Source organism: Pezoporus flaviventris, unplaced genomic scaffold (assembly GCF_033815535.1).
Source record: "Pezoporus flaviventris isolate CSIRO_AGI_PZ_B2104156 unplaced genomic scaffold, CSIRO_AGI_Pfla_v1 ptg000007l, whole genome shotgun sequence".
Classification (NCBI taxonomy): domain Eukaryota; kingdom Metazoa; phylum Chordata; class Aves; order Psittaciformes; family Psittacidae; genus Pezoporus; species Pezoporus flaviventris.
In genome coordinates this window covers 38,708,854-38,780,942 of record NW_026892555.1, presented here as the reverse complement: position 1 = coordinate 38,780,942, position 72,089 = coordinate 38,708,854, and the positions used below count along the sequence as shown (strand labels likewise).

Below are 72,089 nucleotides of genomic sequence, written 5' to 3'. Positions count from 1 at the left end.
TAAAAAATACAAGCACTTTTTTTTTCAAACAAAATCATAAAATAATTAAAAAAGAAAATAAAAATCAAAGGCTTTACATTACAGGACTTCTTTGAAGTCCACTTCAGTAGCTGTAGATGGCTAATGACTCCAAAAACTTCCTGATCATATGATATCTCTAGGATGGGAGAATTCTAAATTAATAAATAAATTATAACACTAGGTATTGGGTCTGGGAACCTTTTTGTTTTAATAAAGGACAGTATCTGATTTTATTCCTGGTGGTGTTCTAGGCCTGGTTGGATAAAGCCTTGGGTGACATGGTTCAGTGTGAATTGTCCCCCCATTGGAACTAGATAATCCTGAGGTCCTTTCCAACCCTAACTATTCTATGATTCTATGATTCTATGATAAAATTTATGGTAATAGTAAAAAAGTAGACACCAGTGTGCCGAGTGATCCTAGTGCACTTGCACTTGCACAGATTGCCATATGTGTCTATCAACCTGTTAAAACTCACAAACTGAGGTTTGTCAAACCATATCTGAGCAACAACAGATGGGGAAAAAAGAGTGAAAACTCTGGCAGAACTAGTTAGAGATAGCAATGAGATATCTCTGAGTGGGAATTATTTCCTTTTCTAGGTATAGGGATTTTAAACATCACAGTTTAGAGATTCACTATCATTTTGCTTCCAGGGAAACACTAAGCAACTTGTATTCAAATAAAAAGTCTTCATCAAAATGCTAATAAGATTTGACTTCAGAAAAAAGCTTATTATGTACACACTGTAAATACAAACAGTTTGGGAGAGGGGCATGTATTACACCTTTCCTAGACACAGAATTGACTTCTGTCTCAAAGTTGTAATTCCTGAGCAATGAGGAACCCCTAAGAGCAAAATTCAGATCACTATGGAAAGAGGGTTTTACTATAGCTGATTTATTTTACAAAGTTTATTCACCAGAAAATATGGTTTTGGATGATCAGTTTACATGAATATTTATAAAATTCCCAAACAATTTTATCAAAAATGTGTTAGAGAGAGGGAGCAAAGTAATGTCAGAGAAGTTAGCACGTCTCTTCTTTGAAACACAAAAACATTTTTAGATTTCATTTGAAACTTTTCATTACATAAATCATTTTTAAGAAATAATGTTTTAAGTCTTTGAAAGCTAAAAATTGGCCTATTGGTCAATATCTGGTTTGGTCTTTAAAATTGGGTTTGCTATTTCAAAATTTTGCTGAGAAATCCCTGCTATTTTTATTTTAGATTGGTCAAAAACTGGCCCTGTTTTCTGTGCATCCTAATGACTAAGTTAAAGTCTGATAATGTCACAGCTGCATATGCCTGGAAATGTAAACACTGAAAAGATTTTTGGTTTCTTATTTGCCCTTATTGCATCGCATAGAAGTAATTTGTTTATAATCTCAACGAAATTACTAGTTTATTTTGCAATAATTGCTGGACAGGATGATTCTCTTTTGAGAGTTTTGCTCAGGCACTTCACAAAGGCTTAGAAGATAAACATGGTATTTTAAAAAGGTCTGAAATGTTTTTAAAATGCTTTCCTTGCACACTGTGTATTTAGAGGCATAATTTTTCTTCAGCAGAATTACTTTCTTGGTTTCAGTTGTCATTAATGAATCACCCAAATGAGTATTGGGTTGGTACAATGATAACACAGTGTTAGTTAAGATGTCCATTTGGGTTATTCTACATATGATATTCAGTAAAATGTCAAATGTTTGCCAGAGTAAATTCCAGAAAGACATATCCTGTCAGTACACTAAATATCATTAGTCATCCCTGTACAGCAAATACAGTGTCTTAAATGGACTTTATTATTATTGATGCCACTTGTGATAAGAAATGATATTATGTCTAACACTAACAAAAACTAAATTTTATGTGGAGTATATGCTGGTTTAAGCAATTCTCTTTAACATAAATGTCACAGAATTAATTTGCAAATATAACTTATATTAATTTAAAATATTAGAAATAGCTTCTTCAAATCAGGTAATAACATTTCTAGGTAACATTCAGTGACCTCAGGTAGGTAAGATCATATTCCTCACAGACTAACATTATATAAAATATTACATTAAAAAAATAGAATTATAATGCAACCAGATAAAAGGTACAAATTTTCGATGGCTTGAAGCATTTCCATTAAACTCTACTAATGTCCTTTACCTCCAAACTAGCTGGCATAGTAAAATTACTCCATAATATTTATAGACTGATTTATAGGCCAAACTGGTTCAACTATTGTGTGTAGGATTAAGCAGCCATCAGGGAGAAGATAGAGAAGAGGAGGTGACCGAAGTCTGGATGTGACCAAAATAGTTTACTGATGCTCCCAAATCAACATCTTTGACTAACATCAGTGACCACTGGAAAGCTGAAACCTAGAAAAGAAAATGAGGTCTAGATTTCATGGCCAGGTCAAGCTTTGCAAGAAGAAAAACAGACCCAACAAAAATTTGAAAGTAAAATTGATACTATGAACTAGTATTAAATGTGAGAGTCAACGCTCTTCTTTATCACCACCAATTAATCTGGTAAGAAATAAAACCAAAGGAGACTGTTTCTTCTCCTTATTTTTACCTCTTTATTTAACCATGAAGTAAGTAAAGCAGTTATTCCATTAATTCGTTCTTTCTGCAGGGACACTCAAGAAACCTAAATATTTAAATTGAAAGCATGCAGAGCAACATGCACTCGACCTCTCTGGTAATACTCAGAAACAGCTTTCATTTATTAAAATTTAATTTGCTTCTGGACAATCCAGATCATTTCATCCTGATTTTCTGAGCAGAAGTATAACATGGTTTAACACCTGCCTTATAGTCATACCTTTGGATAAATGGTCTACTGCTTCTTAGGCAAGTTCTGAGAAATTAGACATTCACAAAAAAGTTCAGATTATTTCCGTGTCATAACAGAACTTTGTAAGCTTTTCTTTAGTATATCCTGAGTGATATATTTTAATACATAGTTCAACAAGAAAAACACAGTTAAAAAGTGCTACATTTGTCCAGCATTAATGGTTAACAATTTACAGAAAAGAGATTCATTAATACAAAACACTTAGAGGATAAAATGTAAAACCTTTATTTCACAATTATTTTACTGGGCAAAGCAGCATGAAAGTTCCATTAGGATATTTCTGCTGTATTTTTAGCATTTTCTAAGCTATGTAAAAGGTAGGCTACATAACTTTATGAGGACTGGCAACAATGATGATAAATTTTTATGCATGTCTAGCAGTATGATGCTGTGCATATTTCAGGATGATATATTTGTGGTTAATAACTGAATAACTGTTGGTTGAACATGCTAGGGGAAATGTCATTATGTTGAACACTTTATGTTAAAATATTTGAAAATGATGGGGATAGCCTTAAAAAAAGATTTTCTGCACAACCTACTGCATAGCACCAAAACAATCTCTTAGGAATGTACTATGAAAACTACATGTAGAGAACCTATACCCCAATGTACTGAGCCAAATGAAAAATCTCAGGGCCCATTTTGAAAGCAGCAGGACATAATTATGGTCTTTGTTTAGATGAAAAGAGGAAGAGATGTAGAGGCGCTCCCTTATTTGAACAGCAATTCAAGGTTAGGGCAGTGTGCCTGGATTCTTTTTTTAAACAAAGAGCTGTTCAGGTCTGTGAACACAATACCTGGCATGTGAAACCATGTACTATTCAAATATTAATAGGTTATAAAAGAAATAACTATGTGGACTGAAGGTAAAAAAAGACACTTTAGGAAAAGTTTTCTGAGTCTTAAATCTAAGTGTATCAGCAACCTAAACACAAGAGTGCTCTCTGTGCACCCCTCAGGCTCCCTCCTTGCCAGCCACTGGGCACATCCTGACACATTGTCTTTCTCTGTATTACAGAGGAATAACTTCAACGTACGGATATGAAGATACCTGCTAGTATCATGGCTACGTTCATATTAGAAAATGTACAAACACAACCTGGCTCACTATGGCCCGAGTTGATCCCAGTTGAAAGTCTAGCGCACAAAATCACCAGTGTTTTCCACAAGAATGGAAAACGTAGGAAATGGATGTGGTTTCACCTATGATTTAGGCAAATAATGTCTTTACATAGAATTTTACCCAACATCTGTATCAACAGGGAGCACTTTAAATATTGTGGTGAAAAATGAATGGGCAGTAGTCTACATTTGTGACTGGAGAATTTCCCCTGTGTTGGGAAAAGCCTTCATAGCATAAAGCTGGAGCACAGATTTTCCAGCTGATTTAAGGAAGACGAGAGTTGCTACTTCTCTGTTCTTTGATACTACTACAAGCTAAATAAAGAGCTGAATAGAATGTCATGCCCTATTCAAGTTAAAAAGAAGAATATATGCAATAAACTTATCCTGTATTGAGACATCAAGTTTTCTTGTGCACAAGCTGAAGTCCTTGTTGCAAATTTGTCTTCTAACAGCTTCTGTGGACCTAGGCTCATTGAAGCTGGAAGGCTTCAGTGATTCACCTTCGAGATTTCTCCTTCTCTTGGGGATTTTATACAGCTGTTCCTGTAAGAGGCTGTCTGAAGTAAACTGGCAATGAATTTGGTTTGTTTTGCTTCCCTGACTGTGACACTGGAAAGCTCTGGACCTGTCAGACCTCCTGCTGAGCCATGACAGGGTCGGGGTGGCATCTTTCTTGAGAGGGACTGAATGGGCAGGTTGAATAAGTTACGCCATAACCTGGCCCAGTTCAATCTGCACTATATTCAAGAAGCTACAATAGCATCAACTCAGTACAGCTTCCTTAGTTGCACAAAGTCCTGTTGACTTCAGCAAAACATTTATTGGCAAGGCACATAGTGAATCTGCACACTGAAGCTTAGGATGTTTTTAAAAAATAGGAAGATTAACTCTGACAGAGACCAAAGGACAATTGAGAGCTGAAATAGTGTGCTGTCTGGCAGGCAGCAATTAGCTGAAAATGGAACTTCTTTGCTTCTCCTCTTCTCATTTATTCTCACAATACAGATCATACATTTTTCATGAGAAGCAAATCTCTATGCAGATAAATGTCTCCAGAGAGTGCAACTGGGACGCAAGAATCTGTTTTTAACTTAGTTAAAAGGACCTTTTCGAAGCTACTGACTATAATGCAATATTGGGATGGTTTAGGTAATATAATGGAATTTGTATTGCGTCCTACTTCTCCAAAGATACACCAACCACTTGACCCAAATGGAAAAAAACAGGTCAAGAAGAGGGAAAGACATTTCTCATTTATTCTCATCCCTTCTCTGATACTTTCAGCAAACTTTACTTCTTACTATATTTTACTTGTATTGTGTTTCAATCCATATTTCTGCAACAGAACAATCAAGTGTAAAGCAAGTGACTTTCAATGTGAAGGTTGAGCTTAAAAGCTTTATTATATTTGTCATGTCAATCTCCTGCCCATTTCTTTGAAAATGTATCCCCATGTTCACACAGAAATGGTTGCTACTTGCAGTGTTGCACAGAGTATTCATAACACTTGGATTTGCCAAAAAAGCTACAAACACAGATGATGGAAACTGTCAACCTCCATACACAGAACACAGGAAAATCTACTCTGAACTGAAGTAATTCAACAAATTGACTTAAAGTTTGAAACAATGTTCATAAACATTCTATTATATCCTGACAGCTGTTTCTCAAAAAGAAGGGGTAAAGCTTGTTTTCAAAATGTTCCCACAATTTAGAGAAAAATTGCCAACTCCTGCTGTGTCCCCCACTGTAGAGACAGGCACTTAGCTACCACTGTGGAATTAAAGTGGACACTTTTCCATGTTTGAATGAACAAAGTCAAGCCCCGAGATGAGTCAAATTCAACTGGGGAAAGAAGAAGGAAATGTGGATTAAAAAATTTATTTGCTTGGTGTTGGTTTTGCTTTTGGTCAAAGTGATTGTCAGCATAATTTAGGGAAGCCTAATACAATATTTGCATCTTCCCTTATGATTGATCACCATCAGTCTTGCAAGTGTGTCCTTCCAACGGTGCTTATATTGGAGATCAAAATGGGTCTAAAAATCAGCTCATGCAGAAGGTCACTGATTTCAGTGTCAGGATTTCACTGCAGCAATAGGCCTGACACCAAATGGATCTCCTTGTCCTCCCCTAGCCTCCCAAATTTTTCCTCTTACTATGCTTTTTCCGTTTTAAAGATGGTATAAACACAGGACAGCGTAAGAACCACTTTCCAGGCTGTTTCAGTCAGAGGGCTCACTACTGCTAATGCTTCTCCACAAAGTTTTAATAAAATCAGTGACATGGAATGGAAACATAAAATGTCATTAATAGAAACTAATAAGCTTCTTGTTCCTAACTAATTGTATTTTCGGATTGTTTGTGCAAGGATACGTACTCAGAAGGCCAAAGAAGGTAAGCCAATAAAACATGCCAGGATTGTAAGCTATTACAGCAGGCTGAATTCTCTTTAATTTTCAAAATTATTTCTAGAGCATAGAAAAAGCAAAGCAAACCAGAAAGGATCACACAGCCCCTACAGGAGTTGTGTAATATGCGAGTGAGTGTAGTTAACTTCCCAAGAGTTTTAGAAGTTACTCCTAGCAAACTTGTTATCCAGTGGGTATTACAATGATTATTGCTTTTGGACAAAGTTTTACCTTCACTTTATTCTTTGATCATAAAAGGAGCTGTTGTGCACTGCATTGGTATTTATTTGCTTCTGATCGTAATTTACTCTACTGGAGACTTTTGTAGGAAATATAATCATCAGCACTCCACGAAAATTTATGCTGTGTCCAAATTACATACATTCACTTAGTGCAAAATAAGATCAAGAAAAGGAAGGCAGCTTTTAGATTTTAGTTTTGCTCCTTTCTGATTGTGGAGTTTCAAAATCAATCCATGAAATAACAGGAGAGAGCAGTGTTCTATTTTTCAGTTCCCAAATAACAAGAATTATGCTACTTCTGCTAATAAATGTTATGAAAAATGTGTGTCCATAGAATACCCCAGCCTCCAGAATCCCTGTAGAATACAGTGGAGCACTTATTTCAGCAAGATTCAGAGAGGACTGTAGCTCTCAGGAAGCTCACTGCTGCAATAATTCTGTTATCTAAGGTGATGGGATGCAAAATAGCTCCAGCCTTGCCCAGAACATGAGTGCTGTGAAGCCACGGGAGGGTACTGTGATATGCCAGAAATGTGCCACATGACTAGGGGGTCAGAAGAGACCTTTCTGCGCCATAAAGTAACATGATGGCAGCTAAAAATGAGCGTTGGTAGTAGGGTCACCAGCTGGGTGAGCTTCCTTTGGATACAAACACCATTTTTTTTCATCTGGAAATTTTGTCTGGGAGGAATGGGAGCTTTAATGAATTATTTGGGGTTCCTGGATATCCTGCAGTATCACTGGGGCAGAGTCCCTGACTAAGCTGATTGATATCAAGAAATCCCAGAGCGATATCCCCAGTGTGTGCCCACTAGGTCCTGTGCATTCTGTGTATGTTTAAATAATTTGGGCAGCACATGTGCGGTTTAACACATGTAGATGCCCTGGATCCACTGCATATCTATGCCATAAGGCATAGACTCACATATTTCTATTAGAGAGATCCATAAGTATGGATCCTTAAGTAGGTCATACATTTAATTTCCCAATTTGTATATCTTCATGTTCAGGATTATACCGGTGTATGTGTGTATATGTATACAAATTTAATGTACACATACATACATATAGACACATACTGGCCTTGTTGATACCAGCTCTTAAGCTCTGACAGAAGCTGGGATTCTTTGCATAAAGTTATTGCTCCCTTGCAGGTGCCCATGCCCCCAATCATCAATCCTCTGACAAGCTGGACATTTCACTCAGGAAAGCAGGGCAGACTGCTGAAGCAGGATTGTAATGCAGCTAAAGGTAACACAGGCAGAAATATCTTTGGCCTGCTCTTAACCTTCACATCCAAGCAATTCTTTGGAGCATCCCTGAGTCAAGAATTCATTCAGATCTGATTATTTCTAAAGTCACTACTAGACCTGATTGAGCTTGAGTCATTAATTGTTCTGTATTTCTTTAGCTAAAATTGGCCTGCTTTGGTCTACTTTGTTCATGCCATCTTTTGTACTCAAACCACATTTTCTGCGGTCTCCATACTCCACGACACCTTTTTTGTCTGTGCCCTAGTAATTCTTTTCCTGACATTTCTTAATACTTATTTCCTGCCAGAGTACTTTCCTGCAAACTGGCTGGAAATAATTGGGTACAAAATAACACCAATTCCACAGAAGAGTCGGTGCAACAGCCTAAGACAGCCGAAAGATTAGACACTTTCTGTAGTATTTAAATCACAAAAAAATATTGACCTAATAGTTGACTACAGATGTAGAAAGAACAACAATAACAAAAAAGACTGAGATCCACTGGAAAACTCCCTTTTTTTGTTGTTTTCACTGTTCTGAAATATACATCTTTCCGCACATCTGAGCTGTTCTTTCATCCAGGGCTGACTAAACTCAGCATGATTAGCTCCTTCCTGCTCAGAGGATACGTATTTGGCAACCTTTCAGAGGAAAGAAAATAATAAGCAACTCGGACTTTCCAAAATTAACCAGAGAGCACAGAATGTGGTTTGCAAGAGCTACTGAGATTGAAAGAAAGTGAGGCTTCCAAACGCTCATTTGCAATTGACACAAGATTTTTTAATTGTGTTATTTAGTGATGTGGCCTTTTACCAGAGTTTCTACAAGACACTGCAGTGACTTCCTCCCTCCTACTGCAGTTTTACTTTGCTGGAGTAATTTAAAATAAACTGCATGTGTATTATAGTCAAGACATTTATAAATTAAGGATAAAATTGTGTCCTTACCCATTTGTCACCATATTTTCTTTCAAGATTTATGCAGAAAATATCAGTGACTGAGGTTTAATAACCCTTAAAATCTCCTTGTAGCTATTAAACCAAAAAATACGATGCCTCTCATATCAGACATAGAGTCTGATACTGAGGCTTTTAGCTTCAAACTAATTTTTTCCTGCTTTGTGGTTTCACACAGGCTTGCTAAGTAGCAGAATTAGGCCAGGAGCATTTATTGCGTTGGATATAGTTCCTGTAATATTCAAAGTACTGTGGACTTAAACAGAAACTTTCTTTCAAGCTCCAGATCTAAGTAAAACTAAAGAACTGAGGGGATGCAAATGTACTTTTTTAATGTTCATTGAGAGTAATTAATTGGTAATTAATCAAGATCAAAGGTAATTCCAATGGCTCAGGTTGGGAACAAAAACCAGGTTTATTCTAGGCGATTAATTATATTTTTTTACTTCCAAACGGCTTCCTAATTTGAGTAATGTGACTATTTGGCTATTTTTGGTAGGAGAGGGTAGTGCTGTTAATGATGCTCCAAGGTAGAGCTTATATTACTAGTATATCTGAATCACCTTTTTCTCCCATTGAATATGTTCCCTTCCGGACTGAAAACCATTAGTAAATCTATAATTGCTAGAGTTCAGGACTCTTGGTTCAATCCTCCATACCTGGGATTAGAGAGTTTAAAGGCATGACAGCAACACATACTGTTCCCATGGTAACTTTTTTGGCATTGATGCTTCCAGGCAAATGACAAGACTGGTTAATGTTTAAAGAGCAGGATTCCACATGGCTGTTTGAAATACTTCTCGAATCCTGTTGTTGCCTAAGGGAGAAAAATAATAATAAAATAACAATATTAATTATAATAATGGTCTGACTCATGCACATTGTCTTTAATTCAATTTCTAAGTGACTCAAAGTTGGTTTGACTGCATGTTGGGATTCATTTTGGACTGGGCACTTTAATTGCATCTGATCTGGTAAAGGCTACAGGGGTAATTTTTCATGAGTGCTCTTGGTATTTGTTTTAAAATCACTGAACTGATTCTTTATTTCTGGGGCCTGAAGCTTGCCAGAGGTTATTCTGCTAGCCTTCATCAGCCTGAGACAGAGGAAGAGGGGCATTATTTCATCCTTAGGTGCATGTCCCAACACACAGCATTAGACATCCCCCTTTGTGCTCATCCTCACAAGTGTTCAGGTCCTGTTGTAATTTATACAGCAGTGGTCTCCCCAGAAAAGCTGGGATCTGCGTATGGACACTAAGGCTGGAGAACGGAAGGAGCAGAACTTTGTCCAGCCCTGAAGCAGCACCTATTCACATATAAAGTAGGTGAATAGTTCCTACCTTATCCTATAGGGCAGTCTTGCTGAGCAGCTTGGGGTGAGCACCCAGTGTAGAGCCTTTCCTTCAGCTCTTTATGCTGATTACCAGTATGAGGGGCAGTGATTTTCTTTACTGAATTAATTCATGGTGGTGAGGCACTGGAATAGGTTGCCCAGGGAGGTTGTGAATGCTCCGTCCCTGGCAGTGTTCAAGACCAGGTTGGATGAAGCCTTGGGTGAGATGGTTTAGTGTGAGGTGTCCCTGCCCATGGCAGGGGGGTTGGAATTTGATGATCTAAAGGTCCTTTCCAACCCTAACTATTCTATGATTCTATGATTCTATGATTTGATACATTTGGTCCATTTGATATTTTGTACTGCTTACTAGCCTTATTAGAGAAACTTCATTGGTGTGTTAGCTGTGCTTGACTTCCACTAATTACTTTCCAGTTCCTAAGTTACTTTTTTCCAAGAGCATAAAAGATCACTTTTCTCGAGTAATACTGAATGCTGCGCAGAAAACCCCATATTTAAAAATACCCCCAAATACAGAAAGATGAGGAAACAAAAAATAGCAATACCTTGGAACAGAAAATTTTCATTAAAACAAGGACAGAATAGAGGAAAGAGAAGCTGAATTGTAGGAAACAGGGGGTTCCTGCACAACTCTGAGGCTGCTCTGGTAAAAGCTTTTTTTACTCATGGACTTCGAGCTGATGTTGATCCTCACAAACAAGGAAAATGTGATTGCGAAGGTCTGAAAAATAAACAGCACAGTTCTGACTGAAAATTTAAAGCAGCAATGAAAATGACAGATAATTTTGTACTGTTTTCACAAGAAATAAAAATATGTAGCATTTTATTGAACATGCACTTTTTCTTCTCCCAGTGCTCTTCTTCATGGTGACTCCAAGTGGCAGAGAAACCATCTTTACCACTGAAATGGTGTTTGTGAAATAGAATATCTGGCACAGTGGGCAGATAAAAGCCTGTTTGTTAAACCCAGTGATTGCTTGTAATACTGCTTAAGAAACAGGCTATGGGGAGCTAGCAGCCCATTAAGGGAAGTTAATAGTTCTCAGGAGTGCTCTAGTTACATATCCTAGACTGGACGATTCACTACACTGTTTTCCCTTTCTGAGTACACGGGTTTTCCTCTGTAAATGTGGAAAAAAGGAAAGGGTTATTGTCACATATAGACAGCATGTTGAGCCTTCCAGAAAATAGTGCCATTACTAGACAAGTTTTGCTTAACGTTGAACTGAAACCTGTGCTACCAAAGGAGAAGAAACTACTAATTATTGCTCTGCCTTCTGAAATCATTTCATAAATGAAAAGTAAGTGGTGAAGTGCTCAAGAGCTGAAGGGCTACGAGATATAACATGAGCACGTACAGATTTGTATCATCACTGGAGCATACCTGCAAGCTTCCAAATATTTTGATATCTTGACTAAACATACACACAAATTTGTCTGCTTGAAATCACTACATTAATCCAGCCTTTGGGCAAAAAGGGTGACAGGTAATACTGAAACAAACAGCCACTAATATTAATTAGTAATACTTACATGCAGTAAACAAATACATATAAAACATCATTGTTTTTTCCAGCCTCAGAGCCGTTCTTTTGCTTTGTAACAATGATAACTTGAACAGTGATAATCACATTGTTTATGGCAGGTAGATTAGATGTCAAGGATTTTGTTTTCCAGCTGAGATCCCACAGCCTTACCTGGCATGGCATTTCTGCATTGCCCTTTTGTACAGCAGACTTGTCACCCGTGACTAGGAACGCCCAACATCCACCCAAGATCTGGATGGTCTGTCATCTGTTCTGCTAAAAATGGGTGACAAGGAAGAGAAATGGAAACTAAATAACTGACACACGGTTAAATAACTGACACACAGTTATACAAATTTTCTCCTAATTTTAATTGGAATCATAAGGAAGTCAAGAAGAGTCAAAACAAATACTATCATCTGTATTTTAACACTTGCTTGGAATAATAAATACTGTTACATGCTATTTGTTGGAATCACAGTTATTTGCTATTTGTTGGAATCAGTTATTTACTATTTGTGTTTTTGTAGCAATTTTACTTTAGGAAGTGCATGAGATTCTCAGGACTGTACAAAGAGTTGATTTTACGTTCTACTTTTACACAAACATTCTGCTAACAGCTTGCCTAGAGGGAGGCATTAAGAAAAGTTAAGGTAATCTGACTAAAGTAGTGAAATTAAAGCACCTCGGATAAAAGCTCCCTTTTCAAAACAACCACCGTCACTCCCCCCAAAAACCACACAAAACGAACAAAAACTGTACCGCATTGTGGCTGAATCCTTCTATTAAAATTATCTTCACTGTAATTGTTTCCTGGGTAAAAATCAAAACCAAGTTTCCTTTCTGAAGGTTTGTGGGATTTTGTAATCACTTTTCAAACTCTGTACGAACTTGCAGGAAGCAATCAAGTGATGAGAGATTTGCCTCACTCCAGCTGAGTGAAAAATTGCATCAGCAGAGCAATCTTTCCTAATTGAAGAAAAAGATGAGCAGTTGGTCAAGCAGCAATGAAAAGGAAGACATCGCAAACTCAAAGTGTTAATTCCAAAGTAACAGATGTATTTCTGACTCCATAGAAAGTGGGGAGAAGGGAAAGGCATCCAAAGGGAGCAATCCTGGCAATTTGAAAACTGTGACAGAAAAGGAGTGAAAGTTAAAAGGTGGTTACTACTCCTGTTTGTGCCAGGAAGCTGCCCATCCTCACACGCACAAAGCGGGCACGTGTTGAATGAAATTATAACGAAAGAGCAAGGACAAGTTGCAGGATGTCAATGAGACAGGACTTTCTTCTCACAGAGGACTGGCCTCTGGCAGAGCAACTATAAAGTAAGTTCCAGCTTTTCTGCAGGCTATGTCAAACAATAAAAAAGAAGTAATGAAGAATGAGAGGAACCTGATAATATCTCCTGTCATTTCAGCCCGGTGCCCAAGCAGGAAACACAGTCACAGCTGGGCTTCTAGGTGGACCAGGCATCTGGGATACTACTACAGTTAGGATTTTTAATAAAATAAAAAGTGGGTGTTGATCGCTACAGAAGCCTCTGGTTGTCTTTCTGTCACAGTCATTATGACAGTATTTAGCACTTCTGGTATTAAAACTACACGTGTGCTCCTGGGGCCGTTTCCAATAGTAAACACTTGTATTATCAAGAGTTCTATTCTATACCCTAGCAGAGAAAAATAAGCTTTGGGATGGAGATACCTTGTCTTATTCTATCTCCTCCAGGAAAGTTAATAAGCTGAACATAAGTTTCTCTGGCTGAATAGGGCATATCTCCTGGCACAAAGATTCCTGTGATTCTTCTCTGAGCAAGAGAATAGAATAAGATTCATGAAGAATATGGATGACAAGTTTTCCCTTTTCTCTTCTAGCAGGCAGTCCTTATTTTGTGCACTTTTTTTCCTGAAATATGGAGAAATGGGCAAGATGCTGCTGACAGCAGCAGGCAAGTTGTAAGACCAGCTCAGTCTGGCTCACTTACAAGCTTACATGGGGAATTAAATGGACTGCCAGAAATTCCTGGAAGTAACTGGGGAGCTGGCAGAGGCAGGCTAGCCTTGCCAGGGTGCAGGTATAGATATGTGCACTGATGATGCAAGTGGCACACGCCCCATTGCTCTTCCCATAAAAGAGACAGTGGTGTCAATCACCCTGTCCTGCAGGAAAGCTAATTTTTGATGAACTTTGCATTGCCATGGATGAGCAGTTTCCACACCCAAAGGGAGCTGCTCCATCAGTGCTATAGTGTGGCCTGCCAAAGAGCTACACATCATCCTAGGAAATATCCTTGAGAGATGTGTGAACATGGGCTAAATGTATATGTTACAGCTGTGGAAAGAGACAGTTAATGGGACTAAAAAAGGTTAACTTAATATCCCTGAGGCTTACAGGTAAGCAACTAAGATGCCCACGGGTTTTCACTGAATGCTAGTGACAAATAACTCTTAAACTACTATGGAGATTACAGGAACAGATCCTGCTTCTTGCATCTGAGATAGAAGACCTCAATCCTGATCAGGTGCTCAGATGTATCACCGGCTCCTGTCCTGCATCCCGGCTGGGAGGAGAGCCCAGCTCAAGCCAGGAAGATGGATGGTTCAGCCCTGGGAGGCTCATGGGCTGGAATACAGTCTATCTGCTTTGCTGGCTCACTACTGCAGATGCTGCGTTCTAACTTCTATATTTCTTTTTTCTTTTAAGATTAATTTCTTGCTCTTTGGGCTCTCAAACCCCTCCAGAGTTTGTTGTGAGCCAGGAAGAAGTAACAAAGTAATTAAAGCCTTACCCAGATCACCATTTGGTCTTTTCGCATTAGCCCTCACCAGACAGCAAATTAAAAACCAGAAGTTTCAAAGACAGCTTTTGCTGCCTATTAGCAAACCCCTAAGCAGCACGCCTGAATCAGAGGACAGTGGCCTGCCATGTTAACATCTGTGCAAAAAACAATCCCTCCCACTCACTCCAGTGGGGACAGTTTTCCACATGAGATTTAATTTGGGCTGCAGCGCTGATTTTGTTATGTTTTTCTGAGAGCACATAGCAGTCCCTACAGAGGCAATGGGGTTATTATTAGCTTCCGTGTCTATACACTTGTAATTCTAAAAGAATATTAATCTGATGGCGTCAGTAAATGTGATGGGGTTAGTAGGACCTGATTTCCTAATTAAGTTTCTTTGTAGCAGACACCGCTTGAAACAACTAGCACAATTTTTATCTTTACTATTCACCCCTCTCGCCATGTGTGCATTTATAGTCTCTTCTTCTTCAAAAAAAGAGAAACAGCTCCACACAAGCACTTTGCAGCCCTCCAGACCATTAACATCCACAGTGATTGCCAATCTCTCTGAAGCATGCACAAGCAAACATGAGAAAGCAAAAGCAACAAGCTTGCACATATCTAGTACCCAATACTGTTACATCCCCTTATGCCTAAGCCACAAGAACTTTCAGGTTGCTCAGTACCTCAAAGATCCCTGCCCATGGCAGGGGAGCTGGAACTAGATGATTTTCCAACCCAAACCTTTCTATAATTCTATGATTTCTTTAAAAGAAGTTCTGCATGGAGACAGTTTTGTCTGGGTCCTCCGTAGGTGGCTGTTCCAGAAAATACTCGCCCAAAGGTCTGACTATGAAAACCATCATGCAATACCACAGTCACATTCACTAGCCTTTTCATGTGAATGACTTATACACATAAATGCTCCTTAGGTATTAATGATGCTTCTGTTCCACTGACATTAAACTTCTGCGTTCCTCGTAAGACATTTCAGTGAAAAGTCACCTGCTTGACAGTTAATTAGTACCTTCTAAAATAACATTCTTCTTTTTAAGTCATAATGCTGACATGCCAGCAGAAGGTTAGGGAAGTTTTTCTGAAGCCAAGCAGTATATTACAATCCAAAAGCAGAACCAAGCTGTGAGCTTGGTTCTTTTCTATCTGGAAACTGCTTTTCCAGGTAGTTTATCCTCATTCATAACAAATAGTTATGAATGGTTTTTAAGGTTTGAAAATGGCTTTTAAGGTTTGAAATACAGAAAAGCAAACATTTTATTTTCATTCTTTAACTATAAAAATGAAAACGTTGGTGATGGAAAAGGTTCGGGATTTCAGTTTCTACTGACAAGGCTTTAATTCCATCGGAAAGTAGGAGCTGTTGCTTGCACCACCACGAATTTACAATGATACTCTACTTCCCCTCTGTGGCAGAGTTTGATAGCTCACCAGTCACGCAGCAATATAGCAAGGAACAGAGGTTTGTGCTTCCACTTATTATAGAATTTTAATGAGGAAAAGAAATTAGGAATGGTTATCAAGAACAGGTTCAATGGCATTCATCATTTCACTAGTCATTCATTTTTATTCACACCTTCCACCCATTTCAAAACTATTTCTGTCACCATACACTGCACTTCAAGGCAGGTTTTTAAAATCTTCCTCTTACTGTACTACCAGACTTCAGGCTTGCAGCAATGTGGAAGAGGAAGAATGGTGAAGAGGAGGGTTTGCACCGTACATAAAGGTCTTCAGCACCCACTGGGTTGCACCCAGGCACATGTGGACCTAAAAGGGGCATCACAGTCATTGTGGATGGGGCTTGTTGAATTGGGCAATGCCGTACATGTATGCCACTGCTGCAGAGCGCAATCAGGTACAACCCTATGACAGCCTGCTTTAAGTTGAAAACAAAGGGAGGCTGTCCCACAGAGCCTCTTCTAGGATCTGCACTTAAGTGTTTAATACGATGTCCATCCAGGTGTGCAATTTTTTTCTCGTAAAAGGAAACCAGATCCCAAGATTCCAAGTCAATGTATTCCAGCTGCAGAGAGCCACAGTTAAATCATTCAAACAACTAACTCTTCTGTACAGGGAGAACCCACAAAGAGAAGGCAGAATAAAACACAACTCCAAACATATACATTGGAAACCACTGTCTGCTTATTTTCTGTTGTTGTTAGAAGACAGCATTAAATTTAGGCAATTCAGTGATGTATTTGTATAACCTCTGTTTATTTATTTTATATGTATAAAATGGTATTTTAATCTCATTGTTTGTTTTTTTTCTGACTCTGACTGCAATTCTTTTGGGGGACAGATTCTTTATCATTTATTAAATTAAATTTCCCTTATTAATCTGAAAGTATTTTAAGTCTCCAGACAATGCATATGACCATAGTCTAAACATTAACTATTCCTGTATCTCTGAAAACATAATATATTGGTATTTTAAATCACTGAAGTCAATTAAAAATGGAGCTGTATCAGTTTAAAAACTGTTGACCTGTGAATATCTGAAGTTTTATTGCCTTTATCACAGTGAGAGTGATTTTATATTGATAGTGGTTTTGTCTCTCAATAGACAATTTCTTAACGTCTTACTCTTGTACATCTTCCATTTTCACTTTGTCTTAGCTGCACTAGACACAGTATTTACATACAATACAGGATGTGCTGTTTCAGCTGTCATTGCTCACAATTTTCCTTTCTTGCTTAAGTCCCAATTTGGGCAGAGATCCAAGGTGGATGGAGAAGAATGTGAATCCTGAACAGGTGGAGCAATTTCCTGATAACCCAGAAGGGGCCAGTCAGAGGTTTGCACTGCCACTGCAACAGATGAAGTGTCTTTTTCTGACAAAATGTGGGCACCCTGACTGTGGCAGAGTTGGGAGAGATGAATAGGAAAATACTATTTGTACTAGGTAGCAAATGTGCTCAAAGTCACAAAGTAGAGCAGGAATTTGAATCCCTAGAATTGCAAACCACTGCATCCATGTTTTGGTTTCTCTATGAAAGTCAGAACGCAATGTTTCAACAGTACCCAGGTTCATACCAATGTTACAGCTGAAGCTGAGAGACAGGCAGTCCAAGCTCCTTTTTCTGATCCTTTGACACCAATGACAGATCAACATCCAAAACTGGAAACAACAGAATAACATCTTCAAGGGACATATAGCCATCCTGGGATTTTTCAAGAGCAGTACTGTGTGAGGGTTACAAAAGCCTCCTCCCACAAGCATCCTCCATAAATCTTTTTATGAGTCTAGTTATGAAGCTATAAAGATGATCTATGGTTGTTCCCTAATTGTTAGTATATTGAACTATTCTGTCTAGCAATACGAAGGTGAAACAATTTCTAAGACTGACATAACATAGGTGCCAGAAGAGCTATGGATTTCTTCTTCACTCCATTGGAAACAGAAAGAGGATATGATGGTCCAATTGCATTTCAGGAGCCATGGGCACAAAGCAACAGGGGGTCACAGTCACACAGGCAATTTTGTCCAAGCAAGAGCAATTCAGCAGCTGCCTCCTGCATCCTCTTTCCAAGTGGCTGCCCAGCCCTGACCTGAAACATTTCCCTATTCTTTGTCAGGTGAGTTGTTGTGTTGCCTTAGAGAGCTTAAACAGATCTGCACAGGGTCAGGTGAGTGCTCGAGGCAGCAAGAAGGGCAGGGCAGCGGCAGCAGCAGCAGCAGATTGGTCCGGTCTGCTGCAGCAGAGCAGTGCCTAATGCCAAGGCTAGGATAAGGGATAGAGGGAAGGAGATGTAGCAAGTGAAAGGAAAAGGAGAGGTCTGAAGCCATCCTTTCTTCTAAGCATAGGTAGGAGTTGACCTGAAGCCTTTGGGGCTTTTTAGAGTATTTCTGAGGGCATTTTCCTGAAGATTTTCTCTGTTACACCTGCCTCATAGAAACGGAGAGAGAATAAACAAAGCAAATACCTCAATGAAAGTTAGCCTCTTAAGTGCAGGGATAAACCACATTTTCCTTTGTAAGCCTGTACCTGAACTGGAGCTATTCTGCTGGGGACATATGTTCTAAATAACACAAAAAGGAACTCTTTAAGCTTAATTTCACATGTTTACAAAATTCTGGGAGGAAGGGATTGCTAAAGCTCACTAGTCCAACATCCTAGGAGGTTGCTCAACCACAACTGCCACCAGCTCTAGTTATTGCTCATGGCCTTGTCTAGACAGATCTTGAAACCTTTCAAGTCTAGAGACTCCACAACCTCTCCCAACACACACTAACCTCATAGTGAAGAAGTTTTTGCGAATGCCCTTTGTTGCAATATCTGCCATTGCCAAGAGTGTAACCCTGATATCTTTGTAGCTATGCCTCAAGCTGCCGTAAAACTGCTTCTCAGCCTTCCCTTCTCCATGCCAAATGAGCCCACCCTGCTCCTCAAAATTCCCTGGTACATTTTGTACTGCAGGACCCTGACCTTCTTAGCAGTCTCCTGCTGGAGACTGTCCAGTGTCTCCACAGCTCTCTTGCAGGAATGTGGGGGCCTATCCCAGGCAAAGTGTTTGGGTATGGTCTCACTGTCACCAAGGACAGTAATGATTTCTCTTGATCTACTGGCCATGACACACTGGGCATGTGCTTTGTCTTTTTTTTGCAATGAGACACTGCTACTGCCTCTTAATATGGTGTCCACTACTAGCTTACTTTCCTATTAAAAGGGTCACTCCTTCACCTCACAAGAAAAAAAAAAGGACTGGAGCATCATTTTTGTGGCACTACTCTTTAGCACTTAACTGAGACAGTGTGATGCCTTAACACTCTCAGAAAGAGTAAATTGCAACAGTAAAAATGTAGGTAAAGCTTAACCTCATTGCCAGGACACAGCAATGAGCTTAGCAAGATCAGCACAGGTAAAAATTCATGCTCATTTTTAAAGTTGCCATTACACTGTGCTCTAAAAGGAATTTCTAAATTTAATTCAAAATTTTCTACATCAAAATGCAGGCAGGCGAGAACCCATCTCTTTCTGAGCACACAGCCCATGCCAATCCCAGACACCAAGCATATGCCTGCAAAGAGGAAGAGCTGCTAATTCCTTGCGATTTAGCCCTTTCAGTAAAAAGTGGAGGACATGCTGTACTTCTAGATGAATGCACTCCTGCCTCTGCTTCTACTCTCTATAGCACAGGGGTAAGGAACTGAGACTGTTCAAGTTCACCTACCATCAGCCCAGTGCTTCCCCACCTAATCATCTCCCAGCAAAAATTTCTGCTTGCTTGGATGCAGGCATGGATCATGAACTTAGAATAAGAGAAGAAGCAGCAATTTGGAAAGGTTTTGATTTTTACCTCAGATGTAAATCATGTAATGCCTCGCAACAAGACAGAAATTGAAAACAGATTTTGTCTTCAAATTTACTTTCACCGTCATAGAAATTATTCCATGGACTTGTTCTCTTTTTATGTGCAAAGCATTTGCAATCCCCAAGGAATGTAAGAGAAAATAGAAAAGCAGCATTATTTCTGACAGCTTTATTGACAAAAATGCTCATAAATATACCCACTCTACTATCCACACAAAGAAGGGAAACTCAAAATTCACTCTTACCAAAACCACAGTCATAGCTCTCAGACAAAATCTGGAACTTTATGATTTAGTGTTCCTTTAAATTCCCATCCTGAATTGTCTTTTGAGAGACTCCTGTGGGCATTTACTCTGGCAGGGTTTTCAAAGGGCTCAAGTATCTGCAGTTCTCAATAAAGACTCACAAAGCCTTCCACTATAGCAATCAGCTGAATGTCACAGTTTAGATTTATATCAGACCCCATCATAAAATACTCTGGGGAGTCTCCAAGACATGAAAAAATCCTGAGACAAAACTACATAAACAGCAGGGGTTTCCAATTAGGTGAATAAGGAGGAAATAGCGTCTGAGCCCAACTTATGTCCTTACATGGAGGATGACCTGAATTTCCACCTAATCCAATGCAGTTATGGTCTTTGGCTAGTGCTTAAGTTTTGCTTATTATTTTTTAGGGAAAATAGTTGTACTGAGGTAGTAGGAAATGGATATAATCCATCATCTAAAGTGCCTCAGATATTGCATCCGTTCCTGAATTAAGTGCACCATAACGATGACATAGAAGCTGAAGTCTCTCTGTCCTTACTGTCTGGCAGAAGATCAACCAACACCAAGATACGAATTCTCTAAATTTTTAATTATTTATTGGCAAGGCAGCCATTTAAAGGATTACTGCCACTTAAACCAAGAAGCAGACAATTGCATTGACCTCAGGTAGTCCTTTGCCATTTTTATTCCACACGTCTTGAAGGCAGAGACATTAAGAAAAGGCACAGAGTATGATATTTGTAATATTGTTCAGATCTTTGCCTTTGAAACAGTAAAGCAAGCCCCCAGCCCCTTGGCAACTGAAAAAGGGAAGACATGGAAATAGTCTGTTATTGTCAAGAATTTTAATATTTAATACAGTGAAATATGTTTTCCGTGAAGAGAACATTTCTGGAGTTGCTGTGAAGACCGCACTGCTGATCCTGGAAATCTTTCTTTTATATCGTTTGTCCCATTTTTCTTATAGGGTCAATCACAAACTAGGGCAGGGCTTACAAATATGCCCTCCAACACTGAAAACACCCTTGAAACATTAATTGTTCATTATTATTTCAAGCAAACTCCCTTTGCTTTGTCTATTATATATTCACAACATGATGCTGAAATATTGAAGCATATAAGAATGAACTTTGTGTTTTAAATGTCTGCTTTAACGGTTGTCAGTTCAAGTTAAAAATTCCCAGACTGAACCAAAACCTAAGTAGCTTGGCTATGAAATTTTTCCACTTTAGTTTAAAAGTCAGTTTTATGAAATACTGCTGATAGACATTTTCTTCTTCACTGTGAATGTGTCATCATCATGATATGAGATTTGCAGTCTAAATATTTGATTTGAGTCATCTATGATAGAGTAACTACATCAGTGGACAAAAAAAGGGCTGTGGATGTTATCTACCTGGACTTACGGAATGCATTTGATACGGTCTCCAACAACATCTTGGAAATAGATTGATTTCATGGATGGACTATTTGGCAAATGATGAATTGGTTGGATGGTCACATCCAGAGGGTAGTCATCAGTGGCTCAATGGGAGGAAGGTCAGTGATGAGCGGTGTCCCTCAGGGGGTCCATACAAGGACCAGTAAAGTTTAATATCTTCATCAATGACATAGTGGGATTGAGTGCACCCTCAGCAAGTTTGCAGATGACACAAAGCTGAGCTGTGTGGTTGACATACCTGAGGGATGGGATGTCATCCAAAGGGATCTGAAGAAGGGTGAGTAGGTCCATATGAACCTCATGAGCTTCAACAAGGCCAATAGTGAACGTCATGAGCTTCAACAAGTCCTGCACCTGGGTCTGAGCAACCCCCCCTATATTGATACAGGCTAGGGCTAAAGGAATTGGAAGCAGCTGTGCACAGAAGGACTTGGTGTGGTAGCAGATTGAAAACTGGATTATTCATGTACTTTTTCCCCCTCAACTGCAATTTTAATAAGAAGTCTGAGTCTCGGCTGGGGAGTTTCAAGAATAGGTAGGAATGATTCTTATTTTCCTTTTCAAGTGACTCAGCAGATGGGGACCGAGGAAAATTGTTCCTTTCTTTCCAACAGAAATGATGCCAAATGGGAAGCAGCAGCAGGCATCATCTCACCAGGCTTCTCACTGGGGAGAAAATTTCTGCAGACCTTTATTTGCCCTAATGCAGTTTCTGCAGGTAAAAGTGTCAGACAAGGAAACAGAAACCCAGAGAGTGCTACTCTCAGTAAGGATTTTTCTCTGCTGACTCCAATTAGCCCACAGAATGATGAACCGTCACCCCCAGCGTGCCCCTGCAGTTAGAAGACAGACACACAGAGAAGCTCAGATTAGTCCTGTTTCAGTCAGCACTGCAGAAAACGCCTGTGATGAACATGGACCAAGAACAATGCAGTGATTCAAAGGCTTCCAAACAAAAAGAAAATGCATTATTTTTTTCTTTTTATTATTTTAATATTAGCTTTCTTTTTTTAATTCCCTTTCATCTCCCAAAGTAGCTAAGGAACTTAGTTTTCATATTAAGTATTGTACTTATATATGCAGCTATATATAATTAACAGGAGTTACTTGCACACACAACTGACAACTCTGAAATTAGCATCGCATTAGGAGACAGATGTAAACCCATGAAAGTCCCAATCTGTTTTCTTCACTGTCAGCTCTCTGTTTAAAATTAGCATGCCTATTTTCTTCCAGCTCTTTTATCTGGTGGTGTTGTTAGACCTTCTGGTATCTGTACCATACCTCTGGCAGGCAAAGACCCATTTATGTTAGCTTCCACCATGGTAGTGCAATCTCTGCAGTTGGAGAGTGAAGTCTGGGTTGTAGCAAATGGATGTTCTTCAAAACTCCCCTCTTTCATCTTGCCTCAGTGAGAGTCTGCAGAGGCAGAGAGCAGCACACATTGCTTTGTCTGTGCAGCTGAAGCGTGGGGACATGGACCTTTTCCACAGGCAGGAAGGTGACAGTCCTAAAAGTCTATATGATGTGAATAAAAGGCAATGCAAAGAAAGCAGTAATATTATATTTTGATGTTGTTAATGCCTTACCGGAAGACAATTGTGGAGAGAAGCACCACAAGCTTTCTGGAAAAGGCTGAAAGAGAAAATGACTTTTTTTCTTTTCCTCCATGTGAGAAATGAACACAGAGCACAAAATGCCAGTGACAGATGTACCAAAAAACCCTCAAACAGCTTTTTCATCTGTTAAACTAAACTGATAAAAATTGTCTGTTGGGGAACACCTAGATTTTAAGAAAAAAGGGGAGGGGCCTTTATAGAGGGTTATCAAGTCATGCTTATGGTAGGTGAGAATGAAGATATTATTTCCATGAGACTGTAATGTAATTGTTGTCGAGCTGAGGGAAGTGGAGGAGTCACTCTTCTAATAGTATCAGACATGAGCAATTAAAGAGGCAGGAGGAGAGGTTATGTACCCAAGAGCACACAAGACTTAGATGTACAGTTGTCACAACTGACCTTGTTTTAACCACTTACAGAAGCAAAACTTCTTAGGAAATGAGAATGAACATTAGACATCTTCATGGGAAGTTCACACTGCGACTTTCAAGCTCTAGTTACAGACGTCTGTGAATGCGTGGGATAAGTTTTAAGGATCCTGAAAAGAGCTACTTAACAGAAAGTATATTACCAGTACCTTAAAAGCACTGTACAAATTGTGCATTCGTACTGCAATATTAAATCAAATTAAAAATACAAGAGAAAATGTGCATTAGAAATAGCAAGTAGCTGTCAAATTGTACCACAGCAATTCAGTACAGTCCTCTGGATCTGACTCTAGAATGTTGTGGGTGCCCGCCTGAGTAAAAACATGACACAACTGAGAAAGGTCAAAAGGATTAAATGGGCGTGCACATTCAAAATATTTCTGGCTCTGCAGGGCATCCATGAAAGACAGAGCCCTCTACTGGACTCTGTTGTGGCTTCCCCCCCCCCCCCCCCCGTCCAAGTCCTTCAGTATTAGAGATCCAAGCGTCAGTGCTGAAAGCTATTTTAGCATATGCATTTTCTTAGCCTAAACATATTAGGAAGGAGTGTAGTTTCGGTTCCAAAAGCCAACCTTACACCTGCACAAAACTATTTTGTAAAGAAGATCAGGATCGTACCAGAATAGCAAGCAGACCTGTGTCAGTACAGTCCTATAGTCCTGCAAATACAAAGACACCAGACCCACACAGCCTGGTTGGAGCCAAGATGACAGGAGCGCAAACTTGATGCATTCTGAACTGTACAGTAAATATATCCCTTTGGAAGAAAAATGGTTAGTTTTAAAATGTAAAAGCCAAACCTGTGTAGTTTCATGTCAGTCAATTGCCCTAACAGAATTACTCTAGATTAGCACAATGTTTATTGTGCTTTTCCTTTCAATCATACCGCTTAATTTGGCAGAAGTCCTGTAATTTGGAGTAATTTTACTAAAGATGTGTGACAAGTAAAGGGTCACCAAGTCTAGGCCCACAGCAGAGCTAATGGGCATTCACTCTAGTTCATCTGACCCAATTGCAAAGCACTGCCACAGCCCCCCCTCCCAGCTGCCTGACAAGCGCTTTCACCACTTCTGTACCCACTAGTGGTGCCAGGTTAAACTTTCATCCTCTGCAGTAGGAGTACACAGTTTGGGGATGAGAAATTGTCCTCTTTTGGCAGAAACTCCTGAATGCTTTTAAGCACTAGAGTTAAAAAGACCAAGTTAAAAACAGTACTGTGCAGTTACTCCAAAAGACAAAGTTTAATTATTGTAGCACTACAAGTGAACAGACATTTGGAGTGAAGAACCATGAGGCAGGATGCCTGTGTGCCAACAGATGAGAAGTCTACTAAGGACAGTCATTATTGTACTGAAAGAAACATACAAATGGTTCTTCGACATACGTGATTTGAACTGAACTGACAGAGGTTTTAATGATTTTAGCTTGCATTTATGAATAGCATATGGACAACATGACCATCTGAAAGATGGAAAAGAAAACAAGAACATATCAAACGGTGTATGTGACAAACTGATTCAACAAACAAAAGGGAGACACAAATTTGGTTTATGCTGTTGAGGGAACAACTAGACCCATGCTATGCTTTCCTCAGACAAGCCTGCCACCTGGGCTGTCCAGGTTGCCACAGAGCGTTATTACAGGCAGTTGGGGAAATGTTATGTCACCAATAAATGCAAATGTCCATTTTCACGCACACACGCTTTGCAAAATAGGAAGAATTCCTGCTCTTCTGTGTTGTTCCTACCCCAGAATGCTCTTCAGAGCATTATAACAGACACTTCTTGCTCCCAGTTACTGCCAAATACTCCACACTGATTGTCTGGTTAGATCACATACAATCAACAAGGGTTTTTAAATCATCCATGTAAGGCTCCTGTGGCATATATTGCCTGTGTCAATATAAGCCGAATATACTGTCCAGGATGATCCTGGATCCATAGCTCAACAGTCTGTACTATAGCATAATCATCAGCATATTTCTGGCCTAAGCAAACCAGCTCCATCTCAAACAATTTCCCAGGCACAGTTCAGTAGTCTGCACAATCCCAGGTCACCTAATGAGCAGCCTACATGCAGCGACTCTGTCCTGGAGTCTGAAGGTACTTAGTAGTATGTTCAATCAGTGTTAGTGCCAAAGCACAACTTTAGGCATGCTGAAGCATAGGTTTGTGAATAATGACTGGACTGTGCTGGCAGAGAGGCTGCCTGAGAATTCTGGTTCATAGTTGGGGAAAGACGGGAATCAGCAAAGCATCTGAAAGCCAGCATTGCCAGGATGACACACAATTCTGTTGCGCATCCAGTCTTGCTTATGCTGATAGAGGTGACAACAACCATATTTGAAGCAGCACCCAAAAGCAGCCCAAAATGTCATATTGATGTGGGACATTAAAGCATTTGTCAACTTATTCCAAGGTTTCACTTAAGAAGAGTGGCACACTATTAGAAAAAGAGCAAGTAATGGTAGAGTTACTACTGTAGTACTACCATTCTCATGGAAGAAAGCCCCTCTTGCAGAATGAAGTAACATAATTAAGGAAGAGTCTTGGAGACAGTACTAGAAGGACAACTTCTTCAGATCCAAGGAACAGTACTATATAGGAGATCTCTAAGCACTCAGTTTCCACCACACAAGTCCACCAACTTTCACAATAGAACACACATATGAAAACAAAACCAGTGAAGATCTTCACTTTTACCATGAACTTGGCTGGACCTGTCAATAACAATACACCTTCAGACAGAAGGTCATGCACACAGAATGAATGCAGTGCAGCTGCTGAGATGCATTACAAGAAACAGTAAAGTCTTTGGTGCACAAAGAAACACTAAATACCCATCAGATAGACAAGACATAGGAAAACACCCTCACAGACCAGTATTTTCAGAGAGTTTATTTATAGAATTGTTATTTCAATTTGGCACACAATTGGAAAATGCTAATACAATTTGGTGGGACAACAAGAAAAGAAAGCCAGTGTTGCTGGTCCTTTGGGGAGAAAAAAAGAACTGTGAATTACAAGTAAGGAACAACTGGGGTTGAAAAGAGTATTATCTGAAAGTGGGTTCTCTGAGCTGTAAGCCATAAAAAAGCCTGAAAGTCTTCAAACTTTGAGACACTGGTATGATGTTTCCAAGCTCTCCAGTAACATAGACTGAAGCCACCAGAGGCGAGTTTAACACAACACACATTGTTTGCTCTATTGGCATGAAGCAGAGCTCTTCAAAGCTTAACTTAATTTACTGTTTGCGTTTTATCTGGCTTGCATCTGCTCACATTGCATGCAGTGGGAATGCTACTACTGACCTCAACAAAATCAGGCCTTTCACAGAGGGCCAATGGAGCTTCATTCGTAAGCAACAGAGCTCTGCACCCAGAGGAACAGAAATACTGAATGCTTTTAAGATTACACAGAGCAGCTGTTTTCTTCTCTTACTTTTTCAGACAGTTTAAGTTCTCTTTAGCCCACTGTCAGCTTTTCTACATGTTCAGTATGAACCAACCATATGAACATCTTTCCAAGTTGCCTTTATTTTGTTGGCATCTATCACACTTCTGGTAGGATCAGCACCTTAGGCCTTGGTCCCAAACCATAACAGCTTTGGGATAAACTGGGTAGCTTACTGCTGTGGTCCTTTCACTCTGGGACAGCCTCTACCTGCAATCTCACATTTTTCATGTCCACATGGACTAACAAAGAGGAAAGCATTGTGAAACCACAGAGATGAGGAACAGCAAAGAAGGGAAAATGGCTAATTACTGGCTCCAGAGGAAATATTATGAGCACTTCTGAACCTCTCTCAGAAGAGCTGAAAGAGCTGGTATGGCATCTGAAAACCATGAAGTATAAGGCTTCAACAGCTTCTTGATACAACCTGAGAGGCATGACTTGCATCTGGGGTGAGAAGACACTGGCAGTGGGCTAGCACTTCATACTAGCTACGATACAGAAGGTGTGGTTCAAAAGTAAAGCAACCTTTTCAACCCTCAGAGTTGGCTACCACAGTCTTGTCTCATCAAGTTATATTACAATGAAGTTGATATCATGCAGTTTTTTATCACTGAGGACTGCAGGTCAGAAGGCAGACTATGAACGTTATTTTGGCAAAGCGTAATCTGTAATGGTTTGTGGGGAAGGGCCTAAATCTCTACAACAAAACACTGAAAAAAGGCTCAGTGTGAGTGTCCCGACAGAAAACCATCCATTCAGGCACTCCTTGGTTAGAGGCAGCAACCCCTGCCCTCATCCTGTTTGGGCTTAAAATCCCACAAGCCTTTATATGTGGTCCATTAAATCTTACCTGTATGGTCGCCTAACCCCTGAAGGATGAAAGAAGTGAAACTATCAAAGTAATTTAAAAAAAAAAAAAAAAAAAAAAAAAAAAAAAAAAAAATCAAGAAACAAAAATAATGTTCTTTGTTACAATTTTTGCAGCACAGCCATCTGCTGCTTTCCTCTCCACTTCTCTAGATTACTTTAGAAAACAGTTCCACAAAGCGGTTGGGCACAACTGGGGAGCCTATAGCTTAGAAAAGCAGTTTTGCCATCAGAGAAACTACACTTGGAATGACATCTACAATACAATGTAACAGGAAGCCTCTGCTGGCATAACACAGAGGAGGCCCAGCACAACATTCAGTCACTTCTCATTGCGCTGTTCTCGGGGGATGCAGACTCCCTGCTTTACACTGTTAAGCCGACAGTATACAGTATTGTACAGCAGTTGTACAACTGCAGCAGATAACAGGATGCTACAAAGATTTTGGGATACATTTGCTTATAAACAAAAAGCAGATATGAGCTAGAGTGCTGACTCCCTTCCATGCCCTCGATCTCCAACCACTGGCCATTAGAAAAAATAAATCTCTTCTCACAGCTGAAATCTGTCTACTCTAATGACCATGCTGTAAAAGCAAATACATGAAACAACACCTCTAGATGACTTTGCAGCTTCACCTATTGGTTAATTCACCATCTGATTAAGCCGTCTCTGCTAAATATTTTCATAATATTAAGTGCTCTGCAGATCAGAACAAACAGCTCTTATATAAGTCCACCTGTAAAAGTCTGGCAAAAAGGCTAATCTTGAAACTAGGCAAGTACAATATTCAACCCTTTTACTTCTGTATCCATTTATTTAGAAAATATTCACTCAAGTTAGGACTCTCAGTACAGTATGAGGTATGATCTATCCTACCATCTGCTCTTTTTATCGGAATGAAACAGAGAAAATACATACGGCTTTAGAATAATTTCACCTGCAATTACCTTAACCATAATAGCCACTCAAAAAATTCACCATTGGAAAACCAATGCTAAAACAATATATTCTCTTAGTTCCCTTGTTTGGAGCTACTAAGATACCGTGAATTCTTTTAATTGAAATTTGTAGAAAAGGCATACTTTCATAGGACCCACCTCCTCCATGCAACTGTTTTAATTAGCATCCCTAAAAATCATATTAGAGTTTTATGTGGAAAATGCTAAAATGTAAAGTACAGTGTTCTAGTCCAGCAGTGAGACATGGGTATGGTATGATTTCCCACCACTCTGGGCATAAGCTTAAGTCACATCCATGCAGCTAGGACCAAACAAATACTTAAGCCAGAGTAACAAAGTTTTAGAATGGAGTGTAAACACAGTCAAAGAAATAAGACATACTGAGTGTTAACACTACACAAACAAGTATTGAAGTGCACTAACACATGTGCACTAAGTACTTCTGAACAACTGCTGGTCTGCATAAGAGTTGCATTTATTGTAAAATGACATCAGAAACCGATATTCACCAGGTTCTTACCTATTCTCACACCAAGCAACTCCTCTATTGAAATAGACTGGTAAACCCCAAGCACCACCTTAGGCCTCAGCTGTGGGAAAGCTGTACAAGCTCAGGCTGTCCTAGAAGTAATTAACTGGGCACCTCACTCTCACTTTTCTTTCATGTCACAAAAAATAGTATTGGGCCAGTAAGGGTCCCCATGAAAGGTACTAAACACTGATCCATTGCAACAAGACAATTTAGGATACAAATGGGTCTAACCAAGCACACACCTTCCCAATGGAAGACCAGGTATTTTTGCCAGCATAGGGGAGGAAAGAAAGGAGGACTGAAGCTCTTCCCTGGACCTTCTCTTCCTAAGGAAGAATAATTCATGCAAATACTTGTTTACTGTTCTATACTTTCAACTAAGAGGTTGAAGTAAACCCTCATACAACATGTAACATCTTATTTTTCATTTCTCATATAGAAGCTAAGTCTGATCACAGCTTATGCAAGGATGTGATAGAATCGTACCTGAAAAAAAAGCACATTTTCACAAGGTAAGCTAACATATGATTTCAACCTGAATCTAAAACCACAATGTGCCACAGACTTTAATTGCCTATTTAAGTATTGTGCATTCAACCTCTGTGACACAATTAGGTTTTAATACTAGGCTAACTATGGCTATTTCTCATGTTTAAATTTTAATCAGTGTTCTTTAACTAATAAACAGAAGAGCTGCTCCATATTTTTTTTTATTATTTTTATTAGGCTTTAAGTCATTTAAATCAGCCTGAAGGAAAAAGAGCTGCAGTCTTCTTGTAAAATATTACTAAAGCCTGGATTTATTATTCTTTACTGAGGTTTGGAAGCTCAACAAGTTCTTCAAAATAGATCAGACCCTTTTTAAAAAGGGCTTGTTCAGTTATTTGTCACAGCATATAGTAATTTAAAAACTGGAAGTTCCTTTGTGTATTATCTACATGCATAAAAGCTATTTTCAAACAGCAGCAATAGTGTCAATTTTGGAAAAAGAGTTCTCTAAAAAAACTACCCGTACCAGAAGGCTAGTAGGACTAAGCTGCAGTCTACTTTGCCAGTAAGTTTACAAAATAAAAGTCTGTATCTGTTGTCATGCAACATCTGAGGAGGCTGTCTTTTGGAAATATGAGTATTAGCTAGAAGTTAAAAAACGCATCTAACATGCTCCACTACCAATATAAGGAGAAAAACCTCTTCTTAATCAGAACAGCAGTATGATAAAAGAAGTTCAAATGAAAGTAATGCAAGGATTTGGTTTAAACAGCCTAAGCTTATACTGAATAAACTTTGAACAGAAAGAATCTATATTAATGAAGAATTTTAGCTTTCAAAGCGAGATGGGAAGCTTACCTACTGATAATTCAAATAACAGGTAAATTTTTAACCTTCTGAAACCCTTCAAAGGGATGCAGAGAACAATACAGATGGATACATTTTTGCAGATAGAAGTCCATGTGTTTTTGAGGTGCAACAAACTCATTTGATATCAAAGGGCCCACGTTCTCTTCTGTATATACTGAATGGACAAAGAACATTTTTTAGTAATGTTTTGCAGACCCTGCTGTACTTTAAGCACATGTTCTTCAAAGACTTGCTTGAACAGATTCACATTCAAATTGTCTCTCTCTATATAAAGTATCACAAACCGAGTAACTGCAAGCTGCTTGGGATGGCTCAAGAGCTTTTTGCAGAAAAGAGTGCACCTTAACCTAAAAAGAAAGTTATTTTGGGGGTTGTAGAAAAATTGCTGGGTTTTATGTCATGTTGTAAACAAAACTAACCAATCAACTTACTATTTCTGTTAAACTCGTTTCATATGACTCTGTCCAGTGGAACAACAGAAACAAAAAAAAAACAACACCCCAGGTACTGAAGGAAGAGGCAGCTTCTACAGGCACAAACACCAAACGATGAACAAGTCCTGCATTAAAGTCCAGCATGCATCTTCAACACTCTAAGCAGAAATCAAGAACCAGAAGTAACTGTTAAAAATTATACACAGAAATGCTGCCTTCTTTAAAAAAAGGTATATGGAAATAAATACACTGATTAATAAACCACTGATATTCACAACCCATCTCAACTAAACTAGTTTACATCTACAGGAAAAAGTCAAAACAGTACAGAACATGTTGGGTTTTTTTCTCTCTCTTAAAAAGGAGTGCCACACTGTCAAATATAAACTGCTGCTGCATATAAATGTGTCAACCTTCTTGTGCTTTCCATTCAGGGGATACAGAACACAGAATCATGTTTCCTGCTAAACTGTCCACAGTTATCAGATGCCTATATAAATCAACCTTTCCCTACCTAATTCATTATGCAGTTGCTACAACTACAGTAACAAGATGTAAAAGGTTCCAAGAAATTCCTGTGAGAACTACTTATGAATAATTTTGGATTTTTCTTTAGTTCACCTACATTCACCAATATATACTGTAAATGCACCTTCAGTGTAAGAACTGCATGAAAACAGTCTGAAAAAAATAAAACATGGAAACTGAGATGTGAGGCAGTCAGTCCCCTTCCTACTTCTGATTATTATTCTTTTTTAAATACCACCACTGAAGAAACCCAATGCATGATATAGTCCCCAAACCCACACCAAACTGCTTTGCTGTGCATCTTTCCCAGCAGGTTTTCCACACCTGCTTCTTCAGACAGAGCATTTGGAGGTTACAAAAGCATGACTTGTACTTCTCCATCAGTCATGTTTATTTGTGTGATGTTTTTTCCAGATCTGGAAGTTTTTCAATTAGTGCTTTATGGTTCATGTTGATACTGGCTATAAGTCCTCCCTCATTGCCATCTGAGCCAGTGTAACTAATTTCTTCACCAGATAGGGTAGTCATATGGCCACCCAATGCTCTCAACACTGCATTTCCAGCACATATGTCCCACTTCTTAATGTAGGTGACATGGATATACACATCAGCTTCTTCTTGATTCTTTTCAGCCACATCAAGGAGGGCCAACACTTTATAGCCTAGAAGAAAGGGGAAGAGGTTAAAAGAAGTTAACCCAAGTTTTCCTGTTCTCCACAAAGGGCAAATGTAATAATACGCATACACAACATTTAGGAAAGTGATGTCATTGTATCATTTATATAATGTACTTTATCTGCCCTTTGACCTGTAGAGAAAGTTTGAAAAAGGAACACTCCCTCCCAACCCACAATTCCACTGCAACCCAATTAAAACCTTGGGTACTGGAGACAAATTATTTTTAGACAGCCTTTACCAATATGCTACATTGACTTGCCTAGAGATGCACTGAAAGACCACCAGAAACTCAAATACAGTTTTGCTCTTATGTTCACTTAGTTTTCTACCTCTGTATTATGCTAGTCTACCTTTTTGTTCCTGGCTTTTTATTACCAATGTAAGGAAGATGCATATACCACTCTTTAACAAAGCAACTCAGCCCAGGGTATTCTCTTTTATCATACATTACACAGTACACACTCATTGGTCAAAATGGTATTCTTCTGTGGATTTTTTTCAATTTTTCAACTGTTCAACCAATATTCTTGTTTTATTAAGCTGCTCCTTTTTTATATTCTTATACAGAGTCAAGCCCCAGAGAAGATCAGCTATAATCACTTTCACTTTGTTGTAAGAAAACAAGTTTAGATCAATCATCAAGAACCTGTGCAAAATCTTCTTTACTAAACAATCTGTAGGGGAGCCCTAGCTTTCCACAGAAGATACATTTCCATAAAATTTGAATTTTTCATGGCTTTTCTGAGACTTTAGAACAGTTACTGCTTCATACTAGTGCCTTGTGTATTTGCGTTCTGTCAATAACATGCACAAGTATGTTGTGTAGGGTCACAAAAAGTATGCTAAAACCTGTTTGGACTGAGTACGAGGCAGATAAAAATGGACTTTAATGCCATTAGTTTTCTCTTTTGACATAAATGCAAGAAATAGTACCAGACTTTAATGGCTTTTTCTTAAAAAAATCCCAAGACGTTTGTTAATACTATTTAACTAACAACCATCAGATTCTCTTCGATGATTCTGTATGTGGTTACACAACCCTTTTTCCTCCACAGAGTCATTGGTGATTTGAGTGAACACACATCAGTGTGCTCAGTAAGAGGACCTCAGCAACACTGCTGGTCCAGGCTTAGATACACTAATATTAACTTGTGAACAGTCTAAAGCCTGAACCAAATTTGCATGTAAGCTTCTACAGGCAAGAAAATAACCTGTGTCCCTATTGCCACGTGCTTGCTTATAGAGATGTGAAGAACAAAATATAAGAGGAAAAAGAGGAGATTCCATACTTATTTCCTTTTTTTTCCTAATAACGCTATCCCACCAAATCATTCAGAAGCAGTAAAATAGATAGGATGCTCAAGGAACCAAACCTGCTCCACCAGCTGGGATTATCACAGTTTTATTTCCAAATGTCTGTCGTGCAACCTGCTCAACTTTTCCTGCATGGGAGCGGGATACGATAATCCTTGGGGTTTTCTCATTGTAGGAAGAACGAGCTTTTATATTTGACCCACCATCCACCATTGCCCAGGCTACAAGAGAAAAAAAAACAAAACTGTTGAGATTTACAAAAGGCAATCTCTCTTAAGTGTAAAGATAAAAGGATACTTATCTGAGAAAATGGAACTGATGCCTCTAATTTCTCTCCCTACTGTACAAGAGAAAGTTAGGGCTGACAGAAGGAAGGGTTACATGCCCACATATGCACACAAACAGAAGAGAAAGCAAAACAGCCCCATACACACGCCTTTCTGCATATGGCATTATCCCATACCAGACTATTCATGTGTGCTACTTCCAAAATATAGAGTAAGGGCAAAGAATCCCAAATAGTACTACTGAGAACTTGCAATTGGAAAGCCATAAAAGTTAAAAGGATGGCTCTGAGTCTGAAACAGACCCAGAATTTCCACAAACAAACTTTTTACAAGAAAAAGAAGCCCCACTACCCATCAAAGCAGATAGCAAAATGTTACTGAGGCATTTTACTCAGAAAGGTAGTAATGCTAAGCAAGGAAATAGCTCAGGAGGATAGTAATACTAAGGAAAACATTAGATGGTGTGTTTTGGAGGACTGGATTTAGAATACATAATCCCCTACTTGTTTCATTATAAGGTTCAAAGCCAAGCTTGGTAGGTGATATCCCCTAACCATTAATTTGATGTTTACGTAGCAGACTAACCAGAAATTTCATCTCAGTAGAGGGCCAGATTTCACGACAACAGACTGAGATATGTGTAATAACAATTCTGACTGCCCTTTATTTCTTTGTATTTGTTTGGTACTATTAGGAACAATCCTATTCACAACATACTGGCATTTCCAGCTTGAGAAATGAATACTCATTACACAGAATGACAGAATTCACTGTATCTCATCTGATGCCATGTCTGAATATTTCATGCTTTATTATTACTGAAGGAGATAAATTCTCAAAATTACAGTGTTAAAAAAAAAAACAAAACAACACATTCCTTCATATAAATACTGATAGCAGAAAAATATCTTCCACAACATAGATTCTTAGAGCATACTGGAATACAGCACATACTTAAACAACTGGAAATCAAGTTCATATTTAAAGACAGTAAAATCTTTCACACAAAACATTGAGCATTTGGGGGGTGGGGTGGTGGTACACAACCCAAAAAACAACCAAAAAAACCAACAAAACCACCCAAACCAAACAAAAAACAAAACAAAACCCACCCAAACCAAACCTCAAACAAACAAACAAAAACCCACAAAAAAAAAACAAAAAAAACCACATTTATTCAGACTTTATTTCTGTGCCAGAGCTACTGCATAACTTCACAACTCTAGAGGTCAGTATTGCCTAAGGGAAAACAAGAACAGAAGTTCTTCCAAATAGAGCAAGATGCAACTACTAAAACTACTTTGAAGCTTTGAGAAGTACATACACGTTGCCAAACTTGCCATGCCCACGGATACATCATGTATAATACTAAAGAATTATTAGTTCACAGTTGTGGCATTAAAAGCATGTCAGATAATCGATAAGGTTATGCTAGACAGCCTTGCCTGTTACATACAAGTAGTTGCCACTAAGATCTTTAATCAATCTTTGTTATTCACATTGAATAAAAAACAGCTCCTGGGTATAATAGCATGGTCACAAGTTCTGCTGAATAAGCAAAATACTCTTCTGCTAAAGACTAACAGCATACATAAGACTGGTCAGTATGTGTAGGTTTCATTTTCTTTGGGTTGCTAGAAGCACTTTGATTGAACGGATCTTAATTCTTAAACATATTTTCAGTTAATTTAAAGTGAATCGTTTTTATGCTGAGGCAGCATTTTGCTTTGTGGTTTTATAGCACATAACACAGCTGCAGCTCTAATTCTGAGGTCTGCAGCAGCACTCTTTTGCCTCAGGTACTATTTTCTCATTCATACCTACAGATGTTCTCTCAGACACCATTTAAATTTTTAATTTAACTAATTTAAATTAACATTTTAATTAACAGTACGACTGAAGATGCTGGAAAGATGTGAAGCCATAAAAGTACCTGTATATGCCGAGAATGGCTTGTGTATCACTCCTATTACTGGTTTACCATTTACAGCCACGCAAACCATTGTCGTGACGTACTGTCGGAGATTCTCTGTGGGCAAAACAAGAAAGTGAGCGACTTTACAGCAGGAACACAGAAAGAACACAGACTTAACATTACAGACATTTTGGTTTTGGAAGGCAAGTCTACATTCTGCCTCTTACAATTATGTAACTGTTGTATCTTCAAACAACTCTTGCAGTTTTCAAAACACTTCAAAGACGTTTTCAGCTTTCCAGCAATTTTTTCCTGTTCCGTAGATGTAACCTATACTACTACGAGATCTAATGCTAACAACTCTGTCTTATGCAGTATGTGTTTTCATGGAAAACTGTGCCCCTATATTCTCCCTTATCTGCCCCACCTCCTATCCTTTACTGGTTCAAAGCTAATAATTCAAATACCAAAGACCATTCCCCAGAAAGGGTGGTTGTATCAATGGAATATTTGGAGAAAAAAGGAAAAAAAAAAAATCCCCATTTTTTAGATTGCTCTTCCGTACTTATCATCAAGAATTTTACTTGGATCTTTAAACATTTGAAAAAAGGGGAAGATTTAATTATGCACGCTTTTTTAAAAAACTGTAACATTTTTGTTTAATATCAAGTCGAATAGAATACTTACAGAGTATTCCCTTTAACTAAACAAGCAAAACACATTCCAAAAAATTTAGCATTGCCACAGTAATAACTGAAATACAGAAGCTTATAATTCCAGCAGAATCCATAAATGACAGTTATTTATTTTAGCAACTACTTAGTTGCAAGTTGCAAGGAATACCAAAGTAATTTTAGAGTTGGACTACATAAAAGTAAACCATGCAGTCTGATACGTATAGAGATTTCATTATGCAATTTGAACAATAAATCACACTGCTTTGACATAATACACTTTAGCAAGAGATGTTGTTTTAAACATTTACTATTTTGACTCCAGTATAAAAGGCAGACATCAGAATTACACACATGATTTGTCAGCAAGAATCAGCTACCTGTGTATTCTTGTGTAGCATCTAATGGATCGATCCAGACAGTAACACTTTCTGCTGGAACCTCTTTAGGCTGTATTTTTTGTTTTATGTCTTCAGGAATACTGCGATTCCAAGAGACTGTCTCCTTATCAGCTGTATCAACACGTTCTTCAGAGTTTATCTATGATAAAATAACAAACGTAGTTGCATTAACTTATCAGATACAGTCACTGTGGGATTCAGGAAAGTTAGTTTTGCTCCCACCTTCTCTTTCTCCCTTCAACTCCAGCTAAAAGTATATGAATTAGTAACTTTTCAGCAACTCACAAGCTATTACCATCATGTAACAAGCAACAGAAAAGCACAATCCAGAATCTGATTGTGAACCATAGAGCAGCTGGACGCTTTCTTTGGCTGCAGTTTTTCCTCCTGAACATTCTTGCAATGTGAATTGCAATTTTTTCAGAAAAAAAATTTACATGCAGTTGCTTCAAAGACTACAAACAGAACATTTTGGAGAATCATGCGGTACATATAGATACAACAGCAGTCTAATTACTCCATTTATGCATATCAGTAGATGCAGATTGAAATGCACAGGTATTTTATGAATATCAAGCTTATCCTGGACAAACTCAGACACAAAAAGGAAGCCTACAGAGGATAGAAGCAAGGACAGGTAGCCTGGGAGGAATACAGAGAAACTGCCTAAGCAGCCAGGGATCAGGTTAGGAAAGCTAAAGCCCTGACAGAACTAAATCTGGACAAGGACGCCAAAGACAACAAAAGAAGTTTCTATAGGCTCATGAGTGATAATAAGAAGAATAGGGAAAATGTGGGCCTTCTCCTGAAGGAAATGGAAGACCTAGTTACCTGGGATAGGGAGAAGGCTGAGGTACTCAGTGACCTTTTTTGCCTTGGTCTTCATTGGCGAGAGCTCCAGCCACACTCCCCACGTCACAGAAGGCAAAGGCAGGGGCCAGCAGAATGAAGAACTGCCTGCTGTAGGAGAAGACCAGGCTCGAGACCATCTAAGGGAGGTGCACAAGTCCATGCAATCTGATGGAACTGCTCCACAGGTCCCGAGGGAACTGGCAGATGAAGTTGCCAAGCAATTATCCACCATATTTGAGAAGAGTCGTGAAAGTCCGGTGAAGTTCCCACCGACTAGAAAGGAGGAAACATAACCCCCATTTTTAAAAAGGTAAAAAAGAAAACCGTATGGAACAACAGGCCAGTCAGTCTCACCTCAGTGCCTGGTCAGACCATGGAGCACATCCTCCTGGAAACTATGGAAAGTCATGGAAAATAAGGTGGTGCAGTCAATATGCTGGAGGGAAGGGATACCACCCAGAGGGATCTTGACAGGCTTGAGAGGTGGACCCATGCAAACCTCATAAGGTTCAAGAAAGCCAAGCACAGGGTCCCTGGATCAGGGCAATCCCAAGCACAAATACAGGCTGGGTGGAGACTGGACTGAAAGCAGCCCTGAGGAGGAGGACTTGGAGGCACTGGTTGTTGAGAAGCTCAACATCACCCAGCAATATGTGTCTGCAGCCTGGAAAGCCAATCGTACCCTGGGCTGCATCAAAAGGATTGTGACCAGCAGGTCGAAGGAGGTGATCCTGCCCCTCTATTCTGCTCATGTGAGAACCCCCACAGACTACTGCATTCACCTCAGGATCCCTATCATAAGAAGGATGGGGACGTGTTGGAGCAAGTCAAAAGGAAGACTATGAAGATGATCAGAGGACTGCAGCACCCCTCCTATAAAGGCAGGCTGAAGAAGAAAAGACTCTAGGAAGACCTTAGAGCAGCCTTCCAGTATCTAAAGGGGCTTTACAGGAAAGCAGGAGGGGGACTTTTTATAAATGCATGTAGTGAACTTATAGGGGGAATGGTTTTAAACTGAAAGAGGGTAGAAAATTCATCCCATTTACTTTTAGCACCTCAGTTACATAAGGAGACTAGTATTTATATGCTCCTTCTACTGCTAATAAAATGGAAATCATTGCTACTGTGCCTTTCAAGTGTCAGCCTGTGTGAACCCTTCAGAAATGCCTAACTCCCCTAATTACTTAATAGGACAAAGATGTTTATGGCTTAGATACATAGGTTGAATGTCTTGAGTGTAGCCAAACTGGACTTTTAGGACATTTCAGAATATTAAGACCACAAGGTTTTTTATTCTTTCTATTTTTAAAGGTGGCTTCCTCTAATATAATTCTAAAGAGATGCCAAACTGACTAGCTCTAATGTCCAGTCAAGGCAAAATAGTAGCCACATGTGTGATGCAATGTGTCTACAACCCTAGAACCACTGATTTATCTTTATTTGCTACAGGTGGAGTCAAGACTGCTAGGTCAGATGCAGATACCTGCTAAGTCAAATAAATCCCCTCTGACTAAAACAATCTGTTATTACAGATGCTGCAGGCAAGTGACATTGAAAGACAATGAAAATAAAGAAACAATCAGAGTACATTTGAATGTTACAAACTTTGTATCAGCACGATTTTTACATCATTCACATCATGACAAGAGACATCACACACCTCGGCTGTAACAGATTATTAGCAGAGGGTTAAGAGCCATCTTCTCCAAGAGAATTCAAAAAAAAAGAAAGCAGAACTGCAGCGACTCCAGCCATACATCACAGCTGTCTTCTCATGTAAAAGCAGTATTTGAAGCATTGTATACCAAACACAGAGACCTTGAAGTTGCCATGACATTTACAAATTAAACATCTGTCACTATACAATGAACCTGATGACTGTGTTTTCCCCTCAGGAAAACAGTCCTGCAAAGTCAAGATGCCTAGTCTCACAGACTTGGCAGCCCCAATAGAGCCCTCAGGCAGTTTAAGTTCCACTACAGCACATTATGCACCACCATTAAAAAAAAATAATTTTCCTCAACAGAAGGAAGAGGCTTCCAAAAAGTTAAAGAGTTGGAACCAATCCTCAAAAGGAAGAATATCTTGTTAAACCTGTTGTTACAGTACACTGAAATTAAAAGACTGCAGCTATCTGAAAGGTATTGTTTTCAGAGAATGACCTACTAGCTCAAAATTTTGTAGTGGTGGCCATGATGCTTCAGCATTTATAACGCTTGTAGAAAGTCTCTCTCAACAGTCATGATGAGACTGCCAGAATAAAACAGAAGAGAAAAAGAGGAGTGGGGGGAGAGGAGAAGATAACAGCAATGAGGTTGCAGAACTATCTGGGGAAAATTTAAAAAAGCCCCACAACTGGGTCACTTGTTCTTCCTTCATTCATACGGCCATTTACTCTGTAGCCTTTGCTAAATACTCCAAAGATTACAGTCCCAGTAGAAATTCATAGACATTTCACCACAATGCAGTTATTTATTTTTTTTTGTCAAGAAGCTACAGTATAGATTTTGCAAGCCAGAGTTGCCAGAGAGAGGACCACCAACCCTTAACACTGGGAACTTCTTTTTTTTCCCTCCTGTTTTATTTTTAAGGCATGAAAATACACCTGGAAAACATGACTGTCAGTATGATGCTCCCTTCCGACTTGTTATTCTCATTTGCTAGAAGTCTCCAGAGGTCATGACCTTTCCTGAAATGATATGTAGTAGATTGTGTCCCTTAACCTTCACTTAGAAATTAGAAGTGGTGATGGTAGAAAGACAGTCACAACACCAAATGTTTCAAACAAGACATTCTGAGTCTATTAAACTGCAACATTAGTGTGAATAAAGTTTGCACGCTTGCTATCACATACATAACTTTGCATACTCCTAAGAGTCAGATTTAGATTGAAATCCATCACGCCAGAACTTGAGACAGCAAGCAGAAGACAGAAATAGGTATTTGAGTTAGCTGTAAACTGTAAAAGCAAATCTTGGGAAGTTCTGCAAGCTGCCCACCAACACCAAGCTTAACTACATTTCAGGAGTCTTTTTTTTAATGCTTGAAGGGAAAGCCCTCCTCACAAAGACTGCATCAAACCCAGATTTAATAAAGCACACAGAAATTGTTAAACAGAATGCTGCTGAAAGGTCAATAAAAACAATTATTTCATAAATGAGGGAGTTTGCATCTCACCAGCACAAAGCTTTCTCAAAACAAGCCTCTGAGGTGCAGGAATCCCATAATGGAAGAGGGATGCTGCTCACAGGAGCCACAACAGAGGTCCAATGGCAACATCTGGCAACAATGATGTGCCTTTTGAAACACCCAGGCATTCCCAGCCTCCAGAAACCCGTCACAGAAAACATTCTCCTCCAGTGTTCTGCTGATGGGAATACAGACCTACTCAGGGACATGGGAAGCAACCTGTGTACTATAAATCCGTGCGGATAAATGCATTGCTCTAAACTAACAGCCAACAGTCCTGACCACGTAAAGACTACAGGGAACCTCACAGTGGGTCTTTGTCCTATGTTGAACTACTCCCTACCGGTACTTCCTGATATCTTCGTGGCAGCTCATCACCCAACAAACCTTGATTACTAGATAGCTGTCCATGGTGAGATGGACAAACTCAGGCTTTTTGCTGGTTTGAAAGAGTAGGACACAGCTGTACCTTTGCCTTTGAATTCACCCATTAAAGATAAATTTAACTGAAAACATGTAAGCTAAAAAAAAAAAACCACCAAAACTAAACAAAAAGCCATCAAACTAGAGGTTTCTGTTCAAAAAAATTTCTTTAATAAACATTTGCACATGAAAATGCAATGCTTTTCTTAGAGTGCTTGGTGGTATGTGAATTTTATTTAAATTTATTACTACCCATCCTTCTTCATATTCTTATCCAGCCCAATACTCATTCTGTATTTTAATATGCAAATAATCCAATATCTTGAAAAAAACATGAGGCAGCACAGCTCTTTATTCCCAAGAGTGTCAATATCCACATTTGATAATTAAAGTCCTCTCAAATCCAAATCTCAGTGCTGTCTTATTAGAATAGAAAACAAAACAAGAACAAAATACTATCCCGCCTGTAATACAAAAAAGAAACACTAATTAAGCTACTCAAGGTAAAAACCAAAACAAACCCCATAGTTTAGTTAACAATAAAAGGTAATATTCACTAGTCAGAATATAAGTATACTCCCGGCATTACAATTCAGGAACAGAGACTGGTGCAGGTTGCCTGGAGAGGCGGTAGATGCCTCATCACTGGAAACATTCAAGGTCAGGCTGGATGGGGCTCTTAACAGACTGATCTAGTTGAAGATATCCCTTCTCATTGCAGGCAGGCTGGACTACATGAACTTTAAGAGTCCCTTCCAACCCAAACTATTCTATGATTCAATGATAAGTCTATTGATTTGGATGGGACCATGAAAATGAAAACTCTGGAGGCCAAGACAAACCAGCATGTACAGGGGAATATTAGTAAAACATTAATAGATGTTTGACTTAGTTTTTCTGTTTAGTTAGGGCACTAATTCTGCATGACATACACAGCCCCTTCACCAGTGATTCACAATGTAAACATTACCCATATCTGAGATTCAAACTTCACCATTTGTATTCACACATCACGAGATGGAGGAAAGATTGGAGGGACAGAAATAAATAAGCAAATGCAAACATTTACAAACCATAAACCAACAATGGTTATGATATCTTCTTACAAGATTACTGGGAGATGTTCCTTGCAAACAGCAGAAAATATTTTATCATTGCATGCACCCTCTGGACTAATGTCCAGAGCAGCCGGTAAGAAGATACCCACAACTACGCACCTTGAAAGGAGAGGTGACCTGCCAGGGGGTTACATACAACTATAATTTATTTACTGTTATTTGGCTGTGCTTCAGAGATGTCACAACTCAAGGGACAGCAAAAGCCTTTGGGCTTTCTTCCACTTACAGACCAGGCCTCACACCTTGTACCTCCAACCAATGTTACTGCCCTGCTCTGAAGAGCGACATGTCCTACACTACAAGTCAGACTGTTTTACTTCCACTTGGTCTGCTTCTCTCTGTTTTTTTCCCCTCAAATGTGCCAGAGGTGAAGGCTGTCTTATCTTCTCAGATTATCTGTATGCACAAAGTTGTATAAAGGGATCAGATGCCAAACCCTCTGAATGTAAACACCCCCTCAAGAAGTCAGGATGTATAAATATGCACAAAAGGAGTGCACTCTCCAGGAGAGCAAGAAGAGGTCAAAGCTCTGTATTTCCAATAACCAAGGAAAGTATCTAACTTAAACAGGACTCCAGAATCTGCTATACAAGGACAGACTTCCATTCACACCAAGACTTGGCTCACCTGCTGTCAGGACCACTCATGATCCCTCCCTTCCAATTTTGAATTTGGGGTAGAAAGTAGCAGTTTTTACAATGAACAAAAGCTGCTTCCTGAATACTTACGCTACTTGACACTGAAAAGAATGCAAACTTGGAAATCAAAGTATCACTTCCTTTAAGTTTAAACACCTTTAAACTTTAAACAATTTGAATAGTAGCCTTGCCAGCATAGTAAAAAACTGTTTTTATTCAATACACTGGCATTTTTAAAGACAGCTGCTTCCTTTTGGAAAGGTTCTTTTCCTCCTTAGATTACTACAACACATTAGAAATTAAAAACGAGCTTTTACAAACCCTTTCAAAAAGGTTCCTCTTGCTAGGGGGTCCAATTTACAAAGAGTTTTTAGCAGTGTAAATTTTGCTATCAAAGGACAGAGAGGACCTTATTCAAACCACATGGTTCTCTAAATAAATAGCTTGTTAAAAGGTAATCAAGTTTAACAAAAATATAAAGTATATTTGTATATAAATGTGTAACATACAAAAATATACTAACGTGAAATAATAGAATGTATAAAAACCACTGGTCTCATCATTCATTTGAAATGAAAAAAAAAACCAAATACTTCTATAATAATGCCACAATACAGATAAAGGACACATGCATTTTTCAAGACACGGAAGTCCTGACAGAAGTTTCCATCTATTAACTACATCTTTATTTAATTTAATGACAAGAAGTGATCACTTCATGCAGGAACAAGATCATAGGGTATGCAAAGAAAAATATGGACAAGCCTAAATGCCAAAAAGCTCAACTCGTGCTTACCAAAACTTGTTATGTGGCTTTGGCCAGCAGGAAGCAGAGTTAAACAGGTTTTCATAAATAGTAAAGATGTATCAGATGACAACTCTGCTTCTACTGGCCTATAATGAATAGAGCAAAAAAATGCAAGAGGGAATCAGCATGGATCACAGAATTCAGTTTCCACCAGTAATCTGTAGATACAACTAGACTTTAAGCCCAGCAAAAGAAATAAAGTCACTCACTCATTAGCTCACACAAGTTGTTTCCCCAGATGGCAAAATTCTCCATTTCAGTTCTATGCAAATGCAAGTCTAGCAAAGAGAAAGGGATGACTAGCTTGTCATGAGAGCTGCACCACCACCTTTCAGTTTAAGAAAACATCCAAATAAAACCAGATTAGGAGCCTACCAATACAATAAATAACACTGAGAAAACTTCCAGCGTGAATTTAACTGACGGATGAAACACCCCCAGTACCCACAAAAGCCAAACAAACTACTTGTATTTCCATCTGATAATCACAGAACTCATTAACATAAAGTTACAGGCTTTGATTTCTTTTCATGTAGAGAAAACCAGCATAAGCCATCTAACATCAATTAGAACCCATGCTGAGAGATGCACCTCCAGACAACACCTACTACTGAGATATCAGATTAACATTCACGCTTCTTACTTTACTTAGAAACTTGTTGGCAGCTGCGAATATCATCTGGGTCAGAAAGATGTTAATTTTGTTAAAAACTTAAAACCTGAAGATGCCATTCTCACAACACAAAGAGATAAACAAATTACTGAACTTACTCAGCAAGGCACTGAAATCCTTCCAAAGTTTAAGTAGCATTTTGTTTTTTAAACCTACTTCTTTAACAAATCTATCTGTCCCAAAGAATCTGTATCAGATGCAGAGCTCACCATCTCAGATGAAATTCCAGTATGATAGTTGGCACTGTGGTCAGAAGCCTGTAAATGGCATGTTTAAACCTAGAAAGTACTTCAGGTACTTCACAAAAATGGAGTGCTTGGAGACATTAATCTTCAAAAAGTGGAATTAATTTAGAAGGAAATCTCATTAAAAGTAAAACCGTCATGTTCTTCAATTTCCATTTCAAACACTGATGCCTGATTCCAGCATTATCATGCTCAAACTTGAAATGAGCTATTTATCATCTGTCTTAAGTGGGAAGGAGATAGAACATTCAGATTCAGACCAGTGGCAAGACTAATAAAAAGAAGCCAGAAGACTGGGACAGAGGAAGATTTGCTATACATCACAGTCACAATAACAAAACAAACAAACCCCAAAACAATCAAAAAAAGAAAAACCACACAAAATACCCCAGAAGGGACAAAGGTTATTTCTCTATTCAGTATTTAGAATAGAAAACAAGACACATAGCTGGTGCAACTACGGAACATAAATTAATGAACTAGATAAGTTCAAGATCCCTTCCAACCCAAACCATTGTACAATTCTAATGCACTGGTCAAAAATAAGCCCAAACTTGAAAAGTGAGAGTATAGGGCAGCATTTATTCTGTCAAATAAGACAGAAGACTTCACCCCATGAAAAGAACACTAGGACAGTGCACAAGCAAAGTAGCAGAATTTTGTGGGGGGTTTAAATTTCACCAATTTAAAATTAATGGGGTTTTTTCATAGTCAGAAGAAAGAGAGAATGTGGCTAAAGTACTAGTTTAAGGGTCACAACTTCCTCTGTTAATCACTCCTGCCTTTATAAGCAAGAACAGGTGCTCCTTCAGATGCGCTGGAACAGGCTGCTGATAGAGCCACAATGCGAAGTAAACTAGGGCATTCCTAAATAACCTTTATTTTACATTTTTACCTTGCATATATTCAAATATCAAGCTCCTGACACTGATCCCTGGACAGGCAGTGCTAAAAGAATGGAATACCCTAATGCGTAGTGCTGAGAGAACCTCTTTTACCAGGTACTGCTGCTGAAACACAGGTATCATGAATCATCTCTTTAAACAGAGAAGCTCCTCTCTGCAAAACATTACAGTGTTTCTGGCCAGTCTCTAATTTAATTTGGGAACACTGCCTCCCCAGTTTCCTCTTCCACTGAAGCATCTTCCTAATCCCAGGGAGATTCCCATCCCAGTCCTTATCGCACCATCACTGTGTTAGCACAAGGAATAAACAGCAGAACCAACCAGGAACGCAGCAAAGTAACACAGAAAAGATAAAGAATTTAAAAAATGAAAAGGAGCAGAGGGGATAATTATAGCTGGATCAGAAGTTTAATCCATTCTCAGCATGACAAATAGATAAGGACAACACATAGGTAGTGCAGAAGAAGTAAACGCCTCAAAGCCTGTAACTGCAGTTCAGGACGTTATCAAGGGAAACTACTGCATGTATTTTAACATTAAATGTATTTTAAACAACTACACTTCATAGAAAATGAATGCAAATAAGCACTGCTGGATGCTGACTGTGATCAGAGAGACAACACCGGGTAATACCCAAGTTAGAAATAACCAAATTGCCCCTTCCTCCATTATCTTTCTCATACCTATTTCTGAGGGATATAACAATAATACCCAATAGCACTCAATTTTACCACACAGTGATAAAACAGAATTGATACATTCCTCTTTGGTTTTACCCAACCTAGCTGTAAGAAGTCTTGAACTGATGCAAATGCATCTATTTATATCAAGAAGAGCAGGTGATGTAAGCAGTGGAGTTCCTCTGTAGAGTCAGTACCTTTATGTAAAAGAACAAAACATTCTCTATGCTCTTTGTTGTGGTGGGTTGTTTTTTTAACTCTTCCTGCCCTCAGATCTTAAGAGTTTTTGTATAAATCAGTACTCTCAGGACTGTAAGACTTTTTCCAGTTTTATGTCAGCTTTTGCAAATGAAAAGCGTAAGTCTTCCATCTTTTCTTAATAATCACACCTTACAGGAAAATCTGCTTCAGACAGACGATTTGCATGCTTTCCCAATTTTATGTCCAGCAGCACAATACAGGGAAAGCAAGGCTGCTCACTGACTTCAGCTTATTTCAGTCAAATGATTTCTCCCCCTGGTTATTTTTAAACACTGGAACGCCATGGCTATTCTTAGAGGTTCATAGAATGGTTTGCGGTGGAAAGGACCATATAGCTCATCTAGTTCCAACTCCCCTGCCATGAGCAGGGACACCTTCCACTGCACCAGGCTGCTCAAAGCTCCATTTCTTTTACATTATAGACATATTTGGCAATTTGGCTGTTTGGGTGTTTGTTTGTTTTTTGTGCCAGTTTTGTTGTTTTTTTTCCTAGCTGCAATATTTGGCAGTAATTTAAATCTTGAGGTACCCCTATTAGGCCAAGGACTCCATGATGAGAGTAAATCAGCATTTTACATAGAATTCTTTCAGTTTTTTCAACAGCTTTGTTAGCAGGACCTTCTCTAGCAGGAAGAGGGGTTTTATTCCACTTCAGCAATGTTTTTTGTTCTGGAGCATCACTCTGTACAAGGGGATAAGGCTGCAGGTAAAAAGTACAATGCTTCTTACAAGATGCAGCTTCATATTGTCTCACATGAAAGGTATCTCAGGAAATCCTCTGTAATCCTCCTATTCAACCCAAAAATGCAGCAAGTCTGTTCTATAGAACAGTCACAGTTTTAGGTGTGTTGTGCTGAAGGCACAAATGAAGGATTTGCAGATTAAGATGAGACCTTGTCTTTACACCTCAGGAAGATACAGTGCTACACACATATAGTGTAAAGAAAAAAAAACCCACATTATTTTGTTTTGGACAAATATTTACAAACACCTCTTCACTGTATAGACTTTAAGAGGCAGAACGTCTCATCAGTACATACAGCTTAGTGCATATTTTTTAAATGCTGCATGAGATAACCTGTTATTATCCAGATCATGTACTCAGAATACCAGATATCCCAGAGCTGGTATGTCAGACTGAGTAACTAGATCAGTTGAAAGATTTGTCAAGCAAACTCTTCCCAGTCACCCTCAGTGCTCAAGCTCAGTGACAGGAGAGGGATGAAAAAAGAAAAAACACATCTGATTTTTTTCCCCCAGTTCCACAGATGTGCACACACATTTTTGTCCTCGCACTATGTTGGAGAACACACCTGCGCTTCAGAAAGTACTATATAGTTTTAAAAAACAGCAGCAAAAGTTAACTGCAAAGAAAATAAAAAAAGGAGTACCAAAGTTTTTTAAAAGTAGATTTCCAAAGTCAACAACTTCTGAGAAGAACATACACAAGTCACTGCTATGCATCCCAGGCACCCCAGCAGAGTTTATGCACATAGCCAGACATGGAACAGGCATGGAACTACAGTTCACTGAGCTCTTCAAGTCTAGACCAAAGCCCCAGCCTCCTCTAGAATAGACAACTCTCGTATCTAACGAAGTCCCTCCACCTGCAGAAGGGAAGAAACTGTACAGGTTCCAGGCAGCAATACAGGCATGCTGCAACACCAAGGTCTGTGAAGACACTGAACAAAAGAGAACGGGGGCAATGCTTTTTCTTCCTTTAACGCAGGGCCTGCTAAAGGGGTTTGCTATTAACTGCTAACCCAGCAATCTTCAGGAAATAACTTCACAATCTTTCTGTCGAGGAAGATTAATCAAGTTTATTGCAAATATTGAAAAATTTACTGTTTTATTTAGCTATTATATTACATGGGTTCTCTACAACATTTAAAACTCTCCAAAAAACAAAGCACCAAAAACCTACATACCACCCTCATGAACTTCTAAAACTACCACTGAAAATTCATTGAGTAGTAACTAGACTTATCCAAAAAGTAAACTTAACTACACTACCTGTCCAGGAAAGGCATCCAATTGTCACCTTTTGAATCCAAAACTAGGGTTTACTATCAGTTTTAAATGACAATAAAAACCTAGACTTCAACATCAAGAGACTGCAAAGAAGCTCCCATTCACTAAAGCAAAAGTGATAGCAACGTCAACAAAACCCCCAGAGCCTCAAAGTATAACTCTGGTTTGGGTGCCACCTCAGGTGTTAGACTCAGATTTCATAAGCTCATGAGGGCAGGGAGAGGTATGCACCTGTGAAAGAAAAGCAAATTTATTTTGCCCACGTAGGCAGCGATAGTGACACAGCTGTTGGTTTACCTGCTGGCCCAAAGCCACCAGAGCTAAGACCTCAGGTAATGTAACACTATGTTCCTAAACCACAAATTTCCAATCCTTTCTCCCTGTAACTTAAAAGTGGGAATAACAACTGGTAGGAAGGATAATTACAAAAATAACAGTATTCCTAATTACAGCACCATAAACACGTGCAGAATAGGCACTATGAAGTGGCCTTTATCCTTAACCATAGAGCACTTAATCTGCAAGTTAGACTCAGGGTTTTTCACTCCTCATGTCCATACCACTTCAAATATACTGCTTCATATGACACAGCTTTGCCTACACATGATCCATGTGCTTCCCCTGCAACCCAGCACCCACGGTAACATGTATGAAGTGGCACTGCCACTGAACCTGCGACAAGGGAAGAAGAAATGCAAAACCAGGGCAGCGTTTCCCGTCGGCAATTACAAAACCGAGAGGCGACACGTGTCTCCCCGCAAAGGGCTGAGCCCTCATGCCGTTACTATTAAGCAGCCTACCCCTGGGGCTCTACACCGCGGGCTGAGTGGAGCCCACCTCCGGGCCCGCAGTCTCCCACCTGAGGAAAGGGACCCCGGCACCCACCTGCACGGCGGGGAAGGCGCTCTTCAGCAGATAGAACATCTTGCGGTTGGACAGCAGGTCACCGCTCGTCAGCTGCTCCTCGGCCCCCTCCCGCGTCTTCCCCTTGGCCTTGGCATTGAGGTCGTTGCCATCACGGACCCGCTTCACCTCCTCCCCACCCCTGACAGCAGCCAGGACGGACACGGCCAGCAGCTCCCGCAGGTCCACGGCACCAGAGCCGTGGGGGGTCTCGGGCTCGCCGGCCGCCGACTCGCTCAGCATAAAGAAGGCGAAGCGGCCGGCCAAGAAGCCGGAGTAGAGGTGGTAGAGAACACCCAGCCCCAGCAGGCAGAACACAGCCATGCCGAGCGGCGAGAGACGGATCCCCATGGGGGCCATAGCCGCGGGGCGGAGGGGGGGGGGGGGGGGAACAGTAGAGCAGGCAGCGGTGCCGGGCGCTCACCACAGACCCATAACGCCGCCGGGGCGCTCCACTCTCTGCTGCTGCCGTTGCTGCCGCCGCTGCCGCTACACTGGTAGCAAGACCAGCCCGGCTCCACACTCCTCAACGGGCCGGCGAGCAGACAGCACTGTCTGTATCCGGGTCAGGCGGGGCGGGGCGGGGCTCGCCGTTCGCACTGAGCATGTCCCACTGCCCGCTCCGCGGGATTTGAGGTGCCGTGTCGCTCTGCGGGTACCTCGGTGGGACGGTCCTGTCGTTTCCGATCGCGGGCACATCTGACAGCGCACAGGCACCCGCTGCTTCTGGCGGAAAGCGTGATTTCGGGTGGCTTCATTTCCTAGGCTGCAGGTGTGCTCCAGCCTGCTGTCTGCGAGGGCTGCTCGGAATGATGGCTCGACAGGCCGGGAAGGAGCTTTCAGGCGGAAATCGCAATTTGCAGTAATTGCTGCTTAATTTCTGAGATTTGCGGTTCTGAGTGTCTCTTGTTTTTTTCATACTCGTTAGGTAACTTTGGAGCCCTTGGCTCCCTTGTGCTTCCGGAAGGCGGATTCCTTTCATTCAATAAACTGAAGCATATCCTAACCATTTCCTCAACCAAGTGATGTGCTAAAGGCCCACGTGTCTTAATTTATACTTTCTCTTTGGTTCTCAGCTGGTGTGGGAGAGTGTGAAACTGCATGTCTGTGACCAGGATGGACGTCTGAGGTGAAAAGCAGCAGTCTGATTTTTTTCCTCTTCTCTAATTCCCTCTGGGAGTTTTGAGTAAGTTATATCAGAAACAAACAGAAAGCATGTTTTGGATTAATCGTGTTCTTTTACTCAAGTAATACTCTTGTCTCTTGATATACAGGTTATAGAAACAGACCTTGTTAGTGGCTCTGGGGATAACTCATTACTAGGAATCATGCAGTATAACACTTTTCTTGGGATCTTGTGGCTTCTTTGGGTTATTTTTTTAAGTAATCGCAAATGTGTAAACTAGGAAAGACCAAAATTAAGATTGGCCTTGCAAACTGAAATTGCAGTACCATTTCCTCTACTTACATTTTAAACATGAGTACATACCAAGTGTCCCTCAGGGTCAAGTGTCTGCATGGACAGAAAATGAAAGGACTGTAGAAAGAGAAAGCATACAGTTTGAAATGGGATTTAGAAGAGTTTGATTTTACTCTTAGTTTTAGTGGGATTTAACTTTACATGCTAGTAGACAACAACTAGAATGCTTCCCGTTCTTCTTATGGTTTAAAGGTTTTTTTTCTATACAGTTGCTTCTCTGGCAGAAAGGGGGCTTGAAAAGATACACTGGTCACTTTGATTTCACGAGTCAGCTTTTCATACAGTAAGGGTAAGAAACTGTGCTGCAGCACAGGGTTGGTGTTGGACAACGAGTAAACTTGTGTCTGTAATGAGCCATGAGTGCAAGATTAAATTAAAAAATGCTGGGCAAAGTAGTCAGCAGCTCTGCTGCCTGCTGCTGTCAATCACAGTTTATGTGTGTTCAGTAAACAGGAATTTTAAACTACTGGTGAAGGAGGAAACCCAGGAGAAGGAAGAAAACCTGCAACTTTTTGAGCTGGTTTCCTACTTAATGCAAAGAAGGTGAAGTATTAGGATTTTTGTCCCACTGAGGCTTGCAAAGACCTTACAGAGGCATAGAAAAATTGTGCATTTATTACTTGCTGATAACATTTCTGTGCCTGCAGTGAATATAAAGAGTAAATATTGACAGTAATGTAGACTGTGAAGAGGACAGTGGGCGGAGGGCTCTTTATTTCAGTGATACCGTATGTACCATCTATGCCAGCTTTCAGAATAAACAGTGTTTGTTACTGAATGCAGTCACATAACCAATAGACAATATGGTGGCATCCCTTTTCTCCGTAACAATCTTGTTCTGTAATTACCAATATAATTTTTAAAGGACTCATTCTGGCACCTGACATGCTGTTTTTCCAAGATTCCTAGGTCAGGTTCCTCATGTTCATCAAAGGTGCTGTTGATTTTAGTTGGGCTCCAAAGCACTGCGGAAATCTTTGCAAAGTGCTCCTGGCATATGGCATAAAAGGGGTTTAGGCTAGGGTTTTTTTATGGCTTCAACACATAAGATGGGTTTGCAGAGACCATAACATAGGCACAAAATGAAATAAACTTTGAAAAAAAGAGAAAGAAAAATTTGTCTGCTTATTCTTTGCAAAAGGAGCTGCATGACATGAAGAGTAAAGTAAAAATCTAATGGAAATGTTCCTTTTGAAAATATAAAACTATTATTTTGGACATTTTAGTCAATTATGGGTCAAATAATTTGATAGATTTGGAAAATTAGAGTTTTGCCTGAGTCAAACCAAGTTTTAAAACATATTTGTGTTTTTGACAGGAAAATTACATCTGTTTGTAATATTGAAATGATCCTTGTCTGAGTGAAGAAAAAAGTGCTCCAACCTGGATTGAAGCTGAGGATGCAGATCTGATCTTACATATATCTCTGTTGGATCTGAGTCAGCTTTATGTGAAGGCAGCCCTGACCTTGAGGGCGCAAACAACAGGCTGATTTGATGAAAGTAATGCGTCCCTTTAACTTCCCGCAGAAAGAGTTGCTGTGGAAAGTCTTGGCAGAGCTTCTCAAGTGGGTTGCAGTGTGCTGGGAGTGAAATACATAGCTTTGTTAGGTTCATGTAGCAGAGGCTGTGCATGACAGAGAGGCAATGTGTTGGTGCAGTCTGATTCCTCGCTTGACCTTGCCAAAAGTGATGCTTGTGCTGTTCAGCACAACATTACCATAGAGTACTTTGGGTTGGAGGGGATTTTCATAGGTCATTAGTCCAAGTCCTCTACAGTGAGCAGGAACATCTTCAATAAGATCAGGTTGCCCAGAATCACATCCAGCCTGGTCTACATTCATGAGATGAATGGTGGTGACTTTGGCGGAAAGGTTGTACTTTGAGTTTGGGAGATTGATGAAGGGGTCACTAGCTGGCAGGGAAAAAGCATAAACAGAGATGTTCTGAGCACTGGGTGGGGATCTCTGGGGAGCACAATGGGGAAGGCTGTATAGGTACTGGTAACCTCTGACCACAGTCAGGGGAGTCAGCAGTGGAGAGGAGAGAGGTATTGCCGTACACAAAACCCCTGTTTGTGCTATGGCTGTGTGGGGAGCATGCCAGAGCGCAAAGAGTTTGGTGTGTGACTTGTAGAGTCTGTGGCAAGAATGAATAAATTAGTGCTTGTCCAGACTCACATTTTTTTGTTGACAGTACATTACACCACAGCTGCTTTGTCAGCATCAGTGCTGATTCATGGAAAAGCAGCTAATGCCTGCATCTTCCATAGCTCCAGCCATGGGAGCAGGTTAACAGGGGCTGGTGGCAGCATCAGATGTGCTTTGTTGCTGGTTGTTTCTCTATGACTCCTGCTTAACCCTGATGGTTTACGGAGTCACTCATGGGCAGTCTCCCTGAGTGTTTGGTTTTTGTGTCTGCAGCTGCAGTGTGCTGGAAGAGACAGGGAGTCCCTCAGGGTCATAGCAGAGTTTGATCTGCGGCACATGGGAAAGATCTGCTGTGTCTGCTTCTGAGAGGCCAGGAAGGAGCAGATGGTTTTTGGATGGGACCAAAGTACCTGACGGGAACCTGTTGGGCAAGTGTTTGCACCAGCTGCAGCCACTTCCCTTGCTTGCCAGTGCTGGGAAGGTAGTCCATGGGATAGCCTATACTTCCTTTCTTTTCTCACTGTATTTCCTGTTCTTGCCTGGTAGTTTTGCTCATAACACTACCTTACCCAACCTTTTTTGAATCAGCAGTCCCAGTTATAGTTAGATCTTTCTTATATCCTGTATTCTGGCTGGCTCTGCAGAGCTGAGAGTCTAGGGTTTGATGTGCAGAGACTGGTGAGGCTGCACCTCAAATACTGTGTTCGGTTCTGCGCCCCTCACTACCAGAGAGACACTGAGGTGCTGGAGCGGGTCAGGAGAAGGGCAGTGAAGCTGGTGAAGGGTCTGGAGCACAAATCTGATGAGGAGCAGCTGAAGGAAGTGGGGCTGTTTAGTCTGGAAAACAGAGGGCTCAGAGGAGACCTTATCACTCTCTACAACTGCCTGAAAGCAGGTTGAAGTGAGGTGGGGTTGGTCCCTTCTCCCAAGTAACAAGCAATAGGACAAGAGGTAACAGCCTCAAGCTGCACCAGGGGGGGTTTAGATTGGATATCAGGAAAAATTTCTTCACAGATGGGGTGTTCAGGCATTGGAACAGGCTGCCCAGGAAAGTGGTGGAATTGCCATCCCTGGAAGTGTTCAAAAACCATGTAGATAAGACCCTTAGTGACATGATTTAGTGGCAGACTTGGCAGTCCTGAGTAACAGTTGGACTTGATGATCTTAAAGATCTTTTCCAACCTACTAGATTCTATGATTCTATGAAAATGTCAGCTAGTAGGACCCATGCCGAAGTATATGCAGAACAGGTTAAATGAGACAGTTGTTGCTAAAAGCATGGGACCAGCTGCAGGATGGGTCTGAAACATGGTGAAGACAACAGGCCTGAGCGCTGCTGAAGGTGAGGCATCCTGGTTATTGTGTCAGATCACTCTGTTGGTTAAATGCCTGTGCCTGTCTGCATCCCCAGAAGAGAACTACTATGTTAGGAAAGGTCCTAGAGAGTGAATTTCCTATCTGGTCTTGATCCTGGATCTGTCTTGAGGTCCTGTAGGAACTGAAGAATCCCTAGGTTCCTGTAGTCCAGCTTTTCTCAAAAGTTTCCTCCTAATTGCTGTGCGCTCCTTGGCTATTGGTATTCCCTCTTCCTTAGTGGGGAAGAAATGGATCCAAATCCAAAATGGGGAAGAGCCCATAATCTGCAGTGCATGTGGGAATTATGTCTGTATTCCTCACCAGGAAAGGATCCAGCTCCTGAAGCTTGCAGCAGGGCGCTGCCAAAACTAGAGCTGTCACAGGCATTCATGGTCCTCTGGTATATGTCCTGTTCAGAGCCTGCCCTCTGCATTGCTCCAGGTCCACTTAGTGCTGATACTGAGATGTTCAGTCATCAGTGATGCAGCAAAGCTCCTCACAGTCTGATTGCCAGGAGAGATTGCTTTGCCCTCCTGCCTGCTCACTCCCATGAGCATCTCACTGCACAGAGCTGCATCCAGGGAATGCTGCTTATGGCAAGTCTGGCTCTCTGCTCAGCCTTGGTTCTGGCTTAGTGGCAATGCCAAGATTACTAGATACAATAACTGATTCAGGAAAAAGCCTAAAGGAAGGCAGAAAAGCCTCATCCAAGAGGGGGCATTCAAGGTGAAACACAGATGTAAAGTGGCAAGAAGAATGAGCAGGGTTTGAGCCTCTGTTTGACAAAGAGCAACTGCAGCCAGGTGCCACGAGCTCAGGAGTCAAGGAGTGGGAAGGGAATGAGAAGGGGCCTGAACGGACCTGTGGGTGGTCTGGGAAATTCTGGTGTAGGCACCTACTGTTTGATCTGATACAAAGCTGTTTTGCCAGAATGTTTGGAACAAATTTTAACAGGCATGGTATGTATAAGTTAGATCAGTACTCATCTGACTGCAAAAGCTCTAACATTGTCTTTCCAGACCTGTTGCCATCTTATTGGTACAGTCAAACCTGGGTGAGGATAATAGGAAAGAGTAGCATTTTACTACCTTGTTAAGTCACAAATTTGTTAATAAGCCAGTTAGGTACAGAGCTTAACAGTGATTCTGCAAATAGATTATTATATCTCCAGAGAAATAAAAAAGTCTTAAGAAGTCAAGTGTAGAAATATATTCTGAATAAGTAAGAAACTAAGAAGTTTAGAAGGGAAAAGGCTGAATTTATGTGGAACCCTTAGGGGATTAGAAGAGCAAGCTTGTCTGTAAAAGCTTATGTGATACATAAAAAAAGACGCTGTAGATACAGCCTATGGTATGCAGAAGACTGTAACCACAGGAAACATGAGGAGAGATTTTTCTTTTAAATACTTGATCTTCGTGCAAAAAGCTTAAGTACTCTTAACTGTTTTGGGTTTGGATGCTGTACAGAGAAATCCTTTTGTTTAAATTGTAAACAGCCTGAGAATTAAATGTGATTTCACTGGTAACTGAACTCCAAGGCTGTGGAGAATCTGAACCACAGCACACTGGTATTTCAGCTTAGGAAATATCCAGCACTCAGCACAGGTGAAGTGCATTGAAGCTGTACAGAGCAGCCTGGGAGAATGTTACAAAAATCAGGCAAAGCAGAAAAATCTGCTGGTCACAGTAAGGAAACTGCTGTGACAGTTATGGAACAGTGGGGAAGACACTGAACTGCAGGAATATTGAGGAAGTTTGTGGCAGGTGTTAAACACAACCCACATTTTGATCAAATAAATTACTTAGCTTAGTGTGGAGTAAAGTTTAGGAATCCAAGATAAGGAGATGATACTAAATGACCTGATAGTCATTTCTTGTCTTAAATGCAAAATCTTCAAGTCCGTAAAGTGAATAAAAATGCTATCAAAATAGAACAGCATTTACGTATGAATTGGAAATACCCGTTACAGTGAAATACCCATTCAATTTATAAAGGAATAGATCACTGTATTAGTACAAGGCTGTAAAATAACCCATTTCACAGCTTTGTGGACAGTCCTTTAAAAGCCTATTATATATCGCCTGAGAGGTTTAATTGCTGATGGATTCTAACAGGCTCTTCCAGAAAGGGTTGTGGTGGTAAAATCTTCTGGGCTAGCCAGAACTTCATTTGAACACCATGCTGGTTTATAGAGGCACCTCTCAGAGCTGCCATGTTTATTCACAGATTTCCTGTCCACCCAAAACAACATAGCATATTCTCTTGCTTCCAGCACTTCAGAAAGCTTCAGAAATTACACTGAATGATATCAGTCACTCAATAGTTCAGTGGCAGTCACAGCTGAAGGGGGGTTTTGCTCCTCAGCTTCCACCCGCTACTGCTCATTTCTGGTCCTACACTCTTCTTCCCCCAGTTATACCAGCACAGATATTCACAGACCAATCCTGCAAACTGGGACAGTGAACTGAGCTGGAGTTAAAGCAGTTTTTTGTCCCAGAGTGGTGCTGCCCACCTGAGTTCTTTTAATTTGGGTCAAGCCCAAAGCTGCCTGCTTTCCCCACAGTAAGCTGTCCATGGACATGGAGATCAATTTTACACTGCTCTTTTGGATGGCAGAATTGATTTTTTTCCCAGTTGAAGTTGCTGTGTCCTGAGGAGTTGCATGCTGTGAAGTGGACTGCACGTGAGGGTCAAGAACACTTTAAGACTCTGAAGCATTGTCTCTTAAGTCTTGTGTTGTGAAACTGCCTGGTGTGCTTCCTATTGCAGCTCCAACAGCTCTGTGAAAGAGTGCAAATACCCTTAATAAAAGTGCCTGTGCTCTTTGAACATCTGAAGATGGTTACCTCAAAAGGAAGTAATAAAACCCAGGTCTTTCCACAGTTAATCCATTTGAATAAGGCAGTCTTGAAGTCTAGGCTAGTTTCAGCACTCTTGACCTCGGCCCTTAAAATTAACATCTGGCTTCAGGATACTCATGCTTTGCAGTTGATGAGGAACAACTGAGTAGCGAGTGCCTACATGTATACATATATATACATGTATGTATATAATGATATAATATTGTTATATACATTCTTAGTCAAAAGCTGAGGACAAGTGTCTGTCCTGCATACATCAGTTAAAATTAATTTCTTAAGTAATGTACAATTCAGAGGGTCCACTAGTGCAAGATCTAACAATGTGTTGCATGAAGCCATATGAAGGGACAACAGTTAATACACCATCTACTACTTCTAAGGTTTATTTTTTTATTCTGTAGACTGTTCTTAACTGAGTAATAAACTTGATAGTCTTGGCTTTAATGAGAAGGTCATTATGTGTAGGAATGTTAAAATGAGCCTGGGCAAAATTGCTTTGCTTGGCTGCTGTATACGAGTCTGTGCTCACCTTGAATTTCTCTATGCCTAGAGATAATAGACAGCCAGCTGGAACTGAGATTTGATGAAAAATACACATTATATTTCATTTGGCTCCTTTGAATATCTCATAGTTTCTATCTTTACACTGCTGGTGCTACTCTGCCAGTTGGAAAGTAGCATCAGGGTGCTTGCGAACAAAGCTTTATGTGAGAAGATCTTGATTTTAAGAAGGGATTGCCTTCCTGTTCAAAAAGTGGATGAAACAATATTATTTGTCTTTCTTGTGTTCTGTGAAAATTAATGAAAGTATTTCTGAGATTATTTGGGGGAGCTGATGCTTCTACAGGTATGTAGAATATGACAAATATTTGAGATAATTTTGTTGTTTTCACTTTCATGTAAGCAGCAATGGCTTAAACATAACTATTATATGAAACTGATCCAATGATTTATAGTTTGTGTACAGAAGTTTCTGTTTCATTGGTAATATTTTCAAGTCTGCCCCCATTATACAGAACTTTTATTCTAAATATTGACAATGGATTAAATTCTTTCCTGAGCCTGAATTCCACTTCTCTAATGGTCTGGTATCACTCTCAAATTAGGTGTATTAGATTAGCACAGATATCAGCTCTGCTTTCCAGGTCTTCGAACATTAATTGAGATTGGTTTGAGTCTGGAGCAAGTGCTGGCTCACCGCATAAGGCAATTTAGGCACAAGGAAGATTCAGGCAGGGTGAGGACTGCCAGTGTGAATTGTGTGGTGTGGCAAACAGAAGTCCCCATTCAGAAATTACTCTAGGGATGTCTGAGAAGGAGCAAGAGAGGAACTGGCATGATTGCTTCACTGACTAGTTTACTCTTTCTTAAGACAGCTACTGAAGTAGGCTGGAGGTCGAGCTCATATGCTGGCTAATGCCAGGAGAAACAGAAAGGAAGATCTGTTTGCAGCCAGAAGCTGGTGCTTGTGTACCACATACTTTTCAAGGGGGAAATGCCAGTGTTTCATTTTTAACTTGCCAAGAGCAATAAGTCTGATGGCTACTGGCTGGCCTTTGCTCATCATAAAGGTTTCTTTAGCATGTGAGATATTTCTGGGTTTACTTGCTCATTTGAACACATGAAGTCAATTCTTTTATAAAAATTGCACAGGGGTTTAGTGAATACTTTGCAGTAGCAAAGGTCTCTGTTCTGAGTCCATGTAGTTTGCAGTACTCCTTCATGTGGGATGGCCCCAGATCTTCCATAGTAGCCGGGATTTCCAGTGCAAATGGACCACCATTATAGCAATTATGAACTGGAAATGCTGTGGGTCTAGGTATCCAGCAGCTCAGTAGCCACAGCTGTTATGTGGGTTTGGATTTTACTCTGTTTCCATGGACAGCTGATGGAGCTTTGGGTGGAAATATTTGACTGCCAACAAATGGATGTCTTTGACTCTCTTTGCAGTGCCATATCAGAAATACCCATCTATGTTCCCTGCAGAAGGTCTGCTTACATGACATGTCTCCATATCCCTGTAAATGTCCATGGGTTTTGATGTGAAGATGATAAGTATGACAGAGATCCAGTTAATGCTTAAAAAAGAGGCTTTAAAGTTTCCATTCTGCTCTTCTCTATTCCACAGTGGGTTTCATACTCATTACAAAGAGTTGCAAGGATATATTTACAAAGGAAGAAGTGAGATTAAATGATCATGAGCTTAATCATGTTAGAATTCTCTTCTTGAAACTCATGGTAATTAGTTGCTTTTGGTGTTACCCTTCAGCCACACCTGAATCTCATTACTTATCTTTTTAACTCCCCTAATCCAGACCTCACTGATTTGCCTTGTTGTTAATAATATTAATAATTCTAGTTTTAGACCTGTGTCAGAAATATTTATGTTTATCTCTGGCTATTTTTCTAATATGATCCTGATTAGAATACTTAATTTGCAGAATATGTTTATTAAATCATAAAGCTTTATGACTTTAATTAGGAAAATTAGGAGATTACAGGTGAGATTTAAAGACTACCCAGGAAGGCATAACTGAAAGAATAATTGCTGGTTTGTGCTTTTAAGACTTTTCTAGGTGTAAGGCTGTGCAGATGAAAAGGAGCAGTGGGAAGAGAGGAGGATGTTAACTGAAGTAGAAGAGTGTAAAGTAGCTGTGCGTGCCATTCTCAAGTAGTTACGGGAACCTTTTGTCTCTGTAGATATCATTAGAAGGTGTGACAAGCATTTTGCTAAAACATTTCAGAAGGAGAGAGGCTAATTTTCATGTGGCTGATGTTGCTTAAGTTTCCATACAGGTTTGCTGTGGCCAGTTAGTGCATACTCAAGCAAGTCCCTAACCAGCCAGATTCTTGCATTAACATCAGAGACATGTAGCGTTGTTGAAACTCGCACAAAAATATTAGGGTGTGTTAGAAACTAAGTACAACCAAGTATGTGGGTCCAGACTCTAGAGGTATCTGGAAAATCTGAACAAGAGGAGATGGAGACAGTGCTGTTCATACATTGAAAGTGAATCATAGACCATATTCCTGTTTGAGCGTAAACCTATCAGCTTGGAATCAGTACCTGGGTTTTTTTGCCTTTCTTGTGTACATGAGACTAGCACCATTTGCAGATACTGCTTACCTTTATCCTCACAATTTCTTTGGCAAATAGGGGCTGTAGAACTGGGCTGTCATTATATACCTTGCAGTATAACTTTGAATTTTTGGATACTGATGACAAAGAGGTAGGGAAAATTTTTTTTAAAGCAGTACCCTAAAGACAAGCTTATCTAGCTATGCCATTCAACTCTCACTTTCTTTTAATCCTAAACATTGACCTCTAGGAACGGACAGTTAGAATAGATCATTCTTCCATTTAACTCTAGCAGTGCCTTTCCACTGGGATGAGCCAGCAGTGTCAGAAGGAACTAGAGCCTTACGCTTGGTTTCTAATCTTTGCTTAAGCATAAAATATGTGTGTATATGTATATATATATATGAATGCTGTCCTCCAAACAATTCAAATAGTACTTTGTCTAGTGTGACTGCAGCCCTACTACTTACTAGTCTCCCACACAGTTTCTCTTCCACTGTAGCCTAAGTAATATATCATTTCCAAAACCTTTTAATTTCTTGCAGATGCATTTTAAGATATTAGGTTGTATTTCATCAAGTTGCAGGTTACCTTGTTACATTGGTCCCTAGTTTTAGGACATTAAAGCCCCCAGGTTGCAAACTTACCAGTCTGCCAAAGAGTTGCATGTTACTGCTGCTGTATTTCTGGTTTAATGATTGCTTACCCTATCATAGGAAAGTAATTCAGACCTTTTCTGGGCTGATTGCTCCTGGAGCTGTTGCTTTGTAGTGCACAGAACTAAATAAATTGCTCTTCTGTACCCCAAAAAGCAGTGGAATAGAAGATTAAACTGGCATGTCAACATTGTATTAATTTTCCAGGGAGGAAACAGTGAATTTGCCTGAATCAGACTGTCTGTTGTTGCTAAGATACTGGCATGTGAACAAAACTTCATGGTCAAAAAAAGCCTAAATACAACATGTGGAAGAATTCAGCTCTAGGCACCCAATCTCTTCCCACAGTAGAAAGCTATCATCCATCAACTATCACCAGAGGGGCACATGCAGTCTTTACAAACACTTTAACATACAGGTGATGGAGCCAAACAGAGGTGAATTTGTCCAGAAAGTGCTTAAAGCAAATATCTGTGTGTAAACTTGTCACACTACATTGCCTAAGATAAAACTGGTTTAGCTGATACTTCGGGGTTTCTATGTATATGTGTATGTATTACACAGACAGTAACATACTTCCATTTGTTGTGTATTCAAACTTGTTCACAGGACAGGCAAGTGATATTGGAGCAAGTAAGAGTCCAAAGTGGTGACTGAAAAGCCTTTATCTTGTACCATTCAGAATTCTCCAAGCTTCTTAATAATTAAAAGCTTGTAGTTGTTAGCCTACAAACAGCCCAGTTCACCAAAAAGATTCAATAATCTGTGAAGTGAGAAACCTTACAAAGCTGGCTCTTTGCAATACAAGCAAAGACAATAATGGATCTTGTTCAAGCAAACATATGATTAAATCTGGCAGTGCACATTAAATGTTTGATATGGGCAACAGTCAATACTAATGGAGTCTGCTAGTGGAAATACTGGTAAGTGGTAAGTGAGGTGGATTGAAAACAGTGAAAACATGGGTACATTAACAATCCAGTACTGTGTTGAATGCTAAAACCCTTCACAAGCAGCAGAAGGATTAGCAAAAATAAAAGAATCACAGGCTGTGAATTAATGTAATCAGTAAAGACAGATGTTAAAATGACTGAAGAGGTAAACTGAATACTTTTTTGTTCCCATAGTTCAATAAATTTACTTCTTATGCAACATAACTGGTTCTTCGTTGTTAATGCTGTAAGAGCTCTATTTGATTGGAAATGGAATTGCTGGAGAAATCCAGTCACAGAAATAAATCTGTGTTGAATAACTGGAGGTCAGACCAGAAAACAAACCTAAAGAAAAAGGGACCTGTGGCAATTATTTCATAAACTATTTATACTAGCACTGTCATTAAGCCTGCTTCAAACAGTGCTGTGCAGTGAAGACACTGTGCTGAACTAGACTAAATTTAACATTGCTTCCAAGAAAGGGCAGAACTTCAAATACCTTCAAAAGTTCACTGTTTTGGAAAACTACCTGTCAGAGAAGTGGAATACAGTTTCTGCATTGGAGTAGTTCTGTTAATGATTGTTGGAACATCCCAGAGGTTCACACTTTTGAGGGCAGTCTGATGCTCTGCATGAGCTCGTTCCTTAAGGTACCTTTCCTGTTCCTCTGACACTTAAGAAACTACTGGAGGGGCAACCAAAGAATTGCCCCTTGAACAGAGAAACTCTGCTGGTGGAAGCAGAAGCCTTCCCTTTTTTATTACAGCTATGCCCATTAGCAGGTACAGGCATTTGGCAAGCCTTAAAGCACGCATGGTATAGTGGCATAGCTGTTAACTGCAGAAATATGTATTTTAAATTATGTATGTTAACAGCTGGTCAGTTTACTTTCCAGCAAGGGTAAGATGTTTGTTTCTGGTGGTTGTGCCTACAGGATACAAACCACCTTCTGCTGCCTGCTTGTCTTGGATTCACTGCACTGCACTGTTACAGACAGCTGCCTCTTCAGTGTTACTCCTCTGTTTGCCTAGGTTATGAGTTGCTTTAGTGGGACATAGCCAGTTCTGTGGTTCAGATACTTCTTCACCTGTCTTACAGTAATGCACAATTTCAGTCTTACTCTATATGCTCTGTGTCTGAGAAATATCTCCACATGTATATGCAGATATATGTTATGAAACAATATGGCAACAAACCTCTGGTTTACAAATGCAGAATGTCATGTGGTGTTAACCAATACAGTGAATAATCAAAGAGCTCTAAACTGCAAATGTAGATGCCATGAACTTAGAAAGTGTTCTATGCTTTACTGAGCAAGTTCAAGTGTGGCTGGGTATTTCTGACTCTTTGAAAAAGTCTCCTCCTGCCAGGTACGTTTCACAGTCTGAAATCAGTCACAGGAGCTTTGTGATCATAACTGAGCTCTCTGCATTTCCCATCTGACATAATCATACTTTGGATCCTGAGCCTTTACAGGGCAGCAGTCATTTGTGAGCAGTGTAGGGATGTTCAGATTGCATCTAGGATATTAATTCAGTGAAGACTGGATAGCAATATATAGTATCAGTGAGAGATGCGATAAGCTATATCCATCAGAGAACATTATTTTTCCTGTTTTGTTATTGCTGATAATTCTATTGGTGAGGTATCATTGAAACACGGATGTTTCTCTACAGGTCTCTTGCCATGGGCACCTTGCAAATTTAGGATCACTCTAGAATGTTACTTAGGTAATGTTGCCATCTGGACATTTTGGAAAGACTTACTCCTGAGGAAACAGGTCCTACTTGTGGAAGCTCAGCTTAGCATCCTTGATGAGGCAAAGGAGGCTCCTAGCTCAATAGCTGGCACGTCCCAGAGCTGTAAATGCAAGCTGCAGAATCAGACACATCTCAAACACACACTATGCTCAGTCCCTGGTTATGAATTTGTATGTTTTAGCCTTTTATTTTTTAAGAATCTAATGGAATTATGTTATTCCAGGGTTGAAGGTCAAGCTTTAGCCCAGTCGCTTTCTAACAGACTTGTTCTGATGGCTTCTCTGGGGCCGGCTGTTCAGCAGTTTACCAATAAAGGAGAAAATTATTCACATTAATGTCACCTGCGTTTTAGTAGTGTTTAAATCACACTTTGCATGCTGTTCAGCCCCTTGGAGCTGCTAGGTTTTTCTTGTTTTCAGAGTAAATAAAAGGAAGCATGAATAACAATTGTATTATGCACTTTTTAATGATTTTTGAAAATTATAATAGGCCTATATTCCAAGTTATCCTGGAAAAAATCTGGAACAATTTCTTTGGGGCTAATGAAATTAGTGGAATGCACAAAGTAAGTGACAACAGAATCTAACACAACAAGCTTTGAAAATATTGGAATAATTAATGACAATAAAAATGAATCAAGTGTTAAATTTCTTTCACAGTCACTAAAGCGGTATTTAAATCAACATTAGCTAAAATTAAAAAAAATAACTCTGTTCTGGATGAGCAGTTGCATTGCTTTCAAGCTGCTTCACAGGGAGCCATTATATATGCATTCGTTTGAAAGCAACTTGTTTCCACATTCTACTTCCATCTTCCTCCTTAATTGCATTAGTTAAAATTCTCCATAAAATTAAAATGTGTTGTTAAAGTGAGGAGTAGCAGTGCTTGCTGGAATGTATTTTATCCTCTGTTTTACACTGACTTGAACCTAGAATAATTATAGCAATTAAATTACTTCAGATTTATTCCACCTTCAGTCAGAATACAATCTGAGTTTGGAAAGTGTGATTTTGATGTCATGTAACTTTCTCATTCATATTAAGTGATGCTGATGTGTCCCAGACAGAGAAGACCTACTCAGCAAGACTATCAGTGCTGTTGTGTTGTGGAAACTTATTTGTGTTTAATATGCTTTTGAGATGTAGCACAGTCTGTTGAAATGTTTTTTACTTTGAGACCTCCCCCAAATTGCTGGGATTCTTTGTGTGTGGCTCAGCCAAGTCTCTAATTTTTATCATTTCAAAGCAGCTGGGAAGCAGAGCACTGGGAGGAGGGTCCCACATGCCAAGAGGCAGTTGTTCAGCACAGGGCTTTGCCAGCACTGCCACTAAATGATAGCAGATGAAAATTGTAGTGGGAGAGCTGTGGGATGAGAAAAACACACAGCAGAAGAGCATAGTGGTGTCTGGGTAGATATTATAAGGTGGATGGAAAGAGCTGGGCTGAAAGTTGCTGTTGGGTTGAGCTGCTTGAAAGCATCATAACTAATTGCAGCTATAAGAAGTATTTTTCTTTTCTCCCTTTCACGCATCTCCCAAATTGCCTAGCACTGATTCCACAGGCCATCACTGCTTTGTAGAATGGAAGACTATTTCAGAAAGAAATAGCACTTACTTGCTTTATCCTAAAGCCAAGCATTTTATGGATAGCAAGAGAGAGTCAGGAGTGAGAGCTTCATATATTACAGAGGCAGTTAAACTTATACATTTTATAATGGGGAAGGATCTTGCACTCATTTTTCCAGGAAGCATAACTGTGTATTTTTAAAAAATGCAGTGACATACCTGCATTCACAACCTCACAGCCAGATTTCAAGGCACCTCATGATGCAACTTATATTTTGGAGAGCTGTATCAAATCCCTGTACATATTTGACATTGAACCAGCTTGTGTGGGATTCATCTCACCTTTGTAATTCCCAGTAATGAGGGTCTATCTAAAGTCAATGAAAGCAGAGTTAAACCTCTGGATTGAATTTGTGTGCTCATAAGAAAGTGAATTGTTCTTTCAAGCACTTGCTTTTCTCTATCTACTGTACAGGCAATCCAAAGGACAAGCCAGCTCTTACATAACTAATTCCAATAACTGATGAAATGTATTTTGCTCTCATTATACCACATACCTAAGGAAAAATGTACGTACCTGCTGCCTTGATATCTTTTCTTCACATTATTATGCAAAAAGTATTAGAACTGTTTGTGAGGAATTCTGCATCAGCCAGAACTTTAAGGTAGAACTCACCACTCTTCTATGAAGGGATCAACCAAAAGGTTCTCAGTCTTCACAGGCTGGGCTTTAGGACACAAAATCTAGAGTAAAAACTCTTCCATCTGCTTGGTGAAGCATGCTAAGTAAAAAGATGTGAAAATAAATTTGCCCTTCTTCAGAGGATTTTTGCAGGCTGGGTCCATTTCCTCCAGTTTCGATTTCTCTTTTCTACACCTCTAAAGAAAGAACAGAGTAATGTTCTTTGAAGAAGAGTTGATGTGCCTCCCCCTGCCCACTAGATGTGTCTGCTTGCTGGGCCCACCAGCCTGGGGTGCAGGAGGCAGGGCAGCAAACAAGCATCATTCGCATTCCAGATGAGAATAAAGGAATAAGATTTCCTGAGAGAGCTAGCACACATACCCAAGAATATTTTCCTATCAATTACACTTACTCACATGCTATCCAGTATATGTTTACTTGTGTCTAGTGACTTGGCACATTTCGTAGCTGTGAAAAATGTCACAAATGTAACTGGCTTCAGTATAGCATCTTTGTTCCTGACTTCAGCAGAGAAACCAAGGCTGCAAGGATCTTCCTCATGAAGTCCATCCAGATTAAAACCATAGCAGTCAGACAAAATTATGTAGGAAGCTTATTTATTTGACTTTTAAGAGCTTGATGTCTGATTACAGAGTGTATGTAAATCTGTTGTACTCCATGGCCACTGAAATATGACTACTTATTTTACTACTTCCTTCTCAGGTCAATATTTTGCTTGCTTGAATTTAGGAACAACCTGCATAAGTAAAGTTCATCATAGGGAATTAAAGAAACTGAGTCCAAGACTGCTATAAATGAATGACGTCCTCATTGTACTTTGTGTTTAGATTTTCTGTCCTGTTGTAGGTGAAACCTCTATTTCCCTGCAGAGGGAGTTCATTGTGTGAAAACAGCTAGCTAATATTTAGCAATTAAAAACCTAATTGTCAGTAAATAGAACTCTGAAAATCTGTCCTGGGTTCAGCAGTAGCAGTCATTTTTCTCCTTCTTAGTAGCTGGTGCAGTGCTGTGGTTTTGACTTCCAGCCTGGGAACAGCGCTGATAACACCGATGTTTTTAGTTGCTGCTCAGTAATGTTTACTCTGACCAAGGACTTTGTGAGTCTCATGCTCTGCCAGGGGCCAGGGGAAGCCAAGAGGAAGCAGAGACAGGGCACCTGACCCAAACTAACCAAAGGGGTATTCCATACCACAGCACGTCATGCCTACTATATAAACTGGGGGCAGTCACCCGAAAGGCCTAGATCATTGCTCGGGTTGGGCTGGGTATCGGTTGGTAAGTGGTGAGTGGTTGTATTCTCTTCCCTTGTTATTTCCCTTATCATTATTATTATTGGTGGTAGCAGCAGTGGTTTGTGTTATACCTTAGTTACTGGACTGTTCTTATTTCAACCCGTGGGAGTTACATTCTTTCCATTCTCCTTCCCATCCCTCTGAGAGTGGGAGGAGGAATAGGGGGGAGTGAGCGAACGGTTACGTGGTTTCTGGGTTGCTGGATGGGCTTAAACCACAACAAAATCATAAATGGATATTTGAGCATTTAACTGTTAGCAGAATTCTTTTTCTGGGTAAGCATAGACTTATGTCTATATTAAATTGTGCCTGAGATCACAAATAATGTCTTGCACCATGCAGTTATTAATAACTATTACCTCATAGTATTTAATGTATTTTCAGCGGTAAGTTAAAACTTCCTAATATGCATTACAGCTGATGAAATACCAACACCTATGTCATAACTAAAAAAGTCCTTGCAAATAGCTCCCAGGCTCCCCAAGACATCATGACTGCATGCGCACAGCTGGCTTGCATTACTTTTCTCCCCTTTTTGTGTCTGGTGAGGGTTCTTTTTCTCAGCTTGACCCCCAGAGTTTGGAAAGGAAGAAACTAGGTTTCATGAAGTAGAGGAGGTTTTATACCATGCTGTTCAGTAAGTACGGGTAGGTTAATCTTTATGTAGACCCTGCATTTCCCTTGTAAGTTTCTAATCTTGCTCATTGCCTTATCTCTGCAACTGGAACCCATGCCAATGCTCTCAAAGAATCACAGAATTAGAGTTGGAAGGGACCTCTGGAGATCCTGGAGGGTCTGACAGGGGAAAACCAGGAGGCCCAGCTGCGTACATCAGGTCAAGCACAAACAGGAGCAAACAACAGCTATCTCAATATAGTTAACAGCATATAAACTCGCAAATTAGAGATGGAGAAAAAGATATTTTGAGGGAATAAAAATTGATGGGAAAGCCCCATCCCTCAACCCACGCAGTGTCTTGCTGAATGCAAAAATCATTATCAGTTTCCTCCAGGAAAAAAAACAAACCAAACCAAACCAAACCAGCAGGTTTAGACATATGTATAGCTGGCTAGAAGCTTCTGAAAAATTTCCCCCAAAAGCTTGGTTGAAACCTGCCAAAAACTTTTCTAAGCACAAGAAAGATGTAAACAAACAAAACCCAGTTTTGAGTGAAGCAGATACTTCAAATGAAAGTGCTAATTGAATCCCAAATCTGATAAACATATTGATGGAAACTGTTCAAGTGAGGCTTCTGGCGAGAATAGGCTTAGGTGACCCACCAGGGTAGTAGCTTCTGCTTGAGCTGCATTGGCCCCAGCTGCACAGTAACACATGGCAAGGAGAAGGTCTGAAGGCTCTTTACAGGGTGAAAGTGCATTTGCAAAGTAGGAAGCGTGGAGTCTTATCTGTTCTGTGCACCATGCAGCAGATTGGTCTTCCTCCTGGGTTAATAGGGCTAACACAAGTCTCAGCTTTTAACCAGAAAATGTCAAAGGCCAGAGAGCTGCATCTTGCTTCTCAGTTTTAGGCAGCTACTTAATCACCATTTAATCATCTGAAGTGATTGCCAAATTTCTTATGAGGAATGAAATTAGTGATTATTTAGAGAGTTCTTCTCCCTGGATATAAAAGCAACATGCATGACTAATTGCAAAGTAGTAAAAACTGGAGACTGAAACTAAACTTTATGAGAAAGCTAAAGAAAATCTTGTATTTTGGGGTTGGTGTTATTTTGGTTTGGTTTGGGTTTTTTTGATGCAGTAAATCCTTGGTAAGCAAATGTAAAATAAGCTTATGTCATCCAGAATATAAACATTTACCACAGCGATATTGATTATTGTGTGTTCACCAAGCTTTCCCATTTGCACTGCATTTTTGCAGAAGAGCCCCGCACATGTTTGTTAGCTGGGCAATGCTCAGAGCTGCAGGCTTGGAATCAGTCTGAGATAGAGCTCTTCTCCTCTGATGGATGGGCTCTTGCAACTGTCTGCTTTCTGCATTGGTGTCCCACAAAATGTCAAGGCCAGGTTGCACAATAGCTTTGGTTTTGACTTCTAGCTAGTGCCTGGAGCCCAGCATGTGTGGCTATTGCCTAGACTGCACAGGCCTATGTTTCTGGTCTTGAGACAAAATGGAAACCCTGCTATAAAGGGAAATCAGAGCTGTTTTGGAGATGCAGGGATGAACAGCAATATTACTGCCATTTCTGCTGCTGTCTAGAACAGGATGTCTCAGGACCTCCCATGATGACATCCAGACACACCGAGAAAGAAGAAATCTTGGCTTGTTTGCAAAGAAGACCAAAGCTGATTTGATCATTGAAGCAGAAAACAGATGTGGAGAGGGAGGCTGGGAGCAGTTGGAACTGTAAATGGGAGAGGCAGTTCACAGACATTTTAATGCTGTATCAGCATGGAACATTGTGGAGGCATGGGGTTCAGCCCAAGGTGACTACAAAGTGTTTACTCAGTGATTTAGCAGGTTTTCAGTCCTAGGTACCACTCTTAATGGTACCTATGTTAATTAGTTTAAAGCTAGCTTGGCTATGTTAACAAAAGCTCTATCTGCAGAAGCAACTGCAATGTCAATCAACCTGGAATGGAGTTGGAGACCAGATAAGGCTGAGCCTGGCTGAGAAAATTGAGACTAAGAGAAGACTAAAAGGTAGGAATAAGGATGGATGAGGTAAGAAATCTGGTGCAGAGGAGAACAGACTGGAACGGTGTGATTTAGTAAATGTGCTATGCATTTACATAAATGTGCTATGCTGAGCAACAGGGAAAGCGCAAAACATGAATTAATTCCTCTGTCAGTGATTGCAGCTCATCCAAGGCACAGAGTACGCTTGTGCCCTGTGGAAGAACTGTGTATGGGCATGTAATAAGGGACAATGTCATAAAAAGTGCACAGGAAGAGGCTTCGGGAAGGCTGCACAAGGAATCTTAATCATAGCCTTTCTTGACTCTGAAGCAGAGTTGTCAACCACTCTGTCATCACAGGTTTTTCTGTGCATGAGAGAAGCTCCTGTAGATTGTCAAGTAAAAATACACCATATGCTTTTGGATGTAAGTGAAAAAATCTGGATTAGGGAGAATTTCTACATCTTCCATAGCACAGCATGGGAAACAAGCTGTACAGGCTTTCGGTTTGTGTAACTTTTTCCTGGAAGAGTCACATATTAGTACTGGCTAGAGGCAGAATGTCAGAAAATGTAGTTTATTGAATGGGGATAATATAGGGAAATTTGCTTGCTGAATAAAATCCCTGTTGCTCTAGAAATTGAATCTTTTTTCTCTAATTTTTTTATTTGTGTTTTTTTTTTGAGGAGGTTGTGACGCAGGGTTTTTTGGGGGAGGTGTGAATTCTTTAACTTTTCACCTCCTAGAACATGTATTGTAGTAGACAAGATAGAATATGCCTTTCTGATAACTTTTTTTTAACCTGGTGAATAAAATCTGTTAATCAATAATCCACTGAGTTCGATAGATTTATCTTTATACTTTCATTGAGGTGCTAAATGGAGGCTCCTTTCCTGATATTAACACAGATAATGCAGATAATCTATCTACTCTCTGATAATCTATTAGAGAGTACTACTATCTAATAACCTGTGTGAGAGTAAAACCTGATCTGATGTTACATGTAACATCAGAAGTGTGAAAAGGTGTGACATTCAGATGAAAAATGAGACTGTTTGAACTCCTTTTAATAGCTTGTATGGAAGTGTGGTATATGTAATTAAAAATATGGATTTTGCCCCTACATTCTTAAAACTTCCGTGGCAAGCAATTGTCATATAAAAGTTCTGGCCTTTATCTCCAAGTATGGTCTATGTGAAAGTTCAGCTAAATCCGTTGACCTTTGGAAGTCGATAGAACATGACAGTACAACTCATGACATCAAAACTCATTACTTTGTTAGTTTGCTTTCCAGTATTTTGTGAAAGACCCTCCTTACTGAACACTGGAAAACAGGACCGAACATAGGGCAAGACAACTCAAAACAGCTACACTGCACAGTTCCCCACTGCCACAAGAACCCGTCATTTGTGAACTGCTTTTGCTCCAGCTTAAAACTCTCTTGGCCTTCATGAGGCTATGCTAGTACTTCAGGCTGATCTAGATGCTGCCAGTTATCATGGGGAATGATGGTCCTAGCAAGACAGCCTTCAGAATTCCCACACCCTGGATACCGGGGGGAAAGTCTGGAGCAAAGATGTACCCTAAGTGGTAGAGGGTCAGGTTCGATCAGGTACAACAGGATCAGACTAAACAATGCTTTAGCCTCCGTATGAAAGACATGGACATACTGGGGAGTTGTGGACCGCTGGGCACACCCCATGTTTCCAGCACATCCCTGCTTGCTAGTCTTTCAACTTTTAGAATGCTATTCTGACCATATGAAATGTTCCTGTGATGTGCAAGCATGGCCCCAGATAGGAAACATGCACCTGTATTTGGGAGAAAATGCGTGTCCAGAGAAAAATACTACTCCAAATTTTGTGGTCATTTGCAC

General features: G+C 39.9%; 1 protein-coding gene across 1 annotated transcript; it reads right to left on the bottom strand.

Moving 5' to 3' along the window:
• Window positions 1-26,484: 26,484 nt before the first annotated feature.
• Window positions 26,485-50,196, bottom strand: BPNT2 (3'(2'), 5'-bisphosphate nucleotidase 2). Its single transcript, XM_061448436.1, has 5 exons — window positions 49,724-50,196; window positions 36,995-37,154; window positions 35,959-36,054; window positions 33,798-33,959; window positions 26,485-32,408 (listed from the first exon to the last, which is right to left on the bottom strand). Exons 1-5 carry the CDS (start codon window positions 50,099-50,101, stop codon window positions 32,137-32,139), a joined length of 1,068 nt encoding a protein of 355 aa, XP_061304420.1. The 5' UTR covers window positions 50,102-50,196; the 3' UTR covers window positions 26,485-32,136.
• Window positions 50,197-72,089: the final 21,893 nt, after the last annotated feature.

Bases quoted from the DNA above. Each gene is read 5' to 3' on its own strand.
- BPNT2 (XM_061448436.1), bottom strand. From the start codon at position 50,101: ATGGCCCCCATGGGGATCCGTCTCTCGCCGCTCGGCATGGCTGTGTTC. The intron at 36,055-36,994 runs GTAGCTGATTCT...TTTTGCCCACAG, and splicing joins TGCTACACAAGAATACACAG to AGAATCTCCGACAGTACGTC. The intron at 32,409-33,797 runs GTTTGGTTCCTT...CCTTTCTTCTAG, and splicing joins AATCCCAGCTGGTGGAGCAG to GCTATAAAGTGTTGGCCCTC.